The sequence below is a fragment of the Volvox carteri genome (assembly GCF_000143455.1).
Source record: "Volvox carteri f. nagariensis unplaced genomic scaffold VOLCAscaffold_83, whole genome shotgun sequence".
NCBI lineage: Eukaryota > Viridiplantae > Chlorophyta > Chlorophyceae > Chlamydomonadales > Volvocaceae > Volvox > Volvox carteri.
Genome location: NW_003307626.1, coordinates 1 through 68,564, shown reverse-complemented (window position 1 = coordinate 68,564; position 68,564 = coordinate 1). Strand labels below are relative to the sequence as shown.

At 57.1% G+C, this 68,564-nt stretch overlaps 8 protein-coding genes across 8 annotated transcripts in view; 5 read left to right on the top strand and 3 right to left on the bottom strand.

Annotated features, from left to right (window-relative positions):
- The window catches only part of VOLCADRAFT_119815 (uncharacterized protein), a gene marked incomplete at both ends in the record, with an annotated part of 10,093 nt that extends 3,372 nt beyond the window's left edge, over nucleotides 1-6,721 (bottom strand). The window contains 8 exons of the mRNA XM_002957937.1: nucleotides 1,468-1,721; nucleotides 2,016-2,556; nucleotides 2,990-3,040; nucleotides 3,219-3,413; nucleotides 3,724-3,798; nucleotides 4,267-4,347; nucleotides 5,162-5,275; nucleotides 6,164-6,721. Coding sequence (XP_002957983.1) covers nucleotides 1,468-1,721; nucleotides 2,016-2,556; nucleotides 2,990-3,040; nucleotides 3,219-3,413; nucleotides 3,724-3,798; nucleotides 4,267-4,347; nucleotides 5,162-5,275; nucleotides 6,164-6,721 — 1,869 coding nt within the window. The remainder of the gene's footprint in view (nucleotides 1-1,467; nucleotides 1,722-2,015; nucleotides 2,557-2,989; nucleotides 3,041-3,218; nucleotides 3,414-3,723; nucleotides 3,799-4,266; nucleotides 4,348-5,161; nucleotides 5,276-6,163) is intronic.
- An 847-nt stretch (nucleotides 6,722-7,568) lies between these two features.
- On the top strand, nucleotides 7,569-10,274 carry VOLCADRAFT_68910 (ARR-B family transcription factor; the record flags this gene model as incomplete). The annotated part of the gene is made up of 6 exons (XM_002957964.1): nucleotides 7,569-7,728; nucleotides 7,817-7,896; nucleotides 7,954-8,035; nucleotides 8,104-8,237; nucleotides 9,376-9,604; nucleotides 10,198-10,274. Coding segments are annotated over 6 exons (762 nt in total), but the record flags the coding sequence as incomplete, so codon positions are not given.
- An 8,872-nt stretch (nucleotides 10,275-19,146) lies between these two features.
- VOLCADRAFT_99159 (uncharacterized protein) lies at nucleotides 19,147-21,588 on the top strand (the record flags this gene model as incomplete). The annotated part of the gene is made up of 3 exons (XM_002957963.1): nucleotides 19,147-19,159; nucleotides 20,356-21,153; nucleotides 21,332-21,588. The coding sequence occupies 3 exons, from the start codon at nucleotides 19,147-19,149 to the stop codon at nucleotides 21,586-21,588; spliced, it is 1,068 nt and encodes a 355-aa protein (XP_002958009.1).
- An 11,152-nt stretch (nucleotides 21,589-32,740) lies between these two features.
- VOLCADRAFT_36943 (uncharacterized protein) lies at nucleotides 32,741-34,633 on the bottom strand (the record flags this gene model as incomplete). The annotated part of the gene is made up of 2 exons (XM_002957936.1): nucleotides 32,741-32,824; nucleotides 34,445-34,633. Coding segments are annotated over 2 exons (273 nt in total), but the record flags the coding sequence as incomplete, so codon positions are not given.
- Nucleotides 34,634-38,079: 3,446 nt separating this feature from the next.
- VOLCADRAFT_107907 (uncharacterized protein) lies at nucleotides 38,080-49,623 on the top strand (the record flags this gene model as incomplete). The annotated part of the gene is made up of 21 exons (XM_002957962.1): nucleotides 38,080-38,094; nucleotides 38,211-38,510; nucleotides 38,730-39,002; nucleotides 39,323-39,583; nucleotides 39,873-40,024; nucleotides 40,134-40,158; nucleotides 40,192-41,037; nucleotides 41,338-41,604; nucleotides 41,868-42,059; nucleotides 42,229-42,516; nucleotides 43,030-43,083; nucleotides 43,273-43,449; nucleotides 43,583-43,648; nucleotides 43,841-43,966; nucleotides 44,172-46,040; nucleotides 46,194-46,544; nucleotides 46,825-47,007; nucleotides 47,166-47,867; nucleotides 48,176-48,334; nucleotides 48,556-48,916; nucleotides 49,184-49,623. The coding sequence occupies 21 exons, from the start codon at nucleotides 38,080-38,082 to the stop codon at nucleotides 49,405-49,407; spliced, it is 6,891 nt and encodes a 2,296-aa protein (XP_002958008.1). The 3' UTR covers nucleotides 49,408-49,623.
- Nucleotides 49,624-50,556: 933 nt separating this feature from the next.
- VOLCADRAFT_119814 (uncharacterized protein) lies at nucleotides 50,557-52,807 on the bottom strand (the record flags this gene model as incomplete). The annotated part of the gene is made up of 4 exons (XM_002957935.1): nucleotides 50,557-50,768; nucleotides 51,701-51,767; nucleotides 52,125-52,202; nucleotides 52,757-52,807. The coding sequence occupies 4 exons, from the start codon at nucleotides 52,805-52,807 to the stop codon at nucleotides 50,557-50,559; spliced, it is 408 nt and encodes a 135-aa protein (XP_002957981.1).
- A 2,294-nt stretch (nucleotides 52,808-55,101) lies between these two features.
- On the top strand, nucleotides 55,102-56,988 carry VOLCADRAFT_99155 (uncharacterized protein; the record flags this gene model as incomplete). Its single annotated transcript, XM_002957961.1, has 4 exons — nucleotides 55,102-55,391; nucleotides 55,557-55,794; nucleotides 55,978-56,176; nucleotides 56,873-56,988. The coding sequence occupies 4 exons, from the start codon at nucleotides 55,102-55,104 to the stop codon at nucleotides 56,986-56,988; spliced, it is 843 nt and encodes a 280-aa protein (XP_002958007.1).
- Nucleotides 56,989-58,381: 1,393 nt separating this feature from the next.
- On the top strand, nucleotides 58,382-67,337 carry VOLCADRAFT_99154 (uncharacterized protein; the record flags this gene model as incomplete). The annotated part of the gene is made up of 12 exons (XM_002957960.1): nucleotides 58,382-58,598; nucleotides 59,159-59,196; nucleotides 59,302-59,596; nucleotides 60,425-62,049; nucleotides 62,635-62,703; nucleotides 63,067-63,162; nucleotides 63,831-64,076; nucleotides 64,708-64,776; nucleotides 65,522-65,614; nucleotides 65,993-66,127; nucleotides 66,660-66,770; nucleotides 67,209-67,337. Coding segments are annotated over 12 exons (3,123 nt in total), but the record flags the coding sequence as incomplete, so codon positions are not given.
- Nucleotides 67,338-68,564: the final 1,227 nt, after the last annotated feature.

Genomic DNA, 68,564 nt, shown 5'->3' with positions numbered 1-68,564 from the left:
GAGAGTATCAAACGTAAAACTGACCGAAAGGCGTCCGTGGCGACCGTGACCTCGGGATGAAGAAGTGAAGAAGATGTCGGAAAGACTACCTACCTAAGCCGCCAGGACTAAAAAAGCAGAAGAAATAGTATTGCCAAGCCGTAAAGAAGTAGGTGTAGAAAAGTAGGTGTGAAGGCGGCGGAAAAGTAGTAAAGCAGTGCTGTCGTAAAGCTGGCATGAAGTTGCTGGCCTGGAGAATTAGCTGATTTGCTGGTACTGAAAGGCTGTCGGTATGCAAGTGCTCCTCCCAACCCCCCAAACTAAAACGCGCGACCGACCCGACCGACCCGACTATCCTAGTCCGGCTAGCCGACCGACGCCAACGCGATATACCGAAGAAGCTCGAACCACCCTTCGGACTCACCTGGCCAGGCAGCAGAAGCAGCGGGCAAAGGCACATGCGAGGCAGAGGTGTGGGAAAGTAGTGAGCAGCGAACGAAAAAGACAAGAACGCATGAAAATGCCGCTGAAAGGGAGTATTAAGCTGGCTGACCGGGGAAGCTGGGGATAAGAAGCCCTAAAGAACCTCTGTGAAAGCAGAAGAAAGCGCAGGAATTAAAAAATACAATTGCAAAGGCGGCGCAGGACGACACGGAAGGTGTCGTACGAGATGACGGAATGACGCATTGGACGGGATGACGCATTGGACGACGTGTACGCTGGCAGTACGCAAAGAAGGTAGAAATGGAAAAGTGGGTTGGAAAGAACGCAAACGCGAACGTTCTTTCCAACGAAAAAGAAAGGCCCAAGGGAGGAGAGGGAGTTGGTAGGAAGAGAAGCGCAAGTGCGCGGGCCGGGGCCATTCGTGGCTCCCGCCAACCTGCGCACACTAGGGGGGCATGTGCATGCAGCCCCGTAGTGCCTAAGGCGTGGGGGAGGGAACGTGGGGAGGACGTCAGGTTTGGGGGGTTTTAGGCGGGAGTGGGAGGTTGGTAGAGGGGTTCGGCGTGGAAGGGAGCGGGAACTGGGTTGGGAGAAGTGGAGGTGTTTGGGGGAGGGAGGGGAAAGGCGAGGGGGAGAGAGAGGAAAGGGGAGAAAGGGAAGTGGGGGAGGGGCGGGAGGGAGAGAGAGGGGGGAGGGAGGGAAGTTGTGGGAGTGGGGGGCAATACTTGGGACGGAGCTGGCGGGGGCGGGGGTAGAGGGAAGAGTTCATCAGGACTAACCCCCCCCCGGTGAGACCGACACACCGACATACCGACTGACACTCAGCATCGGGACATGTCCAAGTAAACCACCACCAGCCCTATGCCTCTTTCTCACACACACACAAATACACACACACACACCACAAACACATTCCTGCACTATCCGTGTATAATCCTTTGTCGAGCCCATGCGTCTATCTCTGGCATATTTCATTCGTCCGTGTTTCGTCTTAACCCCCCTCCCCCCCCCACACACACACAAACCACCCATCCCCCACCTCACCTGCGCCGCATCGCACGTGAAAGCGCAATCATTCACCGCCCCAGTCATCCCCATCAGCGTTATGGCAGGGCTCAGGTGGCAGACCCCACCACCTCCTCCACCACCACCACCACCCGCCGTCAAGCTCCCAGATGTGAGTGCTGATGCGCCCCCGGTGGCGGCTGTAGCCGCGCCCAGACAGCCCGGCCCGGCCACCAGCGCTATATCCCACAACGCCACAGTCTTGTCGGAGCCGCAGGAAGCGATAAAATGACCTGGTGCGTGTGTGTGTGTGGGGGGGGGGGGCGGGGGCCCCGGGCCCGGGGAAAAGACCAACCACAAACGAGTGAAGCTGCTGCCAGGGCAAGAGTGTACCAGACGTAGAACTGACCGAAGGCGTCCGTGAAGACGGGGGCCGGGGGGGGGTAATTGGGGGTTACGTTTTACGTTCGGACGTTTACCTCAGGACTGGGATGTTGGGACGCGTATATTATAACTATAACTATAACCACCAACGAACTGCCAAACGAACCAACCGACAACTGTGGGCCGCGATGACGATTGCTTACCGGGGCATTGCGGCGCCAAAGAGTTACAACCGCCCTTGTGAGCCGTTGCAACCACCGCAACCGGCACGCGCGCGGGAACTCGCAGCTCCGGCGGCCGTACAGATGTGTCGTACAACCCTACCGTACCGCCGCCGCCGCCACCGCCGGCATTCCCATAGGATGGACTTCCTGCCAGCAGCCCCATAACCTCTCGCAAGCTGGTAGGTATCGGCAGAGGCGGCGCGCCGCCGCCGCCGCCGCCGCCGCCGCCCAGCTGTATGGCAGCCGTTGCGCCGACCCACTCGCTGCTGAGGCCGCTGCCGCCGCCGCCGCCGCCGCCGGCCGCAGCAGTGGCTGGCGCCGGCGGCGCCTCCCCAGCGGTTGCCGTTGGCAGCAACGACGGCGCCGCAACCAGGACCGACGGCGCTGCGCCTGGCGGCTGCCCCAGCGGCCCAGCTACAGCCACCCCACTCAGCGCCGCCGCTACGGCCCGCTGACGGATCAGTTCAGTGGCTTGACGGTCCAATTCCGCCTCCTGCCGCATCCGCGTCGCCTGCTCTAGCTGCGGTACGACGGTTGCCGTACGACACGGTGTATACATAGATTGTCAGACTCGTACCAACTATCAAACCCTTGAGGTTGTGTGTCCATATGTATGTGTGCATATTATAACTATGTATCGAGCACACCCACTACATCCACTACACGCAATACATACATCCACTACACGCAATACATACATACATACATACATACATACATACATACATACATACATACATACATACATACATACATACATACATACATACATACATACATACATACATACATACATACATACATACATACATACATACATACACCACACATGCTCCCCCGCAATTCCCACAATCCCCCACCCCCAAAAGTCTTCTCTCGCGGCTCTCATAGCCCCAATATCCTAAAACCCTAAAACCCAGATCACCCAGACCAACCCCCCCACCCCGGCTCACAAGCTCCTCGTGCATGCGGTTCAGGTCGTTCAGTCGGCCCGCCTCGCCCTCCTGAACCAACAGATGGGGGCCCGGCAAGGAAGGGGTGGGGAGGCGGGGAGGGTTAGGAAATGGTTTGGAGGGTTTTAGGGTTTCGGACGTGCCGAAACGTTCATCCTGTGAAAACTCTAAAAAGATGGCTCCTTTTCCTAAAACCCCCAAACCCCATTTTCCACTCTCCCCGGTTCACCTTCATCTCCATGAGCCGCCTCAGCAGTACGGCATTCTCATGTCGTAACCTCCCCGCCTCCGCCAGTGCGCCGTCACGCGCCGCCAGCGCCGCCGCCAGCTCGGCGGCGGCCGCCACTCGCGCGGCCCGCTCCGACTCCAGGGAGCCCCCCAGAGCCGATAACTGCTCGCGAAGAGCCGAGATCTCGGCACGGGACTGCCGAGGGAGGTATTTAGTGGTTTGGGGGTATTGGTTTTGGGGGGAGATGGGGGAGGGCGGTTTTTTGGGGGGAGTTTGATTTTTCAAAAGGGCAAGTTTTAGGATTTGGTTTTGGGGTTCATTTTGTCTGGGTTGGGATTTTCAAGATTTCTCTCTCTCTCTCTCTCTCTCTCTCTATCTCTCTATCTCTCTATCTCTCTATCTCTCTATCTATCTATCTATCTATCTATCTATCTATCTATCTATCTATCTATCTATCTATCTATCTCCCGCATCCCCCCTCCCCCTCCCCCTCGGCACGACGCACCTGGGACAGCTGTGTATTGGAGCTCTCTAAGGCACTGCGTGCGGTGGTGAGGGCCGTGCTGGCGCCAACCACCTCCTGCATGTGTGTGTATGTGTGTGTTTTGGTTGTGGTTGTGGTTATGGTGATGTGTGTGGGGGGAGGAGGGTGTGTGTGTTGTGTCAGCAGGTTGGGGGAGGGTGGAAACTACCCAAGGCACGAGGGGGAAACACGAACTATGTGTCGGAATGTGGTGGGAAGGCGGGTAATGGACGGGGGGAAAATACACGTGCGAGGAGGAAGACACGCGGCCAACTGAAAGCGGGGCCAGACGGTGAGAGTCTTCAAGCAAGGGGTCTGTCTGTCTGTCTGTCTTGTCTGTATTTGTGTCTGTATATATGTTTGCGACATTGGGCAGAGCAGACAGGTCGGTAAAACCCCCCTAAGGATCTCCAACCTCGCAACCCACCGCGGAGGAGGTCCCGTGGAACCCCCCCCCCTCAGTCGAAACCCCCGCTCCGAACCCCCCCTCGCTCCGGCGACCCTCCCCCCCGCTCCGAAACCCACCTCCAGCAGATTTGCCTTGTCCCTGTACAGCACCCCAAGCTCCCTCTCCGCCCGGCTGAGAGCCGCCCGGGTCTCCTCTAACTGGGGGGTGTACGGAGGGAGGGAGGGGGGAGGTACGACAAACACAGACGAATGACAAGAAGAAGAAACCGTAGACGGATACTCCAGGGAAAGGCCAATAACACTGTAGGAGGAGAGGAACCCTAAAAACTGCGGACCTTAGGTGACCCCTAGGGGTGGTTGTTGTCCCGGGGGCACGGGGGGGGGGCGGTAGGCAGATGGATTACGAAACGGGAAGCCAGCAGCTGCCTAGTCCGAAGAAAAAACAGCGAATTGACTGCCTAGACGCCGAGGTGAAATAAGAGAGTGATAAACAAAGCAGAGATGCAAAGGAAGCCGTAGAGGTGATAAGTAGAGTTAAAGAGGTGGGGAGGTAGTGTGTGTGTGTGTGTGTGTGTGTGTGTGTGTGTGTGTGTGTGTGTGTGTGTGTGTGTGCTCGCGGGATCAGATAGGCGTTGGCAGGGTAGGGAGGGTAGGGAGGGTAAGACGAGCCACTGGCGAATGGAGCAGATACCAAAGATGGGTGGTACAGGAGAAGAGAAATGCTGCAGGGATATTTTACTGACCAAAGATATGTTGCGTACTCTTGGCGGCGACTTGGCCATAGCTTGGGTTGCGATATCGGTTTTCGCGTTCGGGCTATATTCCCCCCGATCCATCTGGCACCCATTCATCCAAACACATCTCCTCCTCCTTTCCCCCCATACGGCGGCCCCGGGGCCCTCCTTGCCGTACTAGCCTATTATAATTACCCCATATGCCGTACAATGGTATACACTGCGACCCTACCGGCACGAGTATGTGTTTCCCCCACCACCCCGCCATCCTGCCGTACCTGCGCTGCCGTGTTGGCGGCCGCCGCCAAGTCCACCGCCGCCAGCCGCGAGTGCAGCGCCGCGTTCTCATCCCGCAGCTCGGCACCCTCCTTGTCTAGCTGGAGAAGGCGAACCTAGAAGGTGGTTGGGGTGGTTGGGGTGGTTGGCGGTTGGTTGGGTTGCAGTTGGGTGGGAGGCGTCGCGAGGGCAGTAGACGCGGCGATTGCGGGGAGGGTTGTGGGCGGGCGGGAAGAAGGAAGATAAACACCTCACAGTGCAACAGCGCAACAGCACACGGGGCGCTTTCAATTGCTTTCCATAAGCCCCCCCAAAACACACACCACTTCGCCAGGGGCCGTGACACACATACATACATATACATGGCAGGCGGCTGGCAGAGGTTAAGGCCTGACTTCTGCTCCCGGCCGACCCGGGTTCAAATCCGCCTGCCGGCTCCTCGGGTGTTTGAGGAGAGATGGAATAGGAGGTGGCCCCCCATCATACGGACGATGTAGGACGTGATAATATCAACTTGCGAGCTAACCAGGAACAAAGTTGATGCGCCGTTGTTCCGCTAGATTTGGTTGGATGCTTATGGTGAGTAGCCGAACCCAACGAATACATTCTGAATTCGGATGGGGTGACGGATTAGGGTGCCCCTCTAGCAGGGGAGAGCAGGGACTGCCCCGGGAAAGGGGGCCGCTGGCGAAGTTAACCACCCTGTAACAACATACATACATACACACCTAACTCCTTAAAACATACATGTGCAGACATGTCGTACCACAACCATCTTGACTCAGCGCCTATCGCCCGTCTCGTCATTCCATGAGCTCAAAAGGCAATTATGCATAAAAGAATGTCCCCTTCACAGACTCCCCTTCCTTTAGGGAAACTTACTTCGCCCTTTCCATCTTCTCCCCTTCCCTCCCTTTTTTTCAGCTCTTTTCCAGGACCCCCCACCCCCCCAGCCCACCCCACCCCACCCGAACCGCCCACGAGGCCCCCCACCCCCATCTCACCTCGAGTTCCCGCGTCCGCTGTAGACACGAAGCATAGTCGGCAAACGGCGCTAGGAACGGCGCTGTTTGGGTGTCGTACAAATGCCGTAATTGGCCGACACAGCTAGCCACCACCCATTCAGGAGCGGTGGCCAGCAAACTCGTTTGCATCACTCCGCCGTACGAGTATTTGCCGTACTGTACGGTATGTATAGGCCTGCCGTGCAACAATCCGATAACGACTAATGGCGGGTCCGCTAACGGGCGTTTTTGCTTTGGAGTGCGCGCGGCTGGCGGGCAACGAAAGGCACCTTGGCGGCAACGGGCAACTGTTCGGATGCCGTCGCTTGGGGTGTAGTTATGGGACGCAGAACGGCTGTAGCAGTAGGTCGGTAGCCAAGATCGGCAGTAGCGGGGAATGCAGGTAGCTGCCCGGGATGTCGTCGTCCCTCCCCACCCCGGAATCCGCGGTACTGTTGGCGACTGATGCGGTGCTGTGCTTGACAGGCGGCGGCTCTCACTGGTGAATTTCGAATAAAGCGAATAAAGCGAATAAATGTTAAGAACACATAAATGCATACAAATGCACACGTGTCCTGGAATCAAAATTATGTGCCTGGAAAGAACATCTTCCTTTTTTAAATGCTCGGCGATGCGTTACGGAGGTTTGGCGTGGGCGGCTTGTCCAGTAAAAGGCTTTTTATGTATGCTATGGTGCAGTAGGTACTGTAGGGGGGGCTGTAGGGGGCTGTAGGGCCCGGCTGGGCGGGCAGCAGGCAGCGTGGAGCGCAGCCCTTCAACCAAGCCTCAAACAGTAAAACAAAGCGAAAGGGAAGGGCCGGCCCCATGCGAGAGAGGTTTTCCTTATCACGCCATGAACCTTACCCGAAAAGTTCCAGATTGCACCAAAGGGCTCACAGTGTTATGCTTCACTAATTTTGGTTATACGCATGTGAGTACAAGAAAGCTGCAATGATGCAGGGATGCGTTGTAAATAGCTCGGTGCGTCCCTGCAGGAATGCTGTAGTGATGTGTTTCGATGCTAGAGACCCTTAACCTCACTAACATGGAGGTATAATAAGTGGAAAAACCCTCTTGAGGAATGAACATACTGCAGTGAATGTATGACAAATCAGTACACGCCGTACGTGCCACTCTGCAGTCAGTCGTTGCGGGGCGAACATGCCGCTCCTTCCACGTTGTGTGCTTCCAATTTGATTTGTTCATGCTAGTTGTTGCGCTTCTCACTGTAACTATGTCCGTTTTTCAACTAACAGCCTTTAGCTTGCTTTTGCTCAAAATACATAGGCTTGGCCCCATACCTCATGTCGCTGGACATTATGGAAATAACATACAGCATTTTTAAAGCTCGTCATCGTGGCAGACGTGGAATGCTTTAAGAATTTAGGGAGCGGGGGTCTGGACTATGGACGGCCGTGCGGAGGGCACTGTGGCCATCAAGCAGGAGGACCACGCCTCTGGCCACTGGCATAATTTCCCCGCGGGACTGCGCCTGCTTGTTGTTGACGATGACCCTCTCTGCCTGAAAGTGGTCGAGCAAATGCTGCGCAAGTGCTCCTATGACGGTGGGCGGACGCTTCAAGAACCTGCCGCGTCAGAGTAGATGTTTTAATGTAGAGGTCCTTGAACTTCCTACGCTGGCTGTGCGCGCAGTCACCACTTGCACAAACGCAACCATGGCGCTCAACCTGCTTCGCGACAAGAGCACGGAATACGACCTCGTCTTATCAGATGTCTACATGCCAGGTGCGTTTAGGCAGGGCTTGGTTGTCCTGGGTTGAGCTCCTGAGAGCTTTTTAGTTTCCTCCTCAGATATGGACGGGTTCAAGCTTCTGGAGGTCGTTGGCCTGGAGATGGATCTTCCTGTCATAAGTAAGTACTGGAGTTAAGCGGCTGTGGCTGTATGCATTCTCAGAAGGGCGCAAGTGTGCCGCTTGCAGTGATGTCTTCCAATGGCGATACCAGCAACGTGCTCAGAGGCGTTACACACGGCGCTTGTGACTACCTAATAAAACCAGTCCGCCTTGAGGAACTGCGGAATCTATGGCAACACGTCGTCCGGCGTCGTCGGCAGGTAACCGCAATGCACACGGCGCCAGGGCCCAGCCAACGGCGCTACCCTCCTGCACCTTAAAAACTGCCACCTACATGCTCGTTTACGCCAATTGTCCGCAGCTTAACCTTGACATGGACAGCGATGAGCATAGCCAAGAGCGCGACGATGACCAGGGACGCAAACGGAAAGCGGATACAGCCGGGTGTATAGGCGACCAGGTGAGCTTCTGGGGTATGGTACCAGTAACACGCCCAAACTGGCGGGAAGGCACAGCCAGCATCTACCCCGGTCCCCCACATCCAGTCCCATGCTTCCAAACAGTCAGTATGTCCGAGCCACGCTGGCTCTGCAAGCCGTGTGCAACCGTCTGGTTTGCGCCAGCTGGGCAGCACAGCCCGGGCCGTATCAGGACCGACGCCGGACGATGCCTCGAGGTACCTCTGCTCCTTTGCTCCTCGTCGCGCTCTCATGGCACGGCGGGTAGTTCGTCGTCGCGCATCAGCCGTTTCCAGCGCTGGCAGCTGCAAACCTTGACCGCGATTACCACGGAGCTTTGGCAGCAGAGCATAGCAGCCCGTGTCCGCACGGTCCTTTTCCTGCGGCCAGCGTCCGGCTGCTGCAGCACTTCAGAGCCGCGCCGCAGCAAACTCCCGCAGGGGAGGGAAGAGAGAGTCCATACTGGCGCTATTGAACACCCCACGTTGGCTTTTCCGTGACACAGCTCCTCAGATCAGCAGCTCAACTCAGCTGCAGCGCGGTTGAGCTCGGACAGAGCTACTGCTGCGGCAGAGCTGTTGTGTGTTTGTGTCTCTCGTCGTGCGCCCTCACATGTGGGGCCATGTGAGGGCAATGCGGCGGAAGTTAACCCCTGTCCGCCCTCCATCGCTGTGACCAGTCTGATGCCGCTCTAGCACTAAGGATCCGGATTATACCATGCGCGCTTGGTGCTTGGCACTTGGGGCGTGGTTAGGTTAATTACCGGGAGTGTACGGGGTGTAAGGTCTAGAACCCCGGGGACGAGGTTGGTGCGTTTTCAGGTACGTATGTTCGTGTATGTGTGTGTATATATAAGGGTTGAGCCACGACTGTATGCGTTTTGTAAGTGATGTTTATCTGTGTATGTGTGTTCCTGCGATGTTGTTTGGCGCACATGCAGTTGCGGATGATGGGGGCTGGGTGTAGCGGGGGCGCTAACGGCCTGGGCTCCACTGGGAACCTGGGTGCGGTCGCAACCGGATCGGCCGGCCTGGGCCTGGGGCTGGGCACCGCTGCGGATGAGCTGGGGCTGGGGCTGGATAACGGCTCCAGTAAGAAGGCGCGTGTGGTGTGGAGCGTGGAAATGCACCAACAGTTTGTCAACGCGGTCAACCAACTGGGCATCGACAGTGAGTTTGGGGTTTCGGGGCCGGTGCTGCTGCCGCTGGTGCTGGTGGTTGGGCTACCGGGGTGTTATGCTGGTGTTGATATGCTTGGCAGCCGCGGTGAGGAGGTTGCGCGGCTGGCTGGGGCCTCTGCCGCGGCAATGCTCGGGAACGCCAGGCAAGGCGGGAGGTTGTGTGATGGACATGCATGGGAAATGGGTAGGAGGGAGGAGGAGGCTGGCCCTACTCGTCATGAGGTTGACCGGACGGTGACCGGGTTGGGATGAGGAGGAGGTAGGTTTGCATTGGGCTGCCTGTCTGGCTTGGCTCCGGTGGCCCTTTCCTGGCCCCCGGAGAGCTTAGGAAGAGGACGAAGGCCGGTGGAGAAGGATATAGAGGGCAGCAGGGCAAGTGGGCGAAACGGGGGTTGCTGTTTACCCTCTCTCACCCCAACACCTTGCGCAGCGGTCGCAGACCCGCTGCTGCTCCTGTCGCGAGTTAGGATTATGTTGCTACATTTTACTATCTTGCGGTTCCTCTTTCTCTTCCTCGTCCCGGGTTTGACTGTACTGATTCTGTGAGGCACAACCCACCACACCTTCACGTCCACCTCCCAGAAGCCGTCCCTAAGAAGATCCTGGAGATCATGAACGTGGACGGACTGACCCGCGAAAACGTGGCCAGCCATCTGCAAAAGTACCGCCTCTACCTGAAGCGGGTTTCGGGCGCACAGCAGCCGGGACAGAATCGAGTCAGCAGGCCCTCACCGCCGCAGCCGCAAAGCCCACAGGTGCCATCCCAGCAGCAACAGTCGTTACCTGGCGGCGGTGGTGCCGCAGCCGCAGGCGCCGGTCAGCTGCAGGGCGGCGGCGGAGCTGCAGCCGCAGCCGCCAGCTTGGCGAGTATATTGGCTGGCGGCGGTCCCGCCGGAGGCGGCGCCGGTGCGGGCCCGCCGCCGGGTGGCGGACAGTTGGGAGCTGACGGTGGCGGCCCAGGGCCGGGGCTGAGCTCAGCAGTAGCGAATGCGATGTCGGCAGCGGCGGCAGCAGGTGGGTTTCCCACACCGCCGCCGCCGCCGCCACCACACCCAGCGGCACTGCTGGCGGCGAATCCGATGATGGCGGCGGCAGCGGGGTTAAATCCGCTGCTAGGAGCTATGGGCGGACTGGGCGTTGGGCCGCTCGGGCCGCTCAACCCCCTCAACGGCATGCCGATGCCTGGCATGCAGCCGCCCCTTGGTAAGCAAAGCCACGTGTCCGGCTTTGCCTGTGGATCCCTTAGCCACAATCGGCCGTGTAAAACTTTAGCACCGGACGTTTAACCACATTAAATATATTAGCGATATCCATCTTAACGGTTGTGATTTTTTTCCGTAGTCTTGAGGTGCGATATTTCGACATGGCCTTGGCCTATGGCAGGGAAGAAGATGTTTGCAAGTATAGCACCTAGGCCTGTGTTGTCGCAGTGCAACAGCCAGACTTCTCTCCCCACCTTCGTAGAACGAACGTCGGGAGGCAGAACGTTGGGCAAAGCGTTGGGCATCCGCGGGACCCCGCCACCCGTGTTCTTTCCTCCTGTCGTCGTGCGCACGTCCCACCTGAACACCACGTTATGTTGGCCTTAAGCAGTCGTTGGCTGACGGCTGGATCTCTTCTATATTTCAAATCAAACACCGTAGCCCGTCGCCACGTTGAATGCCATGTACATCTTTAGAGGAGCTTCCATGTAGCTTTCTCACTTTCACCTACTCCCGCTCCTTGTGTTGCTGTACTCTTCCCCATTGGGGAACTCCCTTTTGGAACCACCCGGTCGTTGCCGCTGCCCCACGCTGCTGCACTACAGGACTGTTACCAGGGCTTCCAGGGCCAGGCGGGCAGCTGGGACTGGGCCCCCTCGGACCGATAGGACTGCCCGGCCCGGGGCCCCTCCCGAGTCTGCCGGCGGGCCTTCCTCTCAACCCCATGGCCAACGGCTTGCAGCAAATGGCGGCAGCCAACTTGATGCAAGGTGCGAGAGGGAGCGGCATTTGACATGTGGGGTCGAGGAAGCGCCGGCGATTGCGGTTGGGGCGGGCGTGGGACCAATTGCGCGGACTTGCGTTCCTGGGAAGGAGGGAGGGAAGGGGTTCTCTGGGGGAATTAGACCGCGAATCGAGCCCACTCCATTCCATTCCAACATACATCAAAACTTGCTACTAGGGAACTTAAACCTGCTCCTTTTGCCCTTGTAAATTGCTCTTTAATAAATGCTCCTTTAACTCGCCCCACCCTGTCCTGCCCTGCCCGTGCGGCCGCCTGGAACCGTCGGGTTGCTTTTCATAGGGATGGCAGGCATGGGGCAGCTGCCCGCGCTCTCCATGAACGGCATGAACGGCATCATGGGGCCACTCCCAGGTGCGTGCCGCAGAGAGGTACCTGACCCCACCACCTCCCAGAGGTGTGGTGCAATGATCTGAGCCGCGATGTAGATGTGTGTAGATGTGTGTACACGTGTGTGATTGTTACATATCGCAGTTGACCTCTATGGCGGGGGGACGCAACCCGGGCCCCCGGGGTGAGACCGCCGAAACACTCCATGTGTGTGCGCGCGTGTTGAGAAGAAGCACCGTGACATTCGTTTTTTGACCAAAGGGCGCAACGTCCCTTTTCCTGCCTTCGTTTGCACGAGCCTGAACACCCCAGGCTCTGGGGTTCGGGTTCGGATTCGGGTTTGTGACTGTCGGGTTGTTCGGGGGCCGCTCGTGTTGTGATGTATTTTTAGAGGTTCTCCGCTGAAAACCTTTTCATTCGGTAAGCGGAGAACCTAACGAGAAGAGACGTCAGCTGCTCCTCGTTAGGGTTTGTTATGGCGAACCTAACGGCCGGTAGGTTCTCCTCCTTCCCTACTTGCATGCTTCCGTTCCTCCCTCTCGTCTGTCCTCCTCCTCCTTCATCGTGTAGGGGTAGGCCTCCCCGGGCCTCAGCAACACCTCTTTCCACAACAACAGCAGCCGCATCTCCAGCAGCAGCAGCAGCAACAGCAGCAGAAGGACCTCCAAATGGCGCAGAAACAGCACCAAGCTGCTGCCGCAGCAGCAGCTGTGGCGGCTGCAGTTGCCGCTGCCCAGCACCAGCAGCAGCAGCCCCAGGCGCAGCAGCAACCGCAACCACAACAACAGCAGCAACAGCCTGGTAAATTGCCGCAGGCCACGGTTGGGACGCCCGCCCTGGCAAGTCCTGCGGGGGCGCTCCCTCGACAGCCCTCTGGGCAACACCCGCACACACTCTCATCCTCGTCTCTGCACACCCAACAGCCACACCAGCAGCAGCTACTGCACTCGCAACCTAGTAGTACACACCTAGCAACCAACAACACGTTGGCAATGGCGCCGGCCCTGAACGGCACGCTTGACGTGGGCGGGAAGGGGCATTTGCATGCGGCCGGAGGGCAGGGCGCTGGCGCCGGGGCCGGCGCCGTCTTGGACATTCCACCGGATTTAATAGGAGGCCTTATAGAAGACGGTTTCGGAGCGCCGCCAGGGCCGACCATACAACTGGCGCACGGGACGGCGGCCGTGCTGGATCCAACCATGCTGCTCGACGAAGGCGACAATTCAGACTTTGCGGCTGTGTTCCAGGAGATGTCGTCGTACGGCGGCGGCGGCGTTATTGGCGGCGGCGGCAGCGGCGCCGGAGCGATGGGCGTGCTGGGTCACGGGCTGCTGGCTGCTGGCGGTCCGGTCATGGTGGACGTGGCGGCCGGGTTGGCGGGGGTAACGGAGACAGCCACCCGTGTAGATGACGATTTCCTGAACTTTTTACTCAAGAGCTGATCTGAAGGGGGTGACTTGAGCGTGTTGCTTTGCTGAGCGTGGTGATGGTGATGGTGATGGTTTCATTGTCGTGCGGTGTGGAGAGCGGATAGAGAGAGCCAGGTCGGGCCGTGTTACGCAGGGCCCAACACAGGTCAGCAGAGGAGAGACAGGTCAGCAGAGGAGAGAGAAGAGAGAGCATTTTGGGCACCTGGGTCCCTCCGAGGTGTTTGGGGACGCTAGGAGGACCCTCCTGTGCAGCTTCCCGCAGGACCCGCTGCCCAGGGGGGCCGTGGTGGGAGAGGGAAAGGGGTTGAGCTGACAAACCCCCCTCCCTTGAGGGAGGGAGGGAGGGAGGGACTGGTGCCAGCCCCTCCTTTCTTGGGAGCGTGTGGCTCCTGAGCAGCGCACAACCCCCTCCCCCCGCCGCCGGTCCGTCCCGTGCCACCCGCGCGCGCTTATTACATTGAACGTCCTTGTCTTCCCCGTGGCCTCGAGTATGTCGTACTGGAAGTATACGGTAGATTGAGTGTGAGCGTGCCAATGTGCGCCTTTTGGACCGTCTCCATCCCTAATGGACCGGAAACCGGAATGGGGCCCAACCCCGCGCAACAGGCGCGGAGGTACGGCGCTGAACGGCACTGGCGTACAAGGCCTACGGAGCGCGTGAGGGAGCGGGGCATTGAGCGGGGCTGGGTGGATGGAGAGCTGCGCCGGCGTGCCAGGCCTGATGGAAACCGCATTTGACGTTGGGGGCAGTAGTACACCGGGCCGTGCCACACAGGACCCGGTTAGCTTCCTTTTGCCGTGTACCGGGTTCGCCCCCTGCCCTGGGTTAGGCCCCTGTTTCTGGATTCAGCCGTCGCCATCGCCATCCCACTCTATTAATCCTCCCCCGTCTTACCACAGCGGCGCCACGGCCGCCGCAATCGGTGTTGTGCCATATACTGTGCCGTATACTGCCAGTTGCACGTGCTTCCACTTCCATTGCATTTATTGGTGGGGGCCGAGGGGGGGCCCCGGGGTGCAAAGGCGCCTTTGCACCCCGGCATATGGGTTCCGAGTCAGGTTTTGAGGGCAGCTCTGGCTTGGCTTGGCGGCGTTTCGTGGGATGATAATTGCGTTGGCTGCGGACGGGCCAGGAGTGGAGCGGGGTGATCGCCATATGGCACAGTGCAGTACAGTACGTGACGTGACGTGAGCTCGAGCGAATGGACGCAGTCGCGTGTATACAATTTGAGTGTGAGCAAGAGCGTGGAGGAATCTTTTGATGCGGATGATGTGTATGTATGTATGTATGTATGTGTTCTACCGGCCCTATACCAGTGTGTCGTTTGGACAGCTTGCGCCCGGTCTGGAGAATGGGGCTCTGCATCCTTGAAGATCCTTGTTGTGCTGCTGCTCGGCATGCTGGAGGTAGCCCTAACGGAGGTGGGGCTGCGGGTTCACAGTCCACAGAGCCTCTCCTCGGTCACGCGGCGTGGTTTCCTCTCACCGTGCATGAACGCATGTCACAGGGAATGGCTGGGGGGAGAGCCTTATGGGGGGAAGATGCTTGAGGAGGATTTGTTTTGGGTGGATTAAGGAGTCTATAAGCGCGAACTGACGGCGCTTGGTCGGTCCTTGTCCTCCTTGTCTTTCCCTCTTCCCCGCCGCCTCACTGACTAGGGTTTGGAATGGAGTGGGGGTTTAGGGTTTTGAGTGCTACACAGCGTCTGGAGCTACATTACACAAGGGGGGAACTGTGGCGTGAGACTGGTAGAGAGAGGGAGCTGTTGTGTCGTGTGGTGTTATGGAAGTAACGCGGCAACTGGCCGTCTTCGGTTGTGCTGATGCTGGTGACGCTGATGACAGCGGTTGTTGTTGTGGTGGTATATGGCTTAAGTTTTTAGCGAATAGAGATCGAGAGAGAGGGAGACACATAAAAACCACACGCAAACACACACGGTGAGGTCATCCAGAGCGAGCTATGTGCCATGTATCATGCATGGAAGGGACGCTGTGATGCTGCAGCTTCATCTTTGTCTTTGTCTTTCTCTGCCTGGACGGCTCTCTTGCGCGTCACCATTCAGGCGGCGGCCGCCGCCTACTATGCATGTCCCCAACATGGAAAAGATATGTTTGCATGTCGCCGGCGACAGAGCGGCTGCCGGCGTTAGTAGGTGGATGCCGCTTCCTGGATGGATGCCGCGCCGCGCATGTTGGCGAATAAGCAGAGGCCGCGTGACGTGGACGGGTCCTTGCGAGGCGCCCGGGTAGTGTACGTCGGTATTCTAGCCTGCCTGTCTTCTCTTCGTGTCACTATCCTCACCACGTTCGCGTTGCCCGCCCCGCTCGCGGTCTGGCTGGTGCTTGTCTGCCCGCTGGGCGTGCGAACTCCTCACCAGTTCCCTTACACTGCTATGCTGTCACTGCCATGCAGCTCGGTCGCTTCGAACGCGCGAGGGCGGAGCATGCGCTGCATTGCACTGCATGCTGTATCCTCTTTCTCGGTGTGTGGACCGTGACACGGGATGAATGCACACGGAACGGCTGCGTTGCGGTGTGAAGGGGCGGCATGGCGCCGGGGTGCAGTATTTGGCCCGGCGGGAGGGGGGGAGGCTCAGGCCGGGGTGCTGCCGAACCTGGCACCGACTGTCCTCGGGCTGTTGCAGTGCTGTTCCCCGGGGCCCCCGGGGCCCCATGCGCTTTTCAACTAGGAACACTCGCTTGCTGTGGGTGCAGCTGCACAGCCGCGCACTAAGTCGTGCACAGATGGTCTTTACCCCGTACCCGCGGTACGTGTTAAAGGCGCGGGGACCCTGTGAAAGTGGGCGGTTGGCGGTTGGCGGCTGCTGACGCCAGCGGCGCTTGTGAGCTGTTGCGGCTTGGACGTTAAGTTGGATGTCAAGGTGGCATGCCGTGTGTGTGTGTGTGTCTCATAGATTTGCGGTTGGTGGGATGGCGCTAAGGTGCGCGCAAGGTGCGACACGTTGAGGAGGAAAGGAGTGTTGAGAGCGCCGCCTGCAGGGGCGCGGGAGGGCGGCGGCGAAAAACAGAGCGGCTGGGGCCCCGGCCGTCTAACACAGCGATTGCGGGTGCGGCTCTAGCAATTTTGAACGGCGGCCGAGCGTTAATTCTAATCCTCGGCCGATTGTTGCTATTTTAATCGTGTGCGCGTATTCCTTGTTGCCATTTTCATGTTTTCATATCCGTTTCGTTTCTTCTCCGCCAGCAGTTGTGCTACAGATAACAGCACCCTAAGTGCGAGAGCACGATGTCGACGACTTTGTCCCGGCCATTCCAGCAGCCCGGATGGCTGGATGCGGGGTTGTGGTTAGGCTGTAGCGCCGGCCAACCTCCACCCCGCCCGGTGATCATTTGGGGTGTGCGGGTGTTTCCCGTTCATTGAGAGTTTTTGGGGCTATATGGGACGGGAGGAGGCTTGCTTCCTGGCATGAGGTGGGGGCCCAGGGGGGCCCGTGTCCACGGTTTGCCTGGGGAACGGGCTTAGGCTGGTAAAAAAAAACCTAAGTCATATTATGAGGAAAGGAGGAGCGGGGACAGGGAGGGAGCGGCTGCTGCTGCTGGCGCCCTGCTGCTAGCGCCACCAGTTAACGTTGTCCCCAATGCCAAGGGTAGGCGGGCCTGGCATTTGGAACGGGGCTTTGAAGCTATGAAGCGCTGTGTTGGTGAGCGGGGCTTTGAAGCGCTTTTCCTGCTAAGAAGATTCGCTCCTGGAAGGGTTCTCGGGATGAAACCCAGGTCGGAGCAAATTAGAGCAGGTCTTCGCTCGAATTGGACTCTCCCTGTCTCCTCTGGGACATCACTAGTGGCCCACAAGGCGGGCTGTTGACGTCGCGAGAAGACAAAGACTTTTTCCTTCAATACCTGACAGGTTGCCCTTCCTCCGCTTCCTGCCTACGCCTCGGGCTCTCGCCCGCCTGGATTTCGATACATGACCCGCTGGGGCCCGCTGTGCGGCCCGACCGGAATGGAGCGGAACTGCTGTGCACGAGGGACGTGAGAAGTGAGCGGGGCAGCTAGGAGGGCTGCTCTACCGTTTCGCGTATTTTGTACGTTTTTTTGCGTTTGTGTGCGCGTGTGGTGTGTTTCTCTCGCGAGCGTTGGCTACGGCTGTGGCATCAGCTGGTGCGTTTTATGGCGGAAAGTGACCCACGGGTCATGTCAGAAGCTCACGCTGCCATCGTGTGCTTTGTATGGTATGGTGGTGAATATGGTGATGATGATGGTGTGGTGGTGGTGCTGGTGCTGGTAGTAGTAGTAGTAGTAGACGATCTGGATGCTCGCGCCGCTGCATGTTGGTAGCGACACCGTATTTCCTTGTCGTACCGTACCGTACGTAGGACATGGACTGGTAAGGTCAGGGGTTACCTGTTCACTTGAGGCCAAACGCACCTATCCCCGCGCGCCGCGGCCATCAGTTGGCCCCCCCCAGTGGCGGTGGGTGCAACGCTGGTGGCGCGGGGGGTTTGGTGGTGGTGGTAATGGTGGGGGCGAGAATTGCTGCGGTGGCCCGGCTTGGGCAAAATTGGGTTTGGGTTTGTGCATTGCTGGTTGTATGCATCTATGAGATGGCGTCAAGATTTTTTGTTCCAGGACCTGAGAAAGCGTCTTACTGAAGGTGGTGATAATCCTCGCCTCTGTGCCGGGTGTGCGGATTAGCTGGCGTGTCCCACATACACCCTGCTCTTCGCCTGCAGAGCCCTCGCAACACAAGTGCAGCGTTTTTTCCTGCTCTAGCATGTGGAGCTTCACGGTGCACTTGCCCTGTTGCAGCCTCACGCCAGCCTCCGTCAGTAGCGGTCCGTACCCGAACAGGCTGCAACAAGCGCTTGAATTGCCTCGCTTGCCTATGTGCTACTGCGCGCTCGTGGATGCGTAATGTATGCCAACCTTACTAGGCAAGGGGGTTATGGCCTTTGGGCCAGTAGCCATAGGTAAGCGGGCACTTGCCCGCCTGTCAATTCAAAATGGCCATGCTGCCGTGGAACGTTGTTATTCGACTTGGGTGTGAAGCCATGCATTTAGTGAGGTTGAATCGCGTGCTCGCCTTCGACAGGGCCTAAGATTCATCGGGTTTCAGGAAACGGGTGTGCTTCTGAAGGTCAGAAAGCAAAGCCATTGTATGGTGAAAGCTAGGACTTGCAGCTCCGGCACCTCATGGATACAGGTCGTCTGCAAGCAATTGGCTATGACAAACAATCGGCTGCCACGATGACATTGATTGCAGCGGCTACAATTTCAGTTTTCACAAAGGATTCATATGCGTGTTAGTACAGCGTGAGATAATTTGCGGGTCGCTAACATGGTGTCGACCGACCCGTCAAAATGACGATTTCTATTACGTGCAGAGGCGATATGACCAAATCCAAGCTATAAATGACACAGATAACTGCATCATGCTTTTCAGCACAGCGGCAGCAGCGGCAGAGAGAGAACGTTGCAAGCAGTTGCTCTACGGATGGTGGTAGTAGGGGTCATTTTTCTAGCTAGACCAATTAAACATATAGCGTGCGCTACGTTCTACGCCTTATATATTTTTCCTTGAGCGAAACCCATGGCGACCGCAAGTACTCGTACCGGACTAGGCAAAGAATTTCATGAGATAGTTTATGGCAGTCAGTTGTTTCATGCAAGCAATGCTTAATTTTGTTTCGTGCTTAGGTTTTTCCTTTCCGGCTGCAGCATCCAAGGGGCTGTGACCATATAGACTAACGTAGCAAGGGTTGTTACACATGATGGCGCTGCTTTAGTTAAAAGGATAAAAGTTTGTATGGAGTACCATGGTAGGTAGTGATTGTCAGCGCAAGGTCAATGTACGGACGAAGTGTGACAACTCCAAACGCTTTATCTTCTGAGCCCCTCTATCGCTGAAACCAAGCATAATCGACCAGTCGGTGTTTCGAAGAAGGCAGAATGTGAAACAGCGGCTGCAAGTGCAGCTTCAAGGTGAGACGTGTCCCCGGAATTGCTCCGAAGCCAGGAGAACGACCGGGCGTTCAGCAAAAGTTACGCGGTTAACCTGACGGCCAACAACCCACTACGAACATAAAATTACAAAGGTGCTGCATTTGGCAGCCGTTTAAGTTCAGCTGCCTCCCGGCTTCGGTACAAGCACGGCTAACTTGGGAAGACCGACGTCTGCGGTGCCCACAAAAGCTATCACGGAAGGCTTGAGGTGCGTGGATGCTTTGTGCGCGACCAGCTTTTATACCAGAGAAGGCGACACAAGTAGCGGCGCGAAACGGGGGTACTTGTGGGATGGCGCGCCTTGCCGATAAGCGAGTTCTTGTGCCTCGAGTTCCACTCCTCACAAAGAGATAAAGATCGATGTTCTCGTTGAACTGCAGCTTAGTTCCTCCTCTGCTACCACGCGACAGTTGGCGCTGTCTTCTCTGTGACTTGTGACAGGCGCACCTTGATAATGAACGTGGGAAGTAAAGTTAAGACGCATGTTTTTTCCTACATGGTTCTTCTCTGGTATGACTGCAGTTGTGGAGCCAGCTTCTTGTTGCCTCCCGTGACTGGCCCGCTCTTTGTCCAACATTTGAAATACTATTGGCCGTATTTGCATGCACATCTCCAGAATATACTGAAGTACTTTTTCTTTCGGGTTGCGCAGGTAGTGCCCGTTCCACGAGCTAACTCCTTGTCACGATGTCGCCCGCGCCAGCAAACGAGTCTGTGCCGGCGTTGTCGCCTTTTTTTACGACGTCAACAGCTGCTGCTCCACTTGCTGAGCGTGACTGCAATGGGGCGTTTGCTTGCCCGGTGGTTAGCAAGGCGCCAACGGCAGCATGTGGGATGCGCCGTGGAGCATCGTTTCTTGATGCTGACGATGCTTGCCTGGCTTTGTCTGACAAGACTTCATTCCTCATTCCCGAGGACAGCTACCTGCCAGGCCAGGAGAACTTCGCGGTAGTCCCAACAGTCTTGCCCACGGCATGCTGCCGGGCTCCATGTCCCTTCCCATCCGCCGGAGCTGTTCGCCTGCCTTTTCCGAACGTGCACATCACCACTACTCACGTTGCCACCGCACGGTCGCACATGCCGACCCCGTTCCTACTGCTGGACACGCCTGTTTTTGGCGGCGAGGAGGAATTTGCCGCAGCGCCGGTTTGTTTCGAGAAAGCAGTTCAAGCCCTGGAGATGGTGGACCGGCCTACTGTTCTGGTCGACCCAGCAGGCGGCTGCTTGGCAGCAACAGCCCATCATGACGCGTGCGGCCCCCATCCGGGTGCGCAAAACGACCCGACCAGCGGTGACCCAGATGGCCACGGCGGCCGGCGGCCCTCGGGAACAAACTTTGAACTGCAGGAGCAGCAACAACAGCAAACTCCCAATTTGCAGGCTGCCCGCCGCGTGAGCTCTCTAGCGCCCTCGCCTCCAGCAAGCCAACTGACCGGCAGTGCAGGGGACCATTTCTTCCCGGCGCTGCCGTACGACCAAACAGCCAGTGCCGCAGACTCGGAGTGTGCGGACGCGGCGGAGAGCGGCGGCCCCAGCTTCTGGCAGCCCCAGGCGCCGCATCTGGATGAGTCTGCTGCTGCTACTGCTGCTGCCGCTGCTACTGAACCGGCGAACACGGCAGCGGGGGGGTGTCCAATCGGAGCTCTGACGGGCGCCGCGGGGGCGGATGCAGCCGCCTCCTCTGGTGGTGCTGCACTGCAGGATGGCGCGGTCCCCGCTGCCCCAGCCCCCCCTGCCGCAGCCGCCGCCGTCGTCGTCAGGGCGTTCCACCACAAGACCGGCGGCCCCTGCGACCACTGCGGAGCCACCGGTGAGCACCGCTCTCCATCTGGGTCAGCAGCCTTGAAAGCGTTGGTAGTGGGTTGGTTGTGGATTTCGGTAGGCTGCACTAAATGAACTGTCGTGTAGATTTTGTAACAAAACCTGTATCTGCTTTCCGTGACCCTTGGGCCCCCTCTCTCTCCCGCTCCCTCCCTCCCGTGTTTCAGAGTCGCCACAATGGCGCCGGGGGCCCCCCGCGAAGCCCATGCTCTGTAACGCCTGCGGCACGCGCTTCAGACGGACCAATCAGCTCAACCCGGCCGTGGCGATCGCGCCCGCCGGCAGAGCAACGGCTGCTGCTTCGATGGCGGGAGGGGGCGGTGCTGCCTCCACGGCGGCAAAGCGCAATGCAGCAGCGAAGCGTGACCCGCCTTACATTGCGAGCACGAGCGTGAAGCGCGGCCGCTCGTCTTCCGGGTACTGAAGTCCAGGTACTGAACCGCGTCCCGCTGCGCGCTTTGGTGGGTGCTGAGTCAGTGGTGAACCCCCGAACCGCGGCTGAGTTGGCTGAGAACTGAGGCTGGTTGGCAATTGACTGATGCAACGGTGCTACATTGGCAGCTCCTGCAACTCCTTGCATTTGGGTCGATATCCATTCGGCTGTTAAGAGCCGCTGTAAAGGTCGAATTCCACTCCGTGGAAGTGGCTGTGTAGGGTTTGGAAGATGTTGAATTGTGTCATTGTGGCGTCGTTGTTTGCGGCGGTGGTTGTGGTGGTCGTGGTGGTTGTGGTGGTGATGGTCGTGCTCATGGAGTTGGGAGGTGGTGGCGTTAGAAATGCGGGCACAGCCGCGCTGTTCGGATGCATTGTACGGCACAACGGCGTCGTTACCGCGATGTCTCGGGTTTTATTGCATTCAAGCATTCCGGAGGGTCGTGAGTGGGGTTTTGGAGGATTTGCGGTGCAGTTTTGTAGCACGAGTACACCGGCGGCCTTGTGAACGGCATGAGTTTAGGGCAGGGGCGATATGGTACGATGCCCCCCAATGCGGGTATTTTTCTCGATCGTAGTTGGACAGAAAGAGGTTTTATCTTGCCGGCTGGGATTCCCCTGATCCTGTCTGAGAACACCCCGGGGGCCGCGGAGGGAATACTCCGAACACACAGCGATTAGAGCAGCGATTAGCCAGGAGTAGGAGTTTAGCGCTGTCAGCGGTTCCTTGAAAACAACACTGCAAAGGCATGTCCGTCACCTAAAAACTATGCCGCCACATAAAAAAATACAAAAAGCTGTCGCCGTTGTATGCGCGCTGAAAATGTTTCGTCTTGCTGTTGTTATTGTCGTACTCTTTGACCCATGTTCTCATCGTGTTGTACATAACATGTCTTTGCCGCAATCCGTTTCAGGATTATGCTTTGGCCGGGGCCCGTGGAGGGCTCTTAGCGTCCTAAAACTTGGCCGTGTTGTGAGAGTGTCGTACTGCGTGTGGTGTATGTGTGAGTTTGTTGTTGCAGGTGTTGCCGCTACAGCCGCCGACCTCAAGAGAGAGAGATACCGCTGTGACGCTGGTTCGGGTGCGCGGGTGTGTGTCGTCTGTTTTACGCTCAAGAGGAGCCGTACACCGTACGTGTGCACGGCGTCGTACAGTGCGCTTGGGATGGACAATCGACGGTTTTGCTTCTTCAGTCGCTTCCCCCGCCCTCCCCCCCTTCCCCCCGCGGCTTCCCCCCTTTCCCGCCCTAGTAGTATATTGAGTCGCGATGTGCTGCGAGACGTGTAGCGACAGACGAAGCAGGCGGAGGAAGTGGACATTCTCTTGGGTGTCTGTCACTACCAAAAATTGTGAATTCCTATGTGCTCCGCTTCTTGCATCTTTTGGGGCGGTGGAGAATTACATGTCCGGGGGTTACTTCATACAAGGTTATTGTGCCTTTGAAAGAGGTTCGCGGGATCTTACAAGCGTGTGTGTCGGATGTTTCCGCCAGTTGGCGTGCGGGTGGTTAGCGACGAACCAGTAACTTGCAGGCGCTGGTCGAGGCGGGTTTAGACCTATGTTGCGAGATGATGAGACCTTGCCGCGGACCATTGCGAGCTGTTCGCCTCCCCACCTTCGCAGATGCCGTTGTCGGTTGGCCGTTGTCGTACAGCACTGCGGTGGTTCTACTTTTTGGGGCCCCCATCCTTACCACCACCGCCCTCCGTTTTTCAAGTCCACACCGCAATGCCTACCCCCGGGGGGCTGCGGACGTCTGGTACCCATTTGGCAGATTCTGTGGATTGGTTCCCGAGGTCTTGAGGGCAAGAGTGCTTGTTGGCTTGATTGGCTTGGTTGCTGTGTCAAGATCTTTCTTCCGTCCTGCAGTTCCTTCACCGTGCGGCACTGGGCTGCTGTGACGGCCGAAGCGCCGACGGTTTCCCGCCTCAGCGAGGGGTCACTGAGACGATATCGGTCGGTGCCTCGACAAGCGCATTTCCCTTCCATTACCAGACTTCCATTACCCAAAACGGTGTTGAGTAGTGGAGTCTTAAGGGTCTCTTAAGGATTTTTGATTCAGGGCTCTTGCTCCGTGTTTTGGTTTTGGGGGGGTTTGAGATATCTTCTCTTGTCACAATCATTGCCTCGCGAGCTGCTTCTCTCCATTACAAAGAAGCTGCTGTGCTCTCGCGAGGGGCTGTAGAGGGGGGAGAGGGCCTGCTAGGAAAAGGGGAGGGGGGAAGCTGTTGCTATCGGCGGCACGTGAGCGTTGTCATGCACGTTCCCGGGGGCCCCTGCCTCTGACACTTGACTCTTCAGCCCCGTGCGTTCCCACCTTTACCCGGTTTGAAACTAAGTGGGGAGTATCCGGATTCACACTACCGGTGGTGTGCGTATTTCTGGGGCTGCGGGTGCCGCGGTGTGTGTAAACTCTGCACAATCAGCAACGGGAGGGGCGCGAGGCTAAGGAGCCTCGGCAATCCGCAAACCTCGCGAGGGCTTTTCTTCTCGCGCTTACATACGACCGGATTTACGGACCTCGCGACAGATTGAGTCGATTCTGTTACATGTTGGCTTGATGGCGACCGCCCACAGCTGCCGCAGTTCCCTTCATCTTTTTTCTTTCCATTTTTGCGGTGTGTGTTGGAGCGTGCACGACTGGCTGGCTGGCGTGCATACCATTAGAGACCCGCCTGCATGATACTGCTGTGTTGTGGTGTGCGGTAGTTTAAAGATTGTGGAACACCCTCAGATTGGCTGACATACATACACAGGACGCACAACATCCCTATGTATGTGCGTGTGTGTTTGTGTGTGCGGTGGTGCATAGAAAGAGCGCTGAAGGCAGTAGGAGCACAACGCGGTTGTCGTTGATGCCTGCGGTGCGGTTAATTATAGAGGAGAGGGCCGGATGGCGAGGAGGAGGCTAATCAGGTCGCGGCCATGGCCGGCTTAGGAAGCAATGGAAGTACTGGTCTCCTAGGGGTGGGATGATGATGATGATGCACCTTAGAATCCACCGCTGCCGCTACTACTGATGATGATGATCCTCGCGCTACAGAGTTTTGTTTTGTGCTCCGCGCAAGGAGAATTGCTAGGTGCACATTATATTAGCAGGTAATGCGTTATAATTGTAGTGCGATGAAGGTCTATTGGGATATCAAACCGACCCGCTCGTTTCCACGGAGTAGACAAGGTTCATGAGGCGAAATGTTTTGTTTCTGGCTCTTGCTTTGGCAGTCGGGGCCCCGACCCCACACTCTGCGGCACGCCAGTGAAGTTGATGGTGGTGTTTTGTTTTTAAAGAATAATCTGCTGGTGGTGTGCGCGTGTGTGTGTTGGTTTAATACCTTTTAGAGCGCACATGAGAGACTACATGCATGGTGTGCTCTTGACTGTTATGTCCTCGGGAGACTGAGCGGGCGACAGCTGTTGCTGCGGCGATTCGCGGCATGTGGTGGTCATCGTCCCAAAGATTGGAGCGTAACGATAACGATGATGTTTGCCGATGCGAAACACCTCCCTGCGAGGAACCCACGTTTGGGGCATCGGCATTCGTCCCACCTTGTTTAGTCTTGTGCTTGAGGCGGAGTTAGGTGCATGGCGTGTTGTTCAAACGGGAAGAAAGATGCGGAGGAGGAGGCGTGTCTTTGTGGCGGAGCCCGGTGGCGGCATTTGGCTGGAACCCGGGGATGTTTAAGCTAGACGAGGGTGCAGGGGCTCTCTTGTTGGGGTGATGCTGGGCGCATTTCCGCCGCCCTGGGCTGGCGCGTGCCTTTGTTTCTCACCATGTAACGCGGGAGAGGCCTCTTCTAGGAGGTCTCTTTCAGGGATCAAGTAAATGTGTCTCGGGCAACTGTATACTGTTCCACGGCCTTGCATGCTAGGGCAAGCAGTATAAGCAGTATAACACACTAACTTGCCACGTAACCAGGAGGTGCCTTACCAATAATAGAATTTCAAAATGCAATTACCTATATCATCGCGGAATGAGGTTAAAAACGTTGCAAGGTAAGAGTAACCTCACCCTGTACCTCCAAAGAGCCCGTCGCCTCTTTAATAAACAGGGTATGGGGTACTTGACGAGCCACAGAAAGTGGCTTTGAAGTAATAAGAGGGGGTAAGGTGAACTCAAGCGATGTGGAAACGGGTTTTAGGCTCGGGAACTCGCACCTACCCCTCGTCATATGCGAAGCTGCACTGGGCCGATAGTACCGCTTTTTTCAACCACTTAGCTTGGAGTGTGATGGACACGGTAGCGGTTCTTGTTTGAGACCAACTTTGCTCGTCAGAAGTTCAAAACGCTTTCGTTCTTCGCCGCACGGAAGACTGTCCGATGTCGCCGAGTGTGGCAATGTATGTTCACACCTCAGTCTTCTGCAAAATTACCAGCAGCCAGATGACGCTGTGTTTATGTTAAGGGCGATCTCGGGGCGGTCAGGATTGCTGCGCTGCAGAGACGGGCAACGGACGGGGCGACAGGTATGGTTGGACGGAATTGCCCACTCCAGCTTATGTGGGAGGCTGTCACTGCGGCACCTTCGTTGTAAAAATAATCCCTTCCGTTACAGCGGTAAGGGATTTGGGAAAGGTCATCATCAGGGCAATACGCGCATGACAGTTGACACTGTGCTATTGGGCCGCCTCCCTGCTCTCACCATGATATTTCCTCTCCGTCTCTATCGGACGCACACAATATTTCACACACGTATCACACAAATGCTTCCAGATTGAAGGTTGCCGTCACATATAACAATGGATGGATGTTACGAGCTTCAGCGAGCTCGTACGGTTCAGACGAACCCGAAGGCTTGTGAACTGTTCCAATCGCGCAAGATCCGAAACGCACAAACGTAAACGGAGTAAGGCACGATGGTGCGCCAGGGTTTATATAGCCCTCAAATTAATTCGACGGCCCCTTCCAGTGCTTGTAACGACAAATTTTGACATCGGACTTCCCGCTATCCATTACGAAAGCTATATTGCATCTGAGCCTGTTCCGATGGTACGGCGCATGGCATACCTGTTCGCTCTACTCATCTAACTGGTCGGAGTCAGTACCATGGAGAGTACCCCGCTTCTCCTCCTTCTCATCGTGATCCCCTAATTGCTCAAAAACGGTCGCCAGCACGTGCACTCGTACTTCAGGTGCGCGAGCCCCGCTGTAACATGCATTCCATACACAAAATAGTGGCGAGACAGATGAGGCGTCACCGCCAATGCGAAACGTCAGCGCATGATCGGGGGGGATCCGGGCCCGGCATAGGATTGGAATGCGACGCCGCCGTATGACACAATAGCAACAGCCATAGGCGGGGCCACAAAACCCTCCTTCCTACGCTGCCACATGCCAAGCACGGACTATACTTTCCATAAATCGCACGCATCTATTATAGTTATCTATATACACTTATATCTGAACACCGATAAAGCCCACAGTAATCCAGGTGCACGGTATTGACCGGACGGCTGGATACCTTGCATACAGGGAAACGTCGCCGCCTTAGGACAGATGCGTTAGCCGTATATGAGGATGAAACCACTGCCGCAAGCGAATGAATTGAACACTTCGCATGTCCGTCCTACACTGCGTACTACCACAGCTTCGCTAGCTAGCTTGACGGGGCATGGCTCCTGGATGGTTAGCTCCTACCAAGTACAAAGATATTTACTGCGAATTAGCCGAACTAGTAATCGGTCTTAGCGAAGACCACGAATTAGTTATGAATCCAAGTATAGAAAGCAGCGCCCGAACGGCCAGGGGACCTCTTCGCAGGTCCTACCGACACAGGCCGCCACATCCGCAAAACAGCTCCCACAGCTGTTTGCAGCCACACCAAGCGTAAATATTAAGCAATATCCCGCCACATGAGACAGGACGCCAACCCGCAGTAATACCGTGAAGGGGCATGTACACGTACGCAACAGGGCAGGTGCAATTCACCTCGCCATCTTAGTCCTCCTAAATACACAGCACCAGAGGGGGATACACTATACCTAAAGGTCGCGAGCAGCACCCGCACCGTGCATGATTGCAGCATAGGATCCTTATAGTTCTATACAGTTACTCTCGTTCCGCGTCCTCGTTCCGTTGCTGCACCTCGGCATGGCGAGCAAGAACCGTTCTGCTCTTGGCCTCTTGGTACTCTCACATCATAGAACACCCGCAGTGGCATCTGGGTTCGGGTCTGCCCTCGTTCTCCTCATCATCACCCATTGCATCACCGTCCTCAGCTTCTAAGACCGGTTCGTGCTGCGGACGCTCTAGGCCTTCTTGCCGAGCCCCTGCCGCTTTGGTGTTGACTGTTGCGACGAAGCTCAAATTAGAAATCCTCGGCCCCGCTGCAGCCGAAGTGAATGCTTCATCAGTACCTGCAGCAGCATCTAGCGGGCGACTAGGGCGCTCGTCCCAAAATCCGCTAGTTTCCTGGCCAACCTTTGTCCCGTGCTGGCTGCGATGAGCAGCTGTGGTGTTGTAAGGTGTCGCAAAGCCGCCGGCTCCGTCCTGCGCTATCATTACATCAAGCTGGCGAGCGAGGTCGGGATCGTGTCTCCACTCCGTTTTCGTTGGCGTGCAATGAAGCGGCGTGAAGCCAACACTGCTGCTTGCATTTGCGGTAATTGTGTAGCGTAACGAGTCAAGGCCACGCGGCGTGGCCCTGATAGCTGGCTTGGGCGGCGCCACGTAACGATGCGACCTGATGCTTGTCTTGGCTGGCGACTGCGAGGGTAGGAGCGGTGGCGGTGTCACAGGGACTGCACCAGAACCGGCAGAGTAGGAGCGCCGAAGAGCGTTCTGAGCTGGCGATGATTTGGCTACCGGTACGGACTGCGGTTGTTGGGAGACAACCGCCGCTGATATTCGAGGCGGTGTTGTCGGTGGTGGGCGACTCCCGACTGCCAGCTGTGCCGAGAATCTGTGCGGGGCGTACACCGGTGGCGTGAGGGACTGGCTGGGACAGGCTGCAGGGCGTGGCCGGGGGCTTTGGTCAAAGCCTGTCGACGGCTTTGCAGGCTGCATGCTGAGCATTGCCTTCGGCTTGCTTTCCCTTCCAAGCCGCCCAAACCGTGTTTGCATTATCGCTGAGCTGCCAACATCCGTAGAGGCAGCAAGCGAGCTAGATGTCTGGGACTTCTTGCCATTGCCCGACCGTAGGCGATAGCGATCCATCTGTTTCCGTAGGACTGGTGACGGCCCGCGACCATAGACATAATGAGAGATGCTTGCCCGCTTTCGCACCCCCGACTCCTTGTCATCAGCTTCCTGATCCAGTTCAATTGCTATAAAGGGTCGAGGAGCGCATCCCTGCTGATAGTCGAAAGCGGACTGAGGTATCTTCTCGCCAAGACCATCAGAAAGAGATCGGTCCACTGCACCATAACGGTTGTTGCGGCCTACGCGGCAAGAGAGCGGATGGATGGAAAAGGTGATCACGAGTCCTGAATTGTAAGGCTCATTGCTTTTGAGCCAAGACTACGACTGCAACCCTCACCTTGCGGCTCCTTGGCTACGTGCAAGTAGTCCATGCAAGCGTCATACAATGCATCAAGTTTGGCAAGATCATTATCTCCGATGTCCCGGTCTGGGACTGTCGCCATGCTGCGTTGCCCGCTGTTATGAAAAACGCTGCAGCTAAATCGCCACGTGTAGGGCTGTATGGAAAGCACGCACTATTGAATCCAGCAGAGGCAATTTGCCTTGCACCACGTCTGGTGTCAAAGGTTTTGCGACATTATACAATTTGAACGTACGGTACTGGATCCTAGCCCATTAAAAGCGCACTCGAGGATGCTACCTCACAAGCGCAGTTTAAATAAGTAAACTGTTCTCCGTTGCTTTTAGGCGTATAGATATTGCCCTTGGGCCTTCGGCTCGTATGGGTAGTTTTACAGGTATGGGGTCACGCACCCCCAACCATGTAACACACACATATACACAAATAAGTAAAATACATTTAACGCAACACATTCAAAGGTCCTGCACAACATACGCTTGTGGGTATGAAACATCTTGGCGTTCCAAGTCCTGGCCCCAAATGCGCTCTCTGCAGCTGGTCCTAATGGCGGACGATTTCCTACACCAACACAGTTTACATAGCGATTTGCCTCCTGACCACATATCATTGGCCGAGGCTCGCTGAGCCACAACGGCTTGGGCACCCAACTCCACAATATCGGTACGGCAAGACCCCAAAGCACGGTCGTTCGCATCCAAGCCGTATATAAACGGCGTCTAGTTATTGTCAGGTGTCACGTGGAACGACCAACGAGCCTGTCGTAGATCTGCGTGCACGGAAATAGGTAATAGGGAATGTAGCCTTCTGCAGATGCCACCCCCTTGTAATTGTACGGAGGTAATGGCCAAACGAGGGCCGCGACTCGTGGGGCCAAGGGCTGACGGGCATGATATTAAGTGAAATAAGTTACAGAGGTACCGAAAGAAACGTCAACGCTGGTGTTTGGAAATACCATTTTGCCTGCTTGCCTGTCCCTGCCTAAAGAAGCACGTGTTTCAGGGATGGTACCGCTTCCCTTTCATCCAAACACCTCGACGACGTTCTGGCTGCTGACGCTTGGAGCGGCTGATGGGAAGTATTTCCCGCGGCAATCCTGCGGGGTATTTTTCGTGGAGATCTGTGTAACCCGCAGCAGCTCTGAGGCCTATATCGCTGGGCCCGGGGCAAGGCTAAGGCTCCGCCGTCGGCGAAATGGCTTGCTTGGCTTGCTCCGTCGGCGAAATGGCTTGCTTGGCTTGCTCGCCCTCCCATGCCACACAAACCCAGGTTGTGGCGACGCCGGTCTGGCTACATTACATGCAGGGGGGAGTTAGCTAACTTTATCGGACTTCTTGGCGCTGCCCGGCCGAAGGCTGTAACGCTGAATCTGCTTCTGTAGGATGGGCGACGGCCCGCGACCATAGGCGCGCTGAGAACTGCTTGTCCGCGCTCGCGTCCCTGATCCCTTGTCATTATTTCCATTCTGAAGCTCCATCATGCCAACGGGTCGGGGTGCGCAGTCCTCCTGATTGTCTAACGTCAGGCGAGGCGACTTCTCCCCAAAACCATCAGATAGGATTGCGTTACCTGGAGACAACCGTCATTGAAACCAAAAAGTGCGTGGAAATGAAAACGAGGGAAGTGACCATGCCTCCTAGGAGTAGGAGCATGGCTCCAGAGCCAATATAATAACCCTCACCTTGCAAAGGTTTGACTGAACTCAGGTAGTCCAAGCAAGCGTCACGCAGTGCATCTAGCTTGGCAAGGTCTTCATCTTCCACTTCACATCTAGAGAACGTGGCCATGTTGGCCTGCAATGATATCACGCTGCCTTGGAACCTTGCAAGCAAGTGGCTTTCGTGTAATGCTTTAAGACAAACATAGGTAAAGAAGGTTAAACCAATCAGTTCAGCTTTGCCTTGCCCTGTCCTGAGTTTCGCAACGATATACAATTTAAATGTACTGCCTGGGATCCAGGCTCATTTCAGGCCCAGCATCGCACAGCACACCGAAAGACATCTCCAAAGACGCTAAGGTAGCTATTTCGGAAAGCTAGAGCTTAAAATGATTGCTAAAAGTTAATATCCGCTTGCAGCCCAGCAAGGCACAAAATCATAGTCTACATCAGCCCGATGCACGATGATTCCCGTAAGTGTGAGCAAATACCCACCGTAGCAGATGAGACCAAAGCATTCATTTAGCCAGTGCATTCCGCGGGAAAACCGTTTGCCAAGTTGGGCTGGGATTTGCGCAAGACCGAGATGTTCGCAACCCAGTTGTCACTGATTTCTTACTTATTTGCCGGGTAGCAAGTCAGCATCATTCGTAGGCTACCAACCTGCAATAGACAAGAAGCGCCAGCGCCTGACATAATGTGGCACGAAGGCATTTACTTCTGTACCGGCGCGAGGGAAGCGGTTGGGGGCTGTACAGTGCGGCTACTAAAATGTCATGTGTAGGGAGAGCATTTCATTACATACAAACTAACCCGACGACATTTTACGCCAACATGCGCATGCACGCATGCAACAATAAAGCTCTCAAGAAATAGTCAAGGATCGTGGAAAAAAAAGAGCGTGTCAGGTTCTGCGCGATGCCTTTTGTGTGCGCCCCTATGCCGTGCAGTGCTAGAACTGCCGCGCACAAGGTCGTACGGTACAGCTCTATGTTGCACATCGTCTTGGCAGGGTCTGAGTTATGCTGTATACATGCATTGCGCGACATATTTGACTGTACGGTCACTCCCGGGGCAGGGACCCGGAACCATGGCGAGGGGCGGTTACAAGTTTACACCAGCAGCTCCACCACCAGTAGAGCATCGTCATCGGCTACAAAAAACTAAGCGCAGGTAGGCAGATGCCTCTGATATGTTGCATGTTGCAAAGCAAACAGCCCTCCTCTGCTCCGGCGCGACAGAATCCCTGCAGAATCCCTGCTGTGGGGTCATGTGCCTGATTGCTGGCCACGTCGCCATAAATATGGTTGGATTGTGATGCTTGGCGCCAATGAAATTTGCCGCGCCACCAAATACGCGACATGGACCAGATAAAGTTCCTCTGAATCATGCAAACAGCAAAAGCGCTGTGTATTATTAGTATACATGCATGGGACTAAGGCCATTTCGCCCCAATTCACTCCTTCATGCCCCGCAAAAGCCTCAACCGCACGACGGTGTGGCTCCAACCGCCTTCCATGTCATCAATCGTCAACTCCCAACCCCCATCGCCATGCCCATCTTTCCCCAGCAGCCCGCCCCTCCATAACTCACCCTCCATCCGGCTGCCATTCCGGAATTCTGTGGTGCCACATCCACCACCACCATCACCATCACCACCACCATCACGAGGGCCACCACCGCCGCACCCCACAACCCTGTAGAGGTACACCGCCTGCTGTTCGCCGCAGCCGCCACTGCCACCGTCGCCGCGGTGGTGGTGGTCGCAACCGCCATTAAGACGGTGGTGATAACGGCAGACCATGCCCCTGCCCTTGCCTACCCCGGACGATTCTCCGATTAGATCCGGATCTGGAATCACGTTAGACGGATGAAGGCCTGGATGCGACAGGACTGCAGCTGGCCCGGACACCTTCACTGGCAGCACCCGACGGGGTGTCGAACAGGCCTCACGGGCCTCGGCTTCATCGTCAGGTCCGAGCGCAGTGCCCAGTTGCCCGCGGGAGTTGCTGCCCCAGCCGTACAGCCGCCCGCCGGCAGCCAGCGCGAGGCTGTGTCGGCCGCCACAGCTGACCTGAACGGGGAGCACGAGGGCACTTAGGGCAGGGCTGGTTTGGGAGGGAACTGATGAAGACGCAGGGGTCGTGGTGAAACGAACGTACAACATGTGCCGAAGCGCGAGGTGAGCATTTACACAAACAGAAACAAAACACACGCACATACACATGCACCGCGGAGCTGACGGCTGCAGCGCGGTGCCCCCCGAGTTTTTCATTCGTCAGGAAACGAACAGCCACGAGGACCCGCATGAGCTATGCACGGTGAAGTGGTGGTGGTGTGGGTGTTCCAACCCTGCCTGGGAGGACGTCGGAGCAACACGACGACGGTGAGGGCGGGGACACGTAGGTGGGTGCAGAACCCCCCCCTCACGACGGCTACACGACGGGCCCCCTGCTGTGCGGAGCTCCTCTTTCCCGCGGGGGCCCCTTTACGCACACAACCCTACACACTTGTGCGGAACTTTCATCTCGAAACACGTACAGCTGCTGCGAAGCCACACCACCTGCACTGCCTAATTAAGCTACCAAAAGGACCACACAGGAAATCGGATTCAGCTCACCTTCACAATATCTTCCTCCTCGTCGTCCTCATCTTGATCTTCATCTCCTCCTCCGTCCAAAGCGCCCCTTTTCGTCATGACCGTATGATCCGCAGGAACAGCAAATCCCTCTGCCGCCTCTGCCGCCGCCTCTGCCGTGTTGTCACCGTCGTTGCCTACGTGCCGACCACCACCGCTACCACCACCACCACCACCACCACGTCCGCCATCATAGCTACGTCGGCTCCTTTTCCTGCTACTGCTGATGCCGCCGCCTAAGCTACTGCCGGCACCGTCATGTGACCCTGTCTCCCCATCACCGACCGCCGTATGGAACTCCCGGGCCCCGGCTGCAGCGGCCTCATCGCGGTCATCAGTACCGCCATCGCCACCTGCAGCGGCAGCGGCAGCGGCTGTACCAGCAGTTGTTGTCTGCAACCCTCCACGACGTGACCGGCGTGGGATGGGAAGGAGCTGCGGCTCGGACAGGAAACTGGAGGCGCCGAACACTGCGGTAGCGGAACCCAACCCGCACTGCCCCGCATCGTTCCAGCCCCATGCCACAACCTGCCCCGCCTCTGTCCTCAAGGGAGACATCGGGTGGTGTCGGGAGCGAGGAGGGACGAGGGGGAGGGTGGGTGGGTGGAGGGTTTCAGGGTTTGTAGGGTTAGGAGGGGTGGGTTAGGAAGCACGAAGCATGTGAGCACGTTGCAGGATGGGAAATGGTTAGGGTTCTGTAAGGCGACTGGGGTGGGGGCCGGAGCCGCCGTGGCGATGGTGTGGCCGGGTCGTGGTGTGGGGTGAACGTCTATGGTTGCATGTGGCGGTGGATGACACGTACATTAACACATGTGTGCTAGCGCCCACGAGCGCATCACACCCAGCCCGCATTCACCCTCGCCCTCACCCTGCGCCACCGAAACCCGCACTAAGCCCCCCACCCCCATAACCCCCAGCTGGATGGGGCCCCCCTGGACTCCCCCTGGGGCCCCCCTCCAGACGCTATCCTAACCCCCTCTCCCTCCGCTCTACAAACCCTAGCGCCCCCCTTGCCCTACCTGTGAGTGCCAGGGAATGTCCCAGCCCAGCCGCCACACTCCGACACGGAACACCGCCCAGTGCCCCCCCTTGCACCCGCACGGGGCTGGTGACGGCCGCCCGGCCCGTCGCATTCCCCGCCGCAAGCGCCTCCACCCCGCACTGGCCGTACCCATTCCAACCCCAGGCCCACACGGCCCCTTGCAAGTCGACCGCCAGGTTGTGGCGTGAGCCACAGGCCACCTGTGTGCGTGTGTGCGTGTGTGCATGTGTGTGTATGTATGTGTATGTACGAGGGTGGAGAAAAAATGCATTGAGGGTTTGTTAGGATCGCTGTTGTCAAGAGCTGCGTCCTCAACTACGTCAGAAAGCTAACTGGCACTTATGCATGCTCCCCCTACTCCCACCAGGTTTTCACTACCAGTCGCAGTGCAAGCGCTATCCGAGCTATAAGTGTGCGGATCAGCCGATGGATGTCTGTAACACCTACCATCAGTTCCACGGGACGAGCACGTGGGCCGTACCCTGTGGCGCATACCTCCGTACCTGTCGTACTTGGACAGGCACAGGCACTTGTGCAGGGCGCATCCGCGGATATCGCCCATCACGCGCTCCTTCCGCTGCTGCTGCTGCCGATAGTGGTGGTGGTGCTGCTGCTCGCGGGGCTCCTCTCCAGCCGCCGTCGCCGCCGCCTGCACCAAGGTGTCCCCCGCGCCGACTATAGTCCCAAAGCTGTGTGCTGTCAGGGGTACAGCCACCACCTTGAGCCCTACCCAACGTGCGGCCGCTGCTGCTGCTGCTGCTGCTGCTATCATACAGATCCACATTTGTTTGTCCACATGATACGTCAGCCCTCATGCCGCCGGTGCTCATGTCTGCACCGGTGCTCATGTCTGCATGGGCGCGCGTGTCCACTGCGTTCCATGTTCCTGCTGCTCCTGCTGCTGCTCCTGCTGCTGCCATTCCCGCTCCCGGTGTATATGCGCGGGAGTCCACGTCAGCACCCCCGACGGTGAGTGGTACCACCCGCCACGAGCGGTCGTCGGGGCCGCACTGGAGGTCCCTGCCGCTGCTGCTGTGTGTGGTCCACTCCCACAGGGACCCGTTGGCGGCCCGGGCCAATGTGTGGTGCTCGCCTTGAAGGAGATGATTGGGTCGGGGGGGAGAGGGGCAGCATGCAAGCCGGTAGGAAGTAGAGTGGATGAAGCAGGTGGTGCACATGGTGGGAGCTGGGGAGCTGGGGAAAGGCGCAGGAAGGGCAACTGGGCGAAGGGAATCATCATCCTACGCAATGACAAGGAATTAACGGCCACCGCCCAAACCGCAGTACATGTGTGTGTGGGGGGGCCAATTGGAGTGGGGGGATGTAAGTGGAGGTGTACGGGTGTAGGAGATCTTAAGGCTCGAGACGAACATGGCACTGTGGTGCTTTGCGCCGAAGAGCAGCCGGCAGGCTTCCTCTTACCTGCTGCAACCTGTACAACAGGCCCAGCGTCGTACGGCAGCTCTATCCAGCTCAGACAGCGATGTCCCTCGTCGGTACCCCTACTTCCACACCCTGCTCTTCTGGCGGATGTTGCTTCCAGAACCTGGTTGGCAGTTGAGGAGGGGGCGCTGCTGCCGCCTCCTCCATCGCCGCTGTTGTCATAAGCCCCGGCAAAATTGCTGTACAGCCAGCAGCTACCACCACGGTGGTGGGGACTGGGGGCCGGGGCTACCACTGCATGCGCCCAGCCCACTGCCGCGACAGGGTTCTGCCCAGCAGCCGCACCGGGCTGGTGGTGGTGGTGGCTTTGGTGTTGCTGGTGTTGGTCTTGCTGGATACGGTGCAGGAGATGGTTGTGGCACTCGGGCAATGCTGAGGATGAGGGTAGGGGCTGGCAGGGCGAATTTTGGAGAGGGTTTTTCCGAGGGGTGGGTGAGTCATAACCCAATGCGTTGTGGATGTGCGGAAGCTCTGACGCGGTTGGGGGCTGGAGGCTGGCTGTCGCGCGGTCGGCATCACTGGGGGGAGGGTAGGCGGGTTCCAGCGCTGGCGAGGCTGCTAATAGGGAGCGAGGCGCCTGGATCCGCCGCCCGTCGCGCCCTTCCAGAACTGCCCCACCGTGGGCTGGCGGCTCCAGAACCCATGCATGGCGGTTAATAGGTATGTAGTTACCCTCGAGAGCGTTTAGGCGATGTGCGGGTCTCGCACATGGAACCTCCAAGCGCACTAGACGCGTGTGGCGAGAACAGAAGGCCACAGCGCAGCCCCACGAGCATGATTGCTGCGGCAGTTGCCATGAGCAAGGAAGGCTGTGTTTGTCGTAGATGGTTTGTTGGGTCTTTGGTCCGCCTGATGTTACCGGCCGGATGACGCCGCCATCCGGCATCGATCCGCCCGGCGGGGGACCTACGTGCCCCGGAATCAACTCGCTCGTTACAACAGACCAGCCAAGTACTGCCAGGAGCACCGGCTCAGGCTGCATCAGTCAAGGTTATGTGACCCTGGGCTGTTCCGGGAGGGGCCGGTTCCATCAACCGCCAGAAAAAAAACGTAGGGCTTATGCTAAGTGTCAATACCAACTTGAAAGATGCATCAATTACATTTTATGGAAATGATAGTTTGATTACCATTAAATACAGAATGCAGCTGCGTTGCGTACGCTGGTAACCGTTAAGGAAAACCTTGCATCCATTCGCGAATCGGGAGGAAACAGTCCACTTTATGAAGTATCAAGACTTTCCCTCTATGACAGTGCATATTTCCGGTTCACAGCATGGGCTCGTTCTGCCACCGATGCTCCGGTGCCAAATTGTACGACGCTCCTAATGCGATGAACCTGCGCGCGTGCGCGGGACCTCTTGCGCAGGACTTCCTTTGAATCTACACGTGGGCACACCATTCGCAACGTCGCTTCGAGTATGCCATGGGTTTCCATTGTTTAAGGCACGCTTCGGCGTCTGGACCCGCATGCCCCCGCCCGTCCTCCAATGGCCGTGTCCGTAGAAAATCCCACTGCCTCCTCCCTCGCAACTGATCATCCCTTTGATACAGCGCTAGTCCAGCCCATTAAAGCTCTTCTCTTCGTGTCAGGACGGCGCAGACTTTTGCTGGATCAGAAAGTAAGGGAAGTCGGCAAGCCGGACTTGGCACGTGAGCTAATCATCATCCGCACCCTCCGGATTCCTGTAGGAACACAATATGAAATAGCAATCTGCGACGAATCTGACATAATCGAGGGTTCTTCCGTCTCGGATTTGACCTTTTCGAAATCCATCGGCGATTAGCTGTGTCGCCTTGTGTTATCCTGAAAGCTAGCCGTTTGCCAGGTTATAGTACAAGTTTCAGTATATTGCGAGCTGCGAAACTGAAGTTGGAGGGCCCCCGGCTGCTGTCGTATCGTTATTCTTAGTGCCATTACGTCCCCACAGTCATACAGTACGCAGCAAAAGGGAGTATGTTGGCGAGTCTTTAACGCACTGATTGCCTGGTCTCAAGGCGAGCTACGCAATGTTCTGCCGTTTCACCATCGCGCCATGAGCACAGGACAGTATTACAGGGTTTGCCGAGCGCTGCTACGATCTGTGCAACTAAGTGATACCACATCTAGCTCTGGCGATGAACCTCTTGGCGGTCAGGTAAACGGACCATAAGTATGCAGACGCTGTCAGGAGGACTCGGGAGGCGTTGGAGGCAGACAGATGCAACTATGGATGTTGAATCTGTGAGTAGGGGGGATTGTACTAGCCATGCATGAAAAGACCTGGAGCATAGGAAACCACCGACGACATAGAGATACTTTGACCAAGGCTGCCCACCTTTCCTCTTTCTCCTCTGCAGCTTGGCGGCATCAGTACATCAAGTTCTGTTGAACGCCAAGCCATGAGAGAGCAGCTAGATGCAGTGCGGCAAACATTGAATTCGTTGTCAAGCCAACCTCAGCCAAATGCTAGCGGAGTCAACGCTACGCTGGAGCCTGCCCTCAACGAAATTGTTGCTAAGCTTTCAAATATTGAAGGTCTCTATACAAGCCTGACGAACAAGCTTGAAAAAGTGGACCTCAGAGTGGAGGACAGCGAGCGGCACATCAAAGAGTTGCAGCACTTGTCCGCGGGCGCCATTAATGAAACTCGACGCTTGGTACGTTCAAAGAATCGGGAGAGTGGTTCGGTTTCATTGCGAGTTCGCACAACCTCCAAGTTTTTGAACCGAGGGTTAGACCCCTTTTTGGGACATGTGTAAAACGCTTCCTCCGTCCGGCTCAACGGCCCACTATAAATGCGCCGTGTTATCCCATAAATGCGCCATGTTCAGGTCGACTATGTCGTCGCGACCCCCAACCCGCGCACTTCCAGCCAGGCCGGTACAGGCCTGCCCGGCATCAGCGGCACAGCATCACTGCGCACTCGCAATTTGGCTGCGGCTGGCATGCCTACCACGCCAACCCAGCACGCTTTATCGCCGCAACGAAGCACGTTGGGGACCCTGGAGGGCGTGCCGCCCCATGTGACCACCAGCATCCAACAGCACGCAGCGCAGATTCACAAGCTCATTGCCGGCTTGGATTTCCTGGAGGCGCATATCATCCGTCAGGACCAGCTGGTTGAAACCCTGCAGAAGCAGCTCTTGTCGGTGAGTATACAGGACCGGCGTATCATGGAGGGTTGGGGTTTTATGACACCCGGCCTACAGCACCCGACATGCGGGCGTGCGGATACAGACGCGCTGTAACACCTTCTTACATGGGCCGCACGAGCGGCCCTTGACAGGAGCCACACGACTTGCCGTTGCGGTACAAAGCATCTGCAGTACCCATCCTGAAGTCTGACGTATGATTATTCAGACAGTACCATGGATATGCTTAGTCACAGAGTATCAAGGACTTGTTTATTCGTTACACAGCATCATGGAACGAGATTAGGCATGTACTCGCCCTGTGTTTATGGCCTCAGGTTGCGCGGGATGTCGCTACATCGTCAGCAGGTCCAGAGAGCCGCAACAGCCCTAGCGAGTTGTCCCTGCGTGTGCACGACATGGGCGAGCTGCTCAACAAGTTACGTGCCCATATGTATAAGGTGGAGAAGAAAACCAGCAGCAACGACCAGGCGCTGGCTCTGCTGACGCAGCGCATACATGCCGTGGAGTCAGCCGCGGGGCAACAAAAAACGGGTAACGGGGAATCATCCAACGAGCAGGAAGGAACTCTGGCCCCGGTAGGTCGCGCTCCTTGCTGCTGAAGCCTCGTCGTTGAAAACAGCCCTGAAACTGAAAGACTGCCAAATTGCCACATGTTTGGCAAGGCTGTTCCCCGGATATTGAATCATTAGGGGAAAGGTTTCAGACTGCAAATTTCCTGTGAATTGCTTAGAAAGCAGGGCCACGACGCAACCTGACGCCATGTTGCGACCCCGTTTCCGTACGCCCAAGCTGGGTGCTTGTGTGTGCTGCGCCATTGGGTTGGGCCAGGTATATTTATTGTATCCTCGCATCTCACTTGCGCAGTCTCTCGTTGAGCTGGTGACTGCTCAAGAGGAGCTTCGCAGCATGGTGCGGGACTTGTGTCGCGATGTGCTCGAGCTACGGGACCAACTGCAGGCCAAGCTGGCGCCTGTTGCCTCTCACGCATCAGAGCCGGCCACATGCTTTGTCACAGGGTGCGTATCTGGGTGGGGCTGGTCTTTCCACGTAGGAAGAATGGACTAACAAAATACCGATTTCAGTCGTAGGGCTGGCTGAGTGGAGGTCTGGCCGTGTTCCTTGCAGGGTGGCGGCAGAGGAGGGCGCTGAGGTGCGTCGCCAGTTGTCGTATCTGATGTCCCAGGTACCTAATTTGCTGGTAGAGAACAAGGAGCTGAAGGAATTCGCCGCGCGGGCAAGTAAACAGATCGATGAACTATCTGGCGAAATGAAACAGCAGAAATGGCAACTCCAACAGCAGCAGGAGCAGTTGCAGCAGCAACAGCTCCTTGGGGTCGCACCTGTGGACATGGCGGTGGATGTTGCTGCTGGTCAGCTGAAGGCAAAGGTCTTGGAGCTTCAGGGGCAGGTGGCATTCCTCGAGGGTCGCCTGCAGGTTGCCGCGACCCGGGCAGACGTGGAGGCATTGCACTCGGCGCTGCAGGCAGTCGAGAACAAGGCGCCCTCTGTACACGCAACCACCGAGCTGGATTCCGCATTCATGGCCGTTCAAGAGGACGTAGCCAGGCTACAGGACCGGGTTGCAGCCTTGCAGGGCGGTCTCAGTGAGCGGGCAAAGGAAATTGCAGCAGCGCGCGCAGAGGTTCAGGGGTTGTCGGCGGCTGTACAGTCCCTGTCAGCAGTGCAAACCCGGGTGGCGGAGCCGTTGTCGGCAGCTGCTGAAGACTTTGTCCCCAATCTGAAAAACATCACACCTGGTTCGCCGGAGGCATCGTTGCTAGCCGCGCAGGTGGCCTCCTCAGCCAAGGCTGATCTTGAGGAGCAGTTTGGGCAGCTGCGGAACAGGCTGGAAACCGCAATGGCTGCTGCTGAAGCCGCTGAGAACGCGGCCCGGAAGAGTGCGGAGTCCGCAGCTGCAGCATCCGAAGCTGCTGGGCAAGCTGACAAGAGCGCGGGTGCAGCCTTGCAGGAGTCTATGCTCGCCATGGTAGCTGCTCTGGAGCAGGAGCAATCCGCCCTAAAAGAGCAGGTGCGTTCGGCTGCTACCATGCTTCTGCCAATCGAGGTGCTCTGGTAATCTGCAACTAGCAGTTGCTGAGTCGCGTTCCTGTCACTGCACCGAAGTTTTAGAAGGGTAGAACCTCTAGAGCAGATATGCTGTCTGGAATTGTGTGCGACCTTCGTCGTTGGTTGCGGATTGGCAAGTCGTGTGAGCAGCCCTTGCAAGCCGCCTCTCGCCTTATGGGTGTGGGCTGGATATAATGCTCCCAAGACAACATCTAGTTAATTTCTAGTCCTCATTTACATTGCCTCCGTTCCACGCTTGCAGGTTGCACAACTAGCAGCGCAGGTGTCGGAGGAGCAGGCCGCAATAGCTTCTGGTTTGCTCCAGGTTCAGGAGCAGGTTGCAGCGGCAACTGGTGCGGCAGCTGAGGCCGTCACATGCGCGCAGGCAGTACAGGAGCAACAGGCCGCTAGCGGGCGGCAAGAGCGCGAATCCGCGGAACAGCTAAGGACTATGCAGGCCGAGCTGCGCGAAAAGGTGGCCAGCGTGATGGAGCAGCTCAAGGAGCGGGTGGAACAGGGCATGCAAGAGGTGAGGATGAGGAGTTGGGAAAGGGGAAATAATGGCTCTGCCTGCGGCTGGGATGCCGACGGGTAGGAGTGCGTGAAGAAATGTTAGTGGAAGGGATTAGACGGGCACTCGTGGAGAGGTGCTTATGCCGTATCAAGGGAAGCGGTCTTCAGGTTAACAGGTTGTTGCACGTTGGGAACGCCCTGATCAGTTTCCATCCCGCGTCCGCGCACCCTGTACGCCTCTGCTCTGGCTCTACCGAACCCGGGCCCTTTCTGTACCAGATGGACACGCAGCTTTCTGTGTTTAGCGACCGGCTTAATGGCGCAGCGACCACGGCGCAACTGGAGGGTGCGCTGCAGCAGCTACGCACGGCCATTGCGGACTCATCAGAGCGCTACGAGCTGGCCGCAGCTTCCATGGAGATGCTGCGCGCGGAGCTCATCCTGGTCACAGGCCGGCAAGACGTACTGCAGGTGAGCCGTCCCTACTGCCTTGCAATCTGCATTGATGCTGGATAGTACTCAATCACGAGTAATCTTCGCGTGGCTTCGAGCCTTCCTTCAGGCACCGGTGCAACACATGTGTTGACTGCGCCATGAACGATCGTCCGATTGCGCCCTTCATGCCCTGCCGATCCCGCAGACGCGCATGGAAAATGTGGAGACCGTCCTTGGAGTCGATACCCGGAGCAGCCGTCTGGAGGCCACACTGGGCGAGGATGCTGAGCAGAAAGACGGTGATGCCGGCGAGCCTGGGGCAGTGGACGATGAAGATCTCAGATCCGGGGCGGCGGGTGTTGGTGACGAATCTGGGCTTGCCGCTGTGGGATCATCTTGCGGTCGCGGGCTGCTGGACCTGGTGGCCGAGCTGCAGTCGCGAGTCGGTGGACTGGAGGGTGCCCTGGAAGCCGCAGCTGCCAACATGGATCAGGTGTGTGTATCTGTTTAATTAAGGGAACGGTTGCGTACGTGCTTTTGAAAAGTGAGGCAGCTGGCCATCTGTATGCATCTTTGCCAACCTCAAAAGTTAATTGAAGGTAATGAGAAAAAGGATAAATTGAATAATGAAGGCCATTCAAGAGGCTTGTTGGGAAGGCTGTTAAGCAATTCCAATCCGGCAAAGGCGGGCGCCTTTAGCTGTAGTCTGTTGACTGGTAGGCTGTGTTATTTGTTGACGGATCATGCGAGTTGCTGTGCATGTGGCTCACTTGAATGAGGATAAGGTGAAAATGAGATGGCAAGAGTACATCAGAGTGCACCTGGCCATGAAAGCTAGTACCGCTTTACTTCGTGTCGCTGATTTTTCCACGTGCGCAGGGATTCGCGGCTGGGTTATGCACGATAGTAATTAAAAGGTTTTTCGGGGGCCCTTAGAAGCCAGCGTCTGTTCCGTCCGTGCTGCAATTTTCTGCGTTCACAACTTCTGCTCCCCTTTTCCCCGCAGCTACGCAACCTCGCGCACAACAACGCGGAGAGGAACCAAGAGACAATTCAGCAGGTGGGTCGGGAGTCCTTTCCAGGGCTACAGATAAATGAGTATGCTTACCTGTTGCATACGGCTGCTCAAGTCTCAACCGGCTGGTGTGTGCCCTGTTGAGCTTTTCACGTAGGACCCGTGCAATAAGGTCTGCTGCGACCTGCCAGGCCTGTAACACGTTCGTGTCTCCCCTATCCAACATCCATGCAGGCAACCGCACAATTATTCCAGGACCTCCAGTGCCTGTCAGCAGCCATGGATCAGCGCGCAGCAAGCACTTCTGCAGGCATTTTGGCCATGGAGGCCGCCTCAGACGCCATGCAGCAAAAGGTCAATGAGCAAGCGGGCATGACGAGCGAGCTTTCGGCACGCATAGAGAGCCTGCAGGTGGGCATAAGGAAGGACATATAGACTTTCAGCATGCGGCCACGGACCTGCTTATCAACTGCCTATCTAGCTGGCGCAATAAATTAATCCTTCCAGCATGTCGCTGCTTGTCCTTCTTCCCTCTTTTAAACAGCTGCGCTTGGAGAATGAGGTCATAGCTCGTATTCAGGAGACTTCTGCAACTGTATCCTCGCTTTCGGTAAGCTGATGAAGGCTAAGGGCCGTGTGGAAGCGTCGCGGCTATCATAGTACAACGTAAGCAATCCGGGATATGGAAATGTGTTTCACAAGTTTCTTTCGGGAGTTGAAAACCAGGGATGCAAATCAGACAGTACGCTTCATTGCTCAAATGAGACGATTTGTTTGGGTGTTAAATCTGATGTGTGTCTAGGCACGAGTCGCACACGACTACGTCAACCGCGAGCAGCTGGGTGCTATCTTCAAGGCGCGTGACAACATGAAGCGTGCTGTCGACGAGCTGGCATCTGTGTTCAACACCGGGCGCCTTCTGCTCACGGTAGGTGTTTCAAGAGGTATCTCGTCGGGTGCATAGAGACGTGCGGATTTCTTTCTGGGCCTGTGGCTCAAGTTTGCTTTCCTGAAACAGGTCCTTTTCCCGGAAACGGCCCCGGTTGTCTTTCACCTTCAGCAAGAATCGTCAGCAAGAAACATGGCGGTCCATTGAACTCCTGTGTTTATGCCTTTGCGCATTCGTCCTGCAGGCCTCGTCCGATGAGGAAGCGGCCAACCCGACTGACTCGGAGTCCGGCAGTGTGCCACACTCCGGCAGTGGTGCACTTTCGCCCCGGCTGGTTTCGGCCCTGGAGGACTTGGCCGGTAAGCAGGCAGAGCTAGAGCACCAGGTGCAGTTGGCTCTTTACCGCACCGAGGGCGTCGTTCGCCAGGAGCAACTGGCGAGCATGCAGCAAGCCATGCTGACCCTGGAGATGCAGTTCCGCCGGCTGGGTGTGTCTTCCTTTCCAGCCCAACAGCAAGCCCCATCCGCTGTGCAGCCTGCTTCAGCGGACTTGTCGGACCTGCGTGCACGGGTGAAGGCGCTTGAGGATGCCCTTGCACTTGGTGAAACCAGTGCTGCGCAGGGCACCACCGCTGAATTGTCCAGTGATGGCGGTGCTGGCGCGGCGCACCTGGGAAATTCCCAACCAGCACTGTCCTCAGACCGACCCGCTGACAGCCCCCTGCGTCTGTCCCTTACGGCCGAGGAGCACGGGGATAGCAGCAACCCTGTCCGCGTGTCTCTGCTGGTAGCGAACCTGGAAGCCGCTGCTGCAGCCCGCCTGGACGTCGAGAACCCCAACCCCATGGGTCCCGAATCCAGTGCCGACGATGATGGCGGTGAACCTTCCCTGGCATCCATGTTGCACGGCGTCCCCTCTGGTGCCAATGATGATTCGGGCTCGGCAGAGGGCTCTCCTGAAGCCCTCAACCGGGCTGCACTGGCTGCTGCAGCCAGGGAGGCCCAGGCGGAACTTCGCGATCTGCGCCGTGTACTGCAAGACCTAGTGCAGCAGAGCGAGGCTTTGCGTGTGGAGGTGGCGGCGGAGGGTGCAGAGCGGCTGCGCCTGGCTGAGTCGCTTGCAGAGCTGCAAGAGAGGTTGGATCTCCAGGTGAACGCCACCGCCTCCACTGCCGCCATGGTGGCTACCATGGCAACTGACCAGCCGCAGGACCGCGTGCGGCTCCAGGTGCGTGTTGGGGCGACTGAGGCGGAGGCGGACCTGGCGGCACTGGCTTCAACTGTATCCACGCTGGTGGCGCGTGTGGATGCGGCAGAAGAGGCGTTGGCGTCGGCATTCGTCGTCCGAACGCCACGCAGCCCGACGCGGCAGGCATCTACGGCGGCAGTGCTGTTGCCAGGCGCGGTAGCTGCAGAGCAGGCCGGCGCAGGAAACGGACCGGCTGATGTTGCCCAGACTGATGTTCGCAAAGAAGAAGAGTGGGATGCGGAGGATGCTTCCTCGGAGGGGGGTATGAGGCCGGCCCTGGGTCTGATGGTGCCTGTGCTGCCCCGCGAGGTAGAGCAGCAACTTGCAGCGCTGCAGACGGCTCAGCAGAAGCTTGAGTCCGCGCTTGCTGCATTGGGCGGCCGCATTGCCGGCCTTGAGGCGGTGGACGCCCTGGAGGAGGTGCGTGCTGCAGCCTCGGAGGCGGTGTTGGACTCCATACCCGGCATGGTATCGGAGCAGGTCGCGGTGGTGCGACAGGAGATAGCAGCGCTGGTAGGGCTTCAGGGAGAGCAACTATTGGAAAGGGCCAGTCTGGCCGCACGCGACGCGGCCCTGGCCGCAGCAATGCAGGCCGCCACTGAAGCTGCTGAGGTCCGTACTCCATGGGCAGCGGAGGCGGCGGCGCCGACTTCCGTCTCCGCTGAGAAAGGGGCGTATGATGAGCGCACCGCCGCGATCTGCGAAGTTGCTGCAACGACAGCGCGGGAGGTATCCAGGGCAGTTGCACGCGAGGTGGCAGAGGAGATGGTGCGTGGGGCTGCAGCAGCAGAGCTTAAGGATGTCCGCGGTGCCGTCGGGTCCCTGACCGAGCGGATGAACGATGTCGATGTGCTCCGTGATCAGGTACGCATGCCCTCGCGTCTGTTTGTGCCAATACACACACAACCCACAGACCATCTGTCTCCTTAGCACTCCAATGGCCTAATGCAGCTTTCGTGTTTGTCCTGATGCCATGTAAGACCGTCCTGGTGTCCCTGCCTTTCCCTGCATATGCAGCTCGAAGCACTCGCAGTGCAAGTCAGGGAGTCCATCACAACTTCTACAGCTGCTGCAGCTGAGGCGGATCTGGCGAATGCGCAGGTACCACCTGCTACTCCTACCGCAGCAGCCGTGGCAAGCATCTTTACGCCTGCCACCACTGCACTAGTGATTCCACCGGCGCCCACGCCGCGGGGGGCATCACCTTCTGTCGGCGGCTCCCGCCAGGCAGCAGTGCAGCCACAGCAGCTGGCCGGCAACCAGCAAGCTGCCTTCTTGGCGCGTCTGGTTGAGGTCGTCAAGCGCCAGAGCAGCCGTCTCCATGCACAGTACAGCGACGCGGAGGAGACCGGGATGGCGCTGGCGCAGGTGGTTGGGGAACTCAGAAATGCGCACAATTTTGGAGGCTCTCCTTCAGTTCTCGGTGACTGGGATGCCGCTTCTTGCAGGAGCGCGGTGCAGCTCATAGAGCAAGAAATGTTTGTTCGTATGAATACTTGGCCTCGCAGGTTAAGAACACACAAGGGATAAGGGAAACGCTGCCGTGTCATGTCACTGATAGTGTCTGCACTGGGTGCTGTGTTCCCATATGCCTCTAATTTGGTTTGGCCCTGCCCGCATCCATATGATTACATTACATCCCTGGCAGGTGGACCATACCCTCGAGGAGGCAGAGGCCCGCCTCACGGACGTCCGTGACGCTAACTCGCCAGCCTTTGCAGAGACGTTGGTCACAGTGTTGGAGCAGGTGGCAGCGCTGCGGTACATTGGCAGTCAGACGCATCCAGCGGTGCAGCAGATGGTGCTGGAGCATGAGAATCGTCTCGATAAGGTGAATACCTGTTGTGCGTTTCGGAACCAGGATGCACAGGATGCTGCGTGTTTGACCAGATGCACTGAGCAGGGACGTCTGCACATAGCTTTTGGGCGTGCTCCTGGGACGGGCAATGTAATGCCGTCTTGCCTTTGAAATCTGTTGCAACCTTGCAGATCGCAGAAGAGCTCAAGGCTATTAGCGGCGGCTCTCCAACGGCCGCCGACACCCGTTCCACGGCACCCCATCCCGCGGTGGTGGAGGAGATTGGCGTACTGTCCCTGCAGGTTGCCCGAATGGAGGCAGACCTGGCGCGTGTCACCGGCCAGCAGGCCGCTTTGGACCGGGCAGTCAAAGACATGCTAACTGCTGTTGGGAGCGTCCGTTTCGCCTCCTCTTCAGCACCGGGATCATCAGCTGCTACGGAAGAGCCCACGGGCAGCCGCAGGCACAGCACCCATGAAGGCGAGGCGGCGGAAGGCATAGTGCCGGAGTCACTGGAAGGCGGCGGCGAGGAGGAGGTGCCAGCGGGACAGCCTGATGGTCTAGATATGGCGAGTCTTGCGGCCCACGTGCGGCTGCTGGAGGGCACGCTGGAAGCGCAGCTTGGCAGCCTACGGCAGGAGCTAATGGCGGAGATCCGTGTGCGTGCTGGAAGCGGCGGTGGTGCCGCCACCGTAGCCACGGCCGCCACGGCTGCGGAGCTGGGAGAGCTTGAGAAGACTGTGTCCAAGTTGCACTCCGCAGTAACGGCCATCAGGAACCGGCTGCTGGCAATGCAGGAGTATGTGGACAGCACCCAGGCAGGTGGTGTGGCTTTGGATCAGTGGCATATTCGGTTGACGCTTCGTATTCCAATGGGACCACCCGAAAATCGTGTGCGATTTGTGGATTAATGGATTGCCTGATCGTGCATACGTTCGTGACGTCAGAGGCCAAGACCATTCCCACATCTTGGGCTAGCACCATCCTGGTAACTCCCTACCCAGTTACGGTATCGCACTACGGCCGTCTTAGTTCCTCTTTGATTTGTCGTCCATGGCTTATATTAGAAACCCACTTGGGCATATCCCACTCGCCAGTCTTAAAGCCCTACCTTGGGCAGTCTAGCATTTTGCGGCGCTGTGGTCGTGTGCTACCATGTGGAATTCCTGATGCAATTTGCTCGGCGTGGTTGCTTTTGCAGGGTATGATCAAGGACATGCACATCGCACTGGGGGGTTTGGTAAGGCGAGTGGACACCCTGGAGGCTGCATCCGGCCCTGGCAACCGCAGTGCCCGTGTCAGCGGATGCGGCTCTGCCAGCGGCCTCAGCGCCGACTCGGGCAGCGTTCGGGAGCTGCAGGTAGGAGAGCGCGCGCGTCGTTATGGCACACAGTAGCGCAGGGGCCGCCGTGTAGTCGCGCCACTCTTTCACTTCGGGAATTAGGTCGCGGGTGCTTCGCTTGCATGGGCCTTACCGCATCCCGCTCGTTGTCTTTTACCAGATTATGGTTTTCACGGTGGTGAGGCAGTGCCCACGTCTAAAGCACCTATCCCCGTTCGCTTCCCGACTGCACTCTGCAGTCCGACCTCAACAAGTTTGAGCGGCGGCTGCTGACGTTGGAATCCAGCTCGCTTGAGGCAGCCCACGCGTTGGCCGACCTCAAGGGCCTGGGCCCACGCGTCACGGAGGCTGAGTCCCGGCTGCTGGACGCCTGTTCCAAGGTGGCGATGGGATTCGGCGGCAGCGCCAGCAGCACGGTCCCCGTCATCCCCGCACTGGGCCCGGGCATGTCGCTTCCTGCACTGTCGGGTTCAGTGCGGGCTTTGGAACGGCGATTGGGAGGACGTTTGGAGGCGGCGTGCTCCGCACTCGACACTCTGGCTGGTGCTCTGTCAGCAGCGGGGAGGATTCAGGCAGAGTCCACGGCCAACCCGTTCAAGGGTGGGTGGGTGAATGAGTTCCTTTCGGTTGCACGGTACCCATGAGTCTACTTGCTTTTTAACGTCCGCGTGGGTAACGTCCGCACATGATTTCCCATGTGTACAAGGTGCGATGTGTCGCAGCCATGATGCCGCTTACGCTTGTTTTTTTTCCGTCACAGACTATGCCTGGATGCTTGCCGATGTGCTGGCCTGCCTGGAACGCGTTAGCCTGGAACGCCACTTAATTCTGTTTGCTGCATCCAATCCCCCGTTTCCTGCTGTGCAGCCATCAGCGCGGCCGTCAACAACCCAGTCATAGTGGCCATGGAGAAGAAACTAGAGACGGTTCGTGCAGAGTTGCTCGTGGCGGCCACGTCCATGTCGGAGGACATGCGCCGAGATCAACAGCAGTTCCAGTTGGAGAGCAGACTGGCGTCTGCAGACCCCAGTGTCAGCGGGGGCGGCGTGTACACGTCCGGAGGCGGTGGGACCCTGTCCTTCCGCACCTGAACTGCGACCGTGCATGTGTTGGACAAAATCATAGTTGACCCCATCCGGAAGCAAGCACCGGCAAGTACCGGCGAGGCCACTGGAAAAAACATGTTGCTTTATCATATGCGAGCCCTTCCGTCCGTGTCTGTTTGTGTTTTACCTGCATTGTAGTTGATTTTCTGTCGGGCTTTAAGGTATGCGGTTTCGAGTGCGCAACGGCATAGCTACATATATGCGGCCGCTCTGCTTTTGTAAGCAAAAAGCCGACGACAGTGGCGTGATAAACGCTTGCCATTGGCTCGCAGTGATCGCTTTCGGTAACGATATTCGGATATGTCTTGACGACTGCCCCAGTGTCCTGGGGAGATGACCGTGCTATCCATTGTTTACTATGTCTCAGCTTGTCCAGGACATCTATGGTACTGTGGTTACGAGTGTTCGGGCGCAGGTCAAGCCTTGGTCAAGCTCATCTTGAGGGGCGGGTCAAGCAGGGGCTAAGTGTCTAGTGTATACAGGCATGACTTCCATGTGCAGTTTATGGAAGTGCTTGCCCTGCTTTCACGGTTTTATGCGTGGGCATCTACGGCTTGCTTTATAATCAATGAGCTTCCAGGTTGCCGACGTGGGGCGACATTTCGTATGCGGTTGTTGCTTATTATCAGTGCCCTACCACCGATTGAGGTTGCCTGTAACATGGTCTTTATTAAGGTGTGGCTGAAGAAGTCTTGGGTAGCGTCACCGTTCGGCTGTTGCAAGCTGTGCCTTCGCTTGGCCCTGATGCGATGTCAAGCTTGACCCTTTAATAAGCGATATCAGCTACCCTGCCTGACGGCTCAAAGCGGCTGCCTGGCCAACCTGCAGTTGGCTCTTGAAGCCGGAGGTTATCTGCTGCAGGAAAAGATAGTCGTAAGCGCAGACGCCAACGGTCGCATGGACGTTTGTCGCTGTCTTGTGGATTAACTGATTAGTCTCTTTGGGAGCAAGACTCTAAACAACAGCTCTCGCGTCTCAATATGTCCTACACACTCAGACTCAGAAATGGTACCTGTAGTCGTATAGTCGAACCTTTCCCGTCCGTATTGTGTAACCTGTCGCCTCATCACCACTTGCTCACAAATCCCTAAAACCGCCATCCGCAACCATATCATACATATTGCCGTGCCACTCTTAAATGTTATACTCTTCTACACCTCGACCCGGTAGGCAAAGCGTGGCCGTGCTGCTGGCCATGCCACTGGCGCCGCCCCCGATGTACCACTCCTCTTCATGAGCCAGGGCGCCACTGGCGCCGAGCTCCCTGTCATGACCCTCATAAGGGGAGCCACTTGCCGCATATGGAAGGAGGTGGATGGGTGCTGCCGGGACTCCCGAAGGACCACCTGTTTGTATAAGTTGGGATACACAGGTAGGGGTGTGGTGAGGACGGAAGAAAGGAGGGAGGAAGCTGTGGCATGTGCAGAGATTTGCTACTCCTCAGCAACAGTTCAATACAAACCCCCATTTCCTTACCAAACCCATTAGCTCGCGACGACTTTAATATGGACAGTACCTCATAGGCCGCTGGGTGTCCCTCTTCCGGTTTCTATGCATCTTCCACCTGATCACAGCTGCTGTATACCCACTGTCCCGCAGTGATCTGTTTCCGTCCACCTCGCGGTTTCGCCCTCCCTTCCCTCCCTTAACGCCCGGCCCCTGACCGTCCATCAAGTCATCAAACCACTCACCCTCAGGTGGCTCGTGCGCGTGTACATGCGGCCACTTCTGCCCCTCCCCATTCGCTGCATGGCCTTCTCCACCCGGCCCCGAGTCGCGTGGATAATGCCTTTTCCCAGAAGGGGGGCATCATATGCAGGCAGATGCAGAAAGGCGAGAAGAGGTTAAGCTGGGTTGCTCGGGAAAGATAGTGGCTATGATGGTTGGCTACCGAAGCACGCGGACTTGGAACCTACCTGGGCCCTTGCAGAAAAAACATGGCGCACCCATTTGCCATTTGACTTCACAATAAAATCCCATTCTATGCTTGGTGCCTGTAAAAATACCGCATTGCTGTGGGCTTGGGCAAAAGCAGGCTTCAGTCTTTTGTCAGAGCTTCCCTTTCCCTTGTCATCCGCGGCCCCCGCCCCCTCATGGCACATGCAGCGAGATGGACGACTGGGTAACCGCGGCAATGCACTGAGGTAGTCTCCTCGAAAACCGGGAGCACATGCCGCTACCGGGTCTGCTGCCGCGCGCCCCCGGACACCAAGGGTCCCAACTTGCTTCACTCACTCCTCATGTGTAGTACCGATATGCCTATCAGGACGCCACTCACCCACTACAAGTCGCTCGCCGTTGAGCCCCACTGCCTGAGTGGCGTCCTGATAGGCAGCCTCCAGAGTCTGCAATGGCGGATTGGAAAGGGAACAGCAGCCGGTGGATTAAGAGAGCTAAAAACGCAGGTCGCAACAATGGAAGGGAGGGTGAGTGAGTGAGCAGGGAGCACAGCAGGGAACCAGCATTCGCATTACAACACGGAGGATTAGACGACCGCCATACACGCCGCTCCGGTGTTGTGTAACCACCGGGTGATCCAGGGACTTCACAAACCCAGTGGAAATGGCTAACGGCGACCTGCCCCTAGACCCCCTCTGGACCAGGTGGTCGTTGAGATCGTCTAAGGCGATCCGGCGGTCACTACCTGACTTCCAAAAACCCAGCCCGAGCCCAGTGTACGGCACCCTCCTACCCGTGATTACCTGCAACACGTATCTGGCGGCCTTGTGGGGCACCATCTTACATTGCGCTACGGCATCCTCGTACGACAACCCCCGAACCTAGCGGTACGTTTCCGGAGGACGACATCAAGAGGCGGTGAGGTCTTTACGGAAGTAAGTACGGTAACACTGAGAGAACACTGACGTCACCGGAGTGAGGGGAGGAAAGATAGTCGTAAGCGCAGACGCCACCGGTCGCATGGACGCTTGTCGCTGTCTTGTGGATGAACTGATTAGTCTCTTTGGGACATAGACTCTGAACAACAGCTCTCGCGTCTCAATATGTCCTACACACTCAGACTCAGGAATGGCACCGGTAGTCGTACAGTCGACCTTTCCCGCCCGCATTATGTAACCTGTCGCCTCATCACCACCTGCTCATGAACCCCTAAAAAACCGCCGTCCGTGCCATTCCAAATGTTATTCTCTTCTACACCTCGACCCCAGGAGTTAGATGCACCCTAGGGATCAGGTATCACCAGGTAACGTCGAGCCCCTAAACCCCTAAAGGGGCCCCACACCCGCCGCAACCGCACAAGCTGAGCTACGAAGGAAACCTCAACCTCACGCCGCCCAACCCCACAGCCCCCATAGGGCCGCCCATGCGCTCTCACCAGCCGAATAATGCGGTTCATCTTCTTTACGCTCTGCGTTATGTTGTTCATGTATGCCGTACCCGCATCATGGTACTGTTCCCGGGCCCTTTCGTACCGTCGTTCCTCGCGCTCATCATCCTCGTCGTACCTGTGTCGTAGGGCGGGTATATATTGGCGTGATTTCAAGTTGCACTCCTGACAACAACAGATGAAATAACGTACCGTAAAGCGAGCAAGGACCTCCCATTGCCCATTCACATTATGGCAGTAAATGCAGAACATATGATTACAACCGCTGAGATGGTCCCCCGGACCGCTCGTCCTAATGTTCCCTTGAGCCTGTACAACAACCTAATACAACAACACCCTTTATCCTCCGTGGGGTCGCTTGCACCCCCATCTCGCATCCATAAATGTGTTCGCTGTGCTGTGGTGTTACCAGGTACTCGCCGCCAGTCAGGCCAGCAGCCGGCACCCATACATATCCGCCTTTGCAATGTATCGCATTTAACCGAAAATGCACGATTACTTTGCGGCTCCCCCATCATATGGAATGGCATAAAGCGCACTCTCCTGCTAACTCATTAAGTTTATCCACATCCATGATGAGACACTACTCCAAAGTGCGGCTTCTAAGGTCCTGGGATCGATTCCTGGGTAGACCCCCGACATTGTCGGGAGCGTGAAATTATGGCTGGCTGCTGATATGTGGAGTTGAGATCACAATTGATGGACCGAGATTTGCACGCTGGATTGATGGTGATTGCTGAACCCTCTGTCTCTACGGATGTTCGGGTGACTGGATGAGGAGGGATCCTAGAAGGCGGGATCATCCGCCTTGGACTTGCAGTTCGTATGGCGTAGTACAGTGTGGTAATGGTGGATGGTGCTGTATGGTGCGATAAATCGTAGAACTGGCAATGTGTTCAATTGGCCCAGAAGCCTCCCCCTCTGTAACAACAACAACATCCATCCCACCATCCGACCTACCACATCCAATTGCGCTTCTGCCGCCACCTCCCGCTGGGAGCCTGACCCTTCCCCCCACCGGCCGCAGATGGCAGCTGAGACCCTGATACGGCAGACAATGCGGCCTGAAGCGGATTCTGTACAGGCTCTGAGCTGCTGCTGCTGCTGCTACTCGTTCCAGTCCCTGACGGGGTGGAGCCCGATGGCTTCCGCTGAGACCCGCCCTCGTCTGCACCGCTGTCGCCGGCGGCTGACGCGCCAACGTGCAGGCCTCGAAGACCTATCGAATGGGGGGACCCCTGTGTTGTCGTTGCGGTGGTGAGGTGCCAGCTGAGGTAGGGCTGTGGTTTGGAAGCAAATCCCAAGCTGGAGCGGAAGGAGAGGACCTGGGAGGCGGTCAAGAGTCCGGGGGAAAGGGGTGATATGAGCCATGGGTGGGGTGGGCGGGGTGAGGTAGGAAGGAAAAAGACAAGAAACACAGGACGCGCGACCGGGAAGGCTGGGAGAGCCGGTAGGGCGACACCGAGCCATGTGTGAGTACATAGTACGAGCAAATATACCGCGAGCGGCAGGGCGGTTCACGGAGTAAGCAACTTTGGGTACGGGTCTGCTGGAAGAGGTGCAAGGCCTTCGTAAATTTAGGATTGGGGTCGGGTATGAGCGTGGTGAGAGCGCGACTCACCATACGAGCTCTGGCCGTCAAGACATCATTTATTCGCTCTGTGCTTGGAGTTGTTCGCAATCCACAAGAGTACTGAGCTTCCTGATCAGGATTGCAACTTGAGCTGGGGGCGCTATCCGCCGATGTTGCGGTAATAGTACCTTGACCCTTGCGGCGGCATGCCCACCAAAGTGCACACCACTCGGTAGAAGCCTCGCCTCTAAGCGTTGCAGCTTCGGACGACAGCGCCCTTGAGGCCGCCAAGACGAGATGTGCATGGCTCTTTACCATAGTATCAGAATAAGTGACAAACGCTTATGCGTAAGGCAACTGTCTGGCACTGCAAAATCTGTCGAGCAGCAGTCTTCTGTGAGATGTCTCACCGGTGTCGACACAGGCATTATCCTCAGCTTTGAATAGGAAAATATGTAGGCGATTTACCTGTGCATTGATTTTTCTATGTACACGATTCACCAGATTTACAAAATCGTTTTCGTGCGTACTGTGATAGTTTGTTATGCCTGCTCTGGTTACTTCAGCGGCAGGGAACATGTTATGGCACTATCACATAAAGCTACATCGCAATATTGCTGTTTGCCACCATGTTTATCATTCCTACTGCAAGCCTGTTCATAACTTCTGAAGCTGTCTGAAGCTTTTCCTCTTAACCCTCTGCCTGAGATTTTGCATTTATTAGCAGGCCGATTGGGCCTTGCAAGGTTAGGCCGCTGTAATGTCATTAGCGGCAGCCAGGATTGCCCCGGATGGCACCGCGGGCGCGGGCCCAGTAACCCTGAAGGCCAGCGATCACGCACCATCCCCGCTGGATCTCCCTGAAGATGTGCAGTTCCAGCTTGGGCAGTTTAAGCACCTGCTGGGAGAGCTGCAGAAGGCTTTGCAGGCGGCGGCGGCACAGGCGCCGAGTCCGGCAGACATAGCAGCCATTCCGGAACCCCTGGATCGGGCGCGGCTCTGCATGTGCATCGCCAAGGCGGTCAACTCGCTTCACCACGTATATCTCAGGTGGGACTGCAGGGCAGACGTCGTACCGGAGGAAAGCACTGGAGAGTGGGCGGGGCCCCTGGTATCCGCGGTTAATCGTGAATATTATTCTTGTCAAAAGGGGCAGACACGATACCCCAAACCGTGTAGCGTTAGACCCTTGCGCACTCTGTCGCACATCTGCAGGGCCTACGGACGGGACCCCTTCGCGCCCGCCACTGCCGGCGGTGTTGCGGTGGGCCGCCAGGAGCTCGACCGGATACGGCAGTACGACAAGAAGCTAGCGCGTGCAGTACACGACGCCGACTTGCGTGCATCCCGACCAGTCCTGAGCTTGGATGTGGCGGCTGCATCGCGGTTCATCGACGCGGCCATTCCGGACCTGTCTGAGCAGCAGCGGAGGGACCTGAAGCGGGCGGCGCAGGTAGGGGTGGTGCAGCAGCTGTTGGAAGGAGAAGCCGTGTTAAGGAGGTGTTTGCCCTCCCTCCTACAACAAGCCTTGCAGCCGTGTGGAAACAGTTGCGCAACAGACAACTCCATGCTGGTGTTCGCGTTGGCTGATGCCATTTTTGCGGCTGATAGTTCGCTTTGTTGCCTCTTGGTGTAGGCTGCTGAGGCCAAGCGAGGCGGCCCGGATCACAGAAAGGGCAAGAAGCCCCGGCCTCAGGAGGCCTTAGTCCAGGATCTGGACCAGGAGCGGATAGCCGCACTCCAGCAGCGGCAGCAGGAGGATGGAGACGAGGGACAGGGACAGGATTTGGTAGCAGAGGGCGCAGAGGAGCAGGCGGAGGCGAAGGACGCGGCTGGTAAGGGACCCAAACCGGGTGGGCAGCGCAGCTGTGTCAGGGTTGGCGACGGAGGCAGAGGAGGAGGCAGCACCAGGTCAGGGGCGGGCGCGGCTTCATCTGCTGGGCTGCGTGGCGCCCAGGCGGCTGCGGAGCGGTTCCTCGCTGCACTGGCCGCCGGCAGCGGAGCACCCGGGGGGGTATTGAAATGAGGGTCGGCAGGTCAGCGGCCGGGCCTGTGCTGTCTTGCGGGAGATGGTATGACAGGTGCACATACGCCGTGCTGCTTCACGCCAACGTGGCATGGTGAAAGATAATGAGGGGTATGCAGTTGTAATAGGCAAATAGCTTCTCTTAACAGTATGGTCCAATCAACAGTATTATCCAGTAACTTTATTATTACTATTATTATCAGTATTCGTCGCGTGGTCACTCGGCTTTGCTGCCTCGCCACGTTTTCGTTTTCCTACAGCTTTGGGCTGCAGTATGCGTAGCAGGGTCTGTATCGCATGCCCTTTGTCTGCAATTTAACTGCGAGACGTGAATCTTCCTTTTAAGTAACCCATGCAGCTGCTATCTTTTTGTAATATGCGACATGCGCACGCCCATGCTCTGCATTTCGGTAGGAATGCACGACGAGTTGCATACCTTAGGCGGTATACCGTACATTCTTTCGTCTTCTCATGCTTTAGGACCTCATCGTTCTAGCACCTGCAGGTAAAGCTCGCTCTAGCAACGGCAGCCGTTCACGAATGACCGGCCCTATTTACCTACAAAATTACGCTAACAGATTTTCAAAATACTTCACCATCAAGGAAATCGTCTCCTGCTAGCAGAAGGCAAATAGGGCCGGTCATTCGCCAACAGTACCGGCTCGCGAAGTTTATCTTTTACTCGCGCGTTCAACGACAAAGCCAGCTAGCTAAAGATATCAACTGTACAGCTATACAAGTTTCGACCATCGCTATATATGGTAGGTTTCCAGACGAGACGCATATACGACGCGAACGGCCAAACTGGATCTGTACGGCTCATATGTCCTGATCAGTGGGGCCAACCGTGTTAAAGTCCACTAATCGGAGATAATTTGGCACTGGAACTGGCACACGCAATTCGCCAAGTATTATCGCGGCATCTCCGCAGCGCAGGATAAGAGCTCATCAGCTCGTTTCGGCGGCACCCGCAGTTGCGCGACCAGAAATTAGCTCTCTGCTGGGTATCTGGGATATCTTATGCGTACTATGTATGGAAAGTACAATGCAGTAAATAACTGCGTAGCGGTGTGCTTGGGAAACTGTAAGAAGTTCTGGAAAAAAACAGTGATGGCTTGAAATGTGTGGTTGTAGCCGCAATGGCAATAGCAATAAATAGCGAGTACAAACCAGGGGAAACCTCAAGCTGCTGCCATACATAGACAGATGGCAAGTGTCCCACCAACTTCCGGGACCGAAAGAAGCCTGAAGAAGCCACAGCCTCGTTTGGCGGCGTTGGCTTTCCTTTAGAAGGTGCCTCTGCATGGGCTCGGTACACAGCAGTTGAATTCGCAGTTGCATTCGCACGCCCTCCTCCCACGCTCTTGGTAAATTGTGAACGAAGGATTGTCAACCCTCACAGTCTTATGCGAAGCCCCATTCCCCATCTCCCCCATAACGTGTCTTGCATGCTCTTTCGTAGCTAGGGCATTCCATTGGCGCCCTGTTGCATGCCATGACATCTTTCCTGAGGATAGCTGAGGTTACAGGTTGGTTCGTTCCCATTTTGACTCCGCCAGAAGCGTCGCGCCCCCGGCACCACCTAAGGCTGCCTGATCTATGTCTTACGTGCTCTGCATTCCAGTTGTGATGAATTTTAATTTCTCGGCCATGGGCACCGCTGCCGGTCCAACTGAAACCGGTTTTCTGGCACACCGGCATGAGCTGCCTGCCTGGATTAAAGTTTTGTGCATCGCCTAACGGTTGGATAATCATATTATATATGAAAACTTACTTGCCTAGTCCCTTTATTGTTGCATGGGCATATTTCGGACCCTCTGGAACAAGGTGGACCTAAGTTCCTGATTTTGAGTCTGCCATGGCTGCAACAACACAGTAGCTATGATGCAGTCTGCTACATAGATTATGATCGAAATCGTAGACGGCCGCTTGGTGGTTTGTCGGCCACTGCGTAATCCATTTACACGTTCAAAATTTCGGCGTACAGCTTTGCGAGATACTCGTCTTGGAAAACATGGATCAACAAACGCTTAAAGGGCCTTTAGGCGAGGAACCGGTGTTACTGTTCTTCCGCGAGCACACTGATGTGCCCTTTTCATTCGTCTGCCCGCTGAGCTATCAGCTCTTAAGTGACCCAGTGCAAGACCCCGACGCTGAGGATGACGAATCCCCTATGGAGCGTGAGCCATTCGAGACGTACCAGCAGCAATACGGTGTGCGCCCAGGCACAGGTAAAGGCACGAGTCGGCGTCGTTTGCCTTTACGCTGCACCTTTTTCCCCTGCCCATACATGCCCGAGACATTCGACGGCCTATGCCGCCCTTGTAGCCCTTTGACACCTCAAAATATCTCCCACGATTCGCAAGCACGATGGAATGGTAGAGACACGGCTTTCCTAGATGGATAATAGGCCAGGATTGTGTGCGCCCCGGGACCGCCTGTTCACCTGCCTATGACACGGGAGCCGAACCTTCCTTCTTAACCCCAACACACTCCAGGGGAGCTGAAATTGCTCTCCCGAAGTCCATATAGGCCTTCCGGTGTCCTTTGTTGTCATCTCGAATGCCTTGGCTTCATATCTTCCATCATCATGTTCCCTCATAAAGCCAGTTGGTCCTGTTTGTAGGAGATTCTTCCGTCGAGTGATTTTACGTATATTGTGATCATCCCCGGTTTCGATTAGGGACCACCCTGCCTACCTGCCCGCGCTCCTGTACATGTGTTTGATGCCCATAACTTTGTCCCTTACCCTTCAATTAACTTGCCGCCGTCTATCCCACACTTCCTCCAGGCCTCCCACCCATGGCAGAGCTCGAAACTCTGTCGACAGTACAAGGCGCTATCCTTGACTGGGTCGCAAAAAATTCCAAAACCCCGGGCCAAAACGCATCCAACAGCTTATCTCCTCACCCTCGTCCTCGTCATCACCACCAGCCCCCGGCGAAGCGCGCACGGTTGAGTGAGGTGCATGCGGCAGCGGCGCTGCAGCCGTTACCCTCATGGCTGGCCAACGCCGTACGGCATTGCGGAGCCGTACCGGGCGACGACGACGGCGGCGAGGGCCGGCCGTTGCTCAGCATCACCGTTGGCATCCCCCGCACCTTCTTCTGCCCCTTGAGCCGCGTAATAATGCGGGATCCGGCATATAATCGCTACGACGTGTATCCCACCCTGGAGCGGTCCGCGCTGGTGGCATACGTGGAGCGTTTCGGCAAGCACCCTTGGTCGGGTAAGAGGTTCTTTGCTGAAATCAGGTTGAATCGGGTTCGACCCTGCTGTTCATTGCAGCAGTCGTAAACTCATCGACCAGTCGAGCTTGAAGGTCCACACCATCAGCCAGCCGTACCAGTAGTAGGTTGAACGAGCAAAATTTTTTTGAAGTGCCGTTTCGTGAACGGAAATACGGAACGCCTGGTGAACGGAAATATGGAAATAGAGATTCGAAGCGAGGGGGTCGATAGGTTTCAGGATATGTGTCAGCTCCAGACCTTGTTACTTGCTTCTTTCCTTCGATTGTTTCTTGCATGTGATCCCCCCTCACCCTTACAGCATGGCGGAGCTAAGCTTTGCACTCCAATCCCTGTCCACGTTCCCGCGCTCCCTGGGGTGCGGCGCCACCACAGTTCCACTCCCCGCGATGCCAAGCCCTCGCCTTTTCCCCTTTTTTTCCCCTTTCCAATGGGTCTCATTTCCCGCTCTCGCTCCCCTCTCCCAGGTAAACCCATGCGGCTGGCTGATATTAAATCCGATGTGAGCATGCGGAACCACATCACCAGCTGGCTTGAAGAACATAACCAAAGGGGGAAGCGGCCTTACACCCATGCGGCTGCTGCTGCAGCAGCTGTCAACACTGACGACGCAGCAGCTGCTATTGCCGTAGCTGTTGTTCCTCCAGTCGCCGTTGTTGCTGCTGCTAATGCCGGCGGTGGCGGCAGCGGCGGTGGCTACAGTAGATTTGCTCCTGGCCTTGCAAATCAGGAACCCGGGGCGCTCCAGGAGCTTCAGTCACCACCGCCGGTACCATTCTCCGCTCCTCCGTTTTCCAACATGGCTGCAGCCACGGCATTCGGTACCAGTGGCCGTGGCAGTAGTGGCGGCCGGCCGGCGGCTGCACCGTCGGGTATGAGGCAACCGACTGCCCGGTGGGTACTTGCCACCGCGGCCGCCACTGCTGCACCATCATCAGCACTTCCCAGGTCGGGTGGTGGCAGCGGTGATGGTGGTGGGGGTGCTCGTCGAGCAGTGGAGGGACGGGCAGTGGCAGCAGCCACGGGGACGGAGTCGGGGGCATGTGGGACTCCACCGCTGAGGTCTGGCAGCAATCCCACGTTGTCGGATCCAGGGAGGGTGCAGCAGCAGCCCGGTGGAGGCAGAGGCAGCACCACAACACCACTAAGTTTGCAGGCTGGCAATTGCCATGTGCAACAACAGCAACGGCAGCAGGCATCGCAGATGTCATCTTTGGTTGCCGTATCGACTGCTGCAGCTGCAATCGCTACAGCAGCAGCACACGCACCTCCAGAACAACTGTCTTCAGCCCCGGAGCTGCAGCTGCAGCCACCGGCGCCGCAGCTTCCAATACTGCAGCCTGCAGTGGCGGTTGCAGCCGCAGGGGCGATTACTCCCGGCATCCAGCACGTTGTGCATCGTCATCAGCATAAGCAGCCGGCAGCAACAGGCTTGGTAGCAGGCAGGGCTGCGGTAGTTGCAGGTGGGAGCCCAATCCGCAACGGTGGTGGAGGTAGTGGTGCTGTAGGTGCTGTAGGTGCTGCAGGGATGCCTGAGGTGGCGGCCGGTTCACAGGGGGATGGATGGGGCCCCGAGCCATCTGAAGCAGTGAATGAAGAGGACAAAGGCAGCCCAGCCCCGGGGCTGATCGCAGTCAAGATAGAATTGGGTCCGGCAGAAGATCATATGGTGATGCAGCACCCGCCGGGGTTCATCTGGACCCAGGGGCCAGCTGCAGCCATGATCCCCGCAGCGGGAGCGGCAATAGTGGTTGACTGCGGTGGTGGTGGTGGAGGTGGTATTGGCGGGTTTGCAGGTGCCGGAGGAGGGCGGAGCTCAGACCTCGTGGACTTGACGATGGGGACCTCGAGCACCAGTAGCAGCAGCGGTGGCCGCACCAGTAGCAGTGGCGGCGACATACCTTCGAGCCATGAGGGTCGTACGGAAACAGCCGCAGCTACAGCTACTTCCGAGGGAGAAGTGGATAGAGGAGAACATCAGCAGGGACAGCGCTCTGGGGCAGCTGCGTTGGCGTCAGCGGCAGATGGCAGCGGCAGCGGCACTTCCTTGGTGCTGGATGGCGGCCTGTCTCACCCTGGAAGAGGTATGGCCCGTGCATTAACGAGCCCGTTGGGGTTGGTTCCTCTGGCGGGGACGACAGCGGGGGCTGCAGGGGAACCGAGCGCCATACGGCACACATTGGTGGCACCAGCGGTGGAGGAGGACGAGGCTGCAGAAGTGGTGGACGCAGCAGCTGCTGCAGCCGAGCCTGCAGAGGTGACGTCTGTTCAGCTCCGTGCGGCCGCCGAGGCGGCAGTGGCTCAATTCGGTGCTGGCTGGTATCCCCAGGACAGTGCGGAGGCTGAAGGACCGGACCCCGCAGCGGGCGCAGATATGGAGCTGGATGAGGGCGGGGTGGCGGGTGGCTATGGAGGGGCAGAGGAGGGTGGAGAGGTGTGTGAGGGGGTAAGTAGGGGAAAGAGGAGGAGAAATGCTGAAGGGGAGGAAACATGCTGCGTGCAATAGCAGATTGCCCTGTGTTTCACTGCTGGACTGCACCACTACTCCACAGTGACAAGATCGCGCTACCTGGAACATCATGGGGTTGACATGTTCATGGGTGAACATTGGCTTGGGCCATGTGTGTGTACATATATGTATAGATATACATAGGTTAGGCACTACTGGTAATGCGCGACCATTGCCATCGGGAGATCCCGGGATCGAGACCTGTCAGGGTCGAAAATCCTTCCGATGGTGGAAGGTATTGCGCCCTTAGTTGATGGACGGTGGTGGCCTGGGATAAAGTTAACCTGCGAGCCGACCAAAAATCGAGTTGGGCCGCTGTCGACTGGTGGCGGATGCGGGATTTGAGCGATCCACTGAGGAATTGTCTAGGGTGACTGGATGAGGGTGCCCCGAAATACCGGGAAAGGCAGGGTTTCACAAGGTACCTGCCACGGGTGAAGATATACCCCCCTGTTTTACACATCATATGTATGTACACATGTGTGTGTACTTCATGGTACATGTTTGCAGGCTGGCACTACCCCAGGGCCGGCCAGTACGGATGCTGGCCGTAGGAGATACCGCTTCTTTTCCCCTGAGGTGCGAACACAACTAGCTACAGAGAGGTCCTTAATGGGGGATTGGGGACACAATTGGGCCACCTGTTGACCCTGATGTGTTTTGTGCCGTGACCGCGTGTGACCACGTCAAGTCCCGGACTTTACCCCTGGTACCGCTACTGCTACTGTCATCGCTGTTCGGCGCACGCATACTGCTGCTATATCGTATTCTCGTACACATCCTGCTGGTGCTGCTCCTCTAGCTCCTGTTGCGCGTTCCATTGCTGCTGTTTCCGCTCATATCTACCTGCCACCATCACCACCACTAACATCATCATCACCATTATGCATGGTCATCATGTGGTTGCGTCATTATGCTGCCTCTCGCCCTTCACGCATACAGGAGCTGGAGGCACTGGTGTCCGGCGTGGAGGAGTACGGTGAAAACAACTGGGCGGCCGTGAAGGCCTCCAGACCCCAGCTGGTCAGGAGGACGGAGGTGAGTGAAGTGAGGTGGTTTGAAAATGAGGGGGGGAACAGGGTGAACACCGGCGCACCGCGTAGGGGGGTTGGAGAGGGGGAGGGGAATTGAGGACACGCGAGTCCAGGGGAACGGGCAACAGGGACCTTAACACGGCGGAGCGCGTAGGGCTTGGGGATGGGGATGGGGAAGAAGGGGACGACAGGCACGCTAGAGGGGCGCACGTATATACACAGTGCAGCCGCCCTCCGGTAAAGCTGTGCTCGCGTGACGTCCCTAGCTCTTCCTTTTCGCGGCTCAGTTCATTGGATTACAGTACAGCTTCAGGACGATATTCCGAGCAGTGCGTTCCCCGAAGTGTGTATGCGGAGAAATAGCTAGGTAAGGGCCGGACGTTATGATATGTCCGGCCGGGCGAGCATTACATGTATAGTAGACTTTATAACTTGGTTGTCTTGATTACTGCCAGCCGCGGCTCTGGTCGCCACTCGCACCACGCCGCTGTTGCTGCGGTTGTTGCGGTTGCAGCTGTTCTTGCTGTTGGCTAATGTCGGTGCGAAAGTTGCTTCCTATGCACCCCTATAAGCGATCATATAGCGGTAACGGTGCCCAGGTGTTACCCCTGCCCCTCCTCCGCGTCCTCCTCCTGCCCCTTCTCTTACGTCGGCCGCTCTGACCACCCACAGGGCGGCATCATGCAGAAATGGAGGGCGCTTGTCAAGTACGCCGAGCAGGGGTGGACCACCGGACGTTCACTGCCGCCATTGGACCTGCAGGCCAGGATTAACGCTCTGCAGTGCCTGGCACCTCCGCCACCACCAGCTCTACCTCCGCTACCAGCACCTCCCCCGCCACCACCACCGGCACCAATCGCCGCGTGCGTTCCCCAGGTTCCGGGCTCGGCCGTTGTCCCGGTCCCGCTGAACCAGCAGGTGCAACACAACCCGGTTCCCGTGCCTGGGTGCAACACAGGCGGCGGCGGTGCCGGTAGAGGGGCGGAGGAGGAACTCGAAGGCATGGCAGGGCAATCCAATGTATGTACGATGGGTACGGGATGAGCCGTACATGGCTTCAGGGAGCGGGAGCGGAAAATGAAGATGGTCACCGGGGACGGTGTGGATGAAAAGAGAGGGGGAAATGATGGGCCGGGGCAGGGGTGGGTTTTTCGGAATGAGACCTCGGGACTGTGTGTCCGTCGTGAGGTCTTGGTGGGTCGATGGGTTCCTGTGTAGGGGGAAGGTGAGTGAGCCTACGTCCAACGTGTTGTGTTTTAGGGGTAGGGTGGGTAAGGAGGTATCACCCCTGCCCTGGTGCCTGGGCGGTCCCTTTAAGGCCCCCCAGCTGCCTGCAGACATCACCACGAGCACTGTAGTTGAGTACGAGGATGGAGTTAACTTCTCTGTTCCTAATGTTTGTGCTGTCCCTGCAGTTGATCGTTTTTGTTTTGCTGCTGCTGTTGCCGCTGTTGCTGCGTCTGCCCATGTTCATCAGTACACCCATGCTATGCCCTACCAGGTTATGTCACCGCAACCCCGACCGCGTTGTTCTCCCCTGTTATCGCAGTCTCCCGCATGGCAGCCAGTCGGGGCCCAGTTGGGGGAGAATGGATACTCCCGGCTCTACTCACAGCAGGTACGGGAGGGAGTGGAATGGGGGGGCTTAAGGGAGAGGCGAGGGTTCAGAGACCTTCATATGTGTGTACATATATATACAGGTTAAAGGTTGGGGATTTGAACGATGGCGGAATGCTGGGGGGGGGGACGGCGCTGGGCTGCGGCATGTTTTGGCCATTAGCCACACACTGCGCCTTTTCCGCTGATAAATAGTTTAGTTCTGTGGTGCTTTCGCAGTTGAGCCCATGTGAAATCCCTCCCTCCCTCCATGCAGCCACCTATACCTTTATATAAAGCACTCTAAGTTGTAACAAGAATACACAAGTAGTGGCTGTATAAGCTCTCGCAGTCTGACTGCACTCCCCATCACGTTACATTGCTGTCAAGATTACGCAACACATCTTTGGTCAGTAAAATATCCCTGCAGCATTTCTCTTCTCCTGTACCACCCATCTTTGGTATCTGCTCCATTCGCCAGTGGCTCGTCTTACCCTCCCTACCCTCCCTACCCTGCCAACCCTGGCTGCCGGAAATCGGCGATTTGGACTTCAGCATTAGTAAAGTTTCCCAGTTTGCATTTATTATTCCACTACTGGTCGGTAACTTCTAACAACTTGTATCACTATCTGTGTCGAGCCCATGCGTGTATCTCTGGTGTCTGCTTCATTCGTTCGTGTTTCGTCTTAACTCTGTCCACCGCTGTCTCCCATCGTCCATCCCCAAGAAAAGCGGTTCTCAAGCCCCCTCTCCCTCTCCCGTTTCAGGAAGTTGAGGCCCTGGTGGGCGGTGTTTTGCAGTACGGCTGCAACTGGGGCATGATTCTAGCGAAATGTCCGGAGCTTAGAAACAGAAATAAGGTGGGCGGGTATGTATGGATGTATGGATGTATGTGCGGACGGGGTTGCCTTTGCTGCATATTATCAGTTCCCTCATCACTTGTCCAATTTCCCCATGTGCATGTTCATGACCCCCACTCCGCCTTTCTCCGTCTTCGGGTAACTCCCCAGGATGCGTGTCTGCCCTCCCGCACTCACCCCCCTCCTTTCCCCCGCCTCTCTCCCTAACCGCTCCCTTCCCTAAGTATTCCCTTCGCTACAAGTGGGACAACCTGTGTGCGGTTGTATCGTCGGGTCGTTGGGATTGCTACCGCGGGGAGGTGCTGTCCGGGGTCTGCCCTCCCGCACTCACCCCCCTCCTTTCCCCCGCCTCTCTCCCTCCCCGCTCCCTTCCCTAAGTATTCCCTTCGCTACAAGTGGGACAACCTGTGTGCGGTTGTATCGTCGGGTCGTTGGGATTGCTACCGCGGGGAGGTGCTGTCCGGGGAGCTCAGGAACAAGGTGGCCGAGGCATTGGCCGTGTGGGGACGGAGGGTGCGTGCGGGTTGGGGGTGAGAAGGGCCAGGGCGGGTGTGGAGAGGCCGGGTGTTGGAGTATTGGGTGGGTGGGGGAGGAAGGAACCGCCGGTGTGGGAAATCATTTACACAAGAAGGAATGACTAGGGTGGCAGGATGGAGGGGCGGTGATGGTGATGGTTTTAGCGGGTCCGAGAATGACGGTATGGCGAGAGGGTGGGACGGAGGGTCGAGGGAGTGTGGATCGAAGTGGTTAACTCCTCCTGGTGCCTGGGGAGCTATCTGTCCCCTCCGACCTCCACTCTCCATCTCCCATTTCTCTATTTCCTTCTCCATTTGCCCCTTTTGCCCGCCTGCCGCCCCCGCGCCCTCGCGCCCCTCGCCCTCTCCCCGGCCGGCCTCCTCCCGGCGCCTCCACTGCACCACCACTCGGTTCGCCCCTGTGACGGCACGCGGGGGTACCTCTTGTCGCGGCGCCCTCCCGCCCTCGCCCTCTCCCCCGTCACCGTCACCACTACCACCACCATCACCATCACCATCACCACCGTCAGGGGCCCTTGGGAGGCGGCAAATGCGGCAGGGGAACAAGCCTAGTAGTGCCAGATCATTTGGTGGCCGAACTGTACGGCAAGAATGTCGTACGGGAGAAGGTCAAGGTTCAGGTGCGTCATGGCTTATTACAGTAACATGATGCATGCGTGGGTTTGCCGTAGCCGTGATCGTGTCGGTTGCGGTATAAGGGTGTGCACGACAAGGTTGTACGACGGCAACCCCTGCATGGAGGAGTGGGCTCTGAATCGGCAATCATATGTGTGAAGTGAAGTGATGGGGGCAACGTGCTTTCAATGCCTTCTCGGCCGCCGGCCCTCGACCGCCCGCAGACTTCGGCACTTACTTGCTTTTTGAATCCCCATGTGATTTTCCCCCGCAACCCCTCTTCCCTGGAGCTGTCTCGTGTATTAGAGTAGAGTGGCACAAGTGGCTCCTTCATTGCTTCCGCCAGCCCATCCTTCTTGGTTTGTACGGCACTCCTCATTCTCACTTCGGGCTCCCTCTCCTCCCCCCTCGCCTTTACATTTTCCTGCGTTCTCACCATCCAGGTCCGTCTCAACGGCATCTTGCTGCCTGAAGTGTACGACGCTGTACTCCGTCGCTTCAGCGCCCGTCGGCAGTACATGCTGGTGCAGTGTTCCTCCCTCCGGTGGGCGGTGGAGGAGCAGGGCCGGCTGGTGGGTTGGCAGAGGGCGGATTGCGCCTCCCCCTCTCCGGCCTTTCCGGCGGATCTCGAGGCGCTGCTGAAAACTGGGCAAGGCGAGGGAGAAGTAAGAGAGGGGCATGGGGGGAGAGAGGTAGGGGAAGATGGCGGTCAGGAGGAGGATTGCGCTGTAGAAGGGGGGCATAGCAGGGCTGCAGCAGAGTATGGGGAGGGTTATGGAGGGGGTATGGAGGAGGAGGAGGAGGAGGAGGAAGAAGGGGAGGAGGAGGAGGATGTCAGCAGTGGGGATTACATGGAGGGGGGGATAGCCGGTGGTGAGGGGGTTGGGGATGGGGTTGAGGGGGGTGCCGGTGATAAGGACGATTGACGGGAAGGTGGCGAGTGAGTAACGATTAACGAGCAGCAGCAAGTGTATTGGGAGGCGGCGACGGCGAGGATGGCTAGCATGGCTAGGGATGGTGCATCAGAGGTGGCGGCGGGAGGAAAGCTGCCGAAAGCTAAAGAATCAGTAAAGTGTGTTCCATCAGCCATTGGTCCCTAGGGATTTTTGAATTGCGCAAAAGATTTTGTTCGGGTTTCGTTTTCCTACTGCTCGTGGCGGCAAAGGAAGTTCATTACCGCTCGTATCCCTAAAACCCTAAGTTGCGGTGAGAGGCTGTAGCAATGGGCGTTGCTAGGGGCTGCAAATGAATTGCAAAATGATTGAAGATGCAGTTTAGGTACGTGAGGTACAACCAAAGGACAACAGACATACTGCGATCATGTGTTGTTGGGTTGAGGTTTTTTTATCTATGGAACCAGTGAGGGTTCCAGGAGGCCATTTCAAACCGTCCTTCCTTCGTCCTTACGTGCAGAAGTCCCTGGGTGATGGGGTATCCGCAATCTGGAATGAAGAGATGCGGATGGATGACATGGATTGGGAAGAGGCAATATGCCCCCCAACGAGATTTTTTAACGAACAACAAAAGTCTTAATCGCCCCGTATATGCAGGATGTTGTTTTCCCTCCCTCCTTTCCCTGCTGGGTCCTCCACCCCGGATGACTGACTGACTGACTGGCTGTAGCGACGGCGGAGGGCTAGAGGCTACTATTGCTATCGCTCCGAAGACACACAGCAATGTCTGCCATGACATGCAGACCCTTGTCCTATCGGGACCCACTGTTGGGGTAGACCTGCTACTCGATAGCACTGCCATCGTCCATTATGTCACTGCGATCGATGTCATCATCTGTACACGAC